The 72,089-nt window shown below is 43.9% G+C and overlaps 3 protein-coding genes and 1 long non-coding RNA gene across 6 annotated transcripts in view; 1 reads left to right on the top strand and 3 right to left on the bottom strand.

The window, feature by feature from the left end:
- LOC131889876 (uncharacterized) overlaps positions 1-281 on the top strand; it is a 2,825-nt gene extending 2,544 nt beyond the window's left edge. Inside the window, exon 2 of the long non-coding RNA XR_009374242.1 lies at positions 1-281. This exon is cut by the window's left edge and continues 12 nt beyond it. This is a non-coding gene — a long non-coding RNA (uncharacterized LOC131889876).
- The window catches only part of LOC131889875 (uncharacterized), a gene marked incomplete at its 3' end in the record, with an annotated part of 4,599 nt that extends 3,985 nt beyond the window's left edge, over positions 1-614 (bottom strand). The window contains 2 exon segments of the mRNA XM_059239091.1: positions 58-359; positions 434-614. Of these exon segments, the coding sequence (XP_059095074.1) occupies positions 58-355 (298 nt within the window).
- A 692-nt stretch (positions 615-1,306) lies between these two features.
- LOC131891190 (uncharacterized) lies at positions 1,307-3,410 on the bottom strand. The gene is made up of 3 exons (XM_059240715.1): positions 3,077-3,410; positions 1,970-2,061; positions 1,307-1,345 (listed from the first exon to the last, which is right to left on the bottom strand). The coding sequence occupies exons 1-3, from the start codon at positions 3,372-3,374 to the stop codon at positions 1,307-1,309; spliced, it is 429 nt and encodes a 142-aa protein (XP_059096698.1). The 5' UTR covers positions 3,375-3,410.
- Positions 3,411-28,157: 24,747 nt separating this feature from the next.
- Positions 28,158-47,619, bottom strand: LOC131889874 (myb-like protein AA). 3 transcript variants are annotated; one of them, XM_059239087.1, is made up of 2 exons: positions 46,864-47,619; positions 28,158-33,929 (listed from the first exon to the last, which is right to left on the bottom strand). In XM_059239087.1, exon 2 carries the CDS (start codon positions 33,906-33,908, stop codon positions 30,546-30,548), a length of 3,363 nt encoding a protein of 1,120 aa, XP_059095070.1. In that variant the 5' UTR covers positions 33,909-33,929; positions 46,864-47,619; the 3' UTR covers positions 28,158-30,545. The 3 variants fall into 3 exon arrangements, with proteins under 3 accessions (XP_059095070.1, XP_059095072.1, XP_059095071.1); XM_059239089.1 differs by having other exon boundaries at positions 46,985-47,619; XM_059239088.1 differs by lacking the exon at positions 46,864-47,619 and adding an exon at positions 38,177-38,920.
- Between the last annotated feature and the right edge of the window lie 24,470 nt (positions 47,620-72,089).

Genomic DNA, 72,089 nt, shown 5'->3' with positions numbered 1-72,089 from the left:
AAGGAGTACCAAAATTCTTGTCAACAGCCTTCATAATCTTGTTGATTTTTGACTTACCCATGGACGAAGTGAAGTATTTGCCATGATGATGATACTTGGTCATGTTCCGATCTCTCTCCTGAAGAATCTTCAGGAGCAGATCCAATCGGACAGTGTCATTTTGATAAAAGTCCGAAAAGTTCATCCCATCGAGTGTGTCTTTATTCACCAACGGGACAGAAGTCACATATTCCGGGCTCAATGGGTCACCCTGAGGGCTGAGACCCAATTCGGGGTCCCATGCATCGTGAGGGAACGGACCCACGAGGGAACTCGTCACGTGGGAAGGATTATTTTCGATGGAAAAGGACGACATAATCCTAGAAGCCAATACCTTTTTTTCACCAATTTTTATTTTAACATACATTTGTCGACTGAATAGTATATAACTTACCTCAATGGCGGTTGAGTGTGTGCAGTTTTGCCGATAAATATGTATATGGCAAATAAATATAGTTTCACTTGCAGTAAATAAATAAATTATTATAGCTCTTTACACTGAAACTACATATTTTTGACTGAAACACCGCTCGTCTCTAAGCTACGTAACTTTTCGTTATGGGGCTACGATGCGTAAGGTAAGTTGAACATCATCATCAGTTGCAGTAGCATCCTCGTCAACGACGTCGACAAGCACGTTGTCGCACGCTATCCAAGTTGTGTTCAGGGACGGAGGGAGGGCTGAAGAAGAAGAACACCCTCTCGTCCAAATCAAATGGTAAACGAACGTACGATGGATGCGGAACCTAGGAGCGTACGCACGAACTAATCATTGTTACGGGCCTTTGCGATATAACAAAGCACTTCATGTAACATAGTCGGACAGGAAAAGCGCAAAAAAGCAGATGAGTAAGCGGGTGGAAAATAAGAGTGTTTAGACTTGAACCTTCTTGCAACCATTTCGATGAGAAAATAATTTTCGTCGCGTTTTCAATTCATTGTTGGGGCCTCTTCGTNTTTTTGGGGTGGAACCAAGATGTGGTTTAGTATGCTACTTTTATTCCATGGGTGTCATTTTTTATGATGATGCTGTAAAGGGAGTGTACTACGAACGGAGGAGATCGCTAAATAAGGGTTTATGACATTTTGTTTCTCGTCTTTTCATGACACAATTCACAGACGGACGTCCAGTTGTCTTAGGATTTTGACACTTGTGAATTTGAGAGGTCGCTAACAAATCCCATCCAATATTTTGTCCTTGGCCTTCACTTGTCGAGAAAATGGTCTACCAAGAATAGATGGATTGATCTTTTCAGTGGACTCTCATTCATTTCACATCTGTGGTTTGGCTTAGGGTCTCGTATATCTGTGTGTAACCAAAGAAGGGTCTTAAAACACGTTTTAGGAGCTCTTATGAATATATTGGATCTCCAAAGAATGTTATCCTCTCCCCAATCTCGATTCACTGTAAATATTTCATTCCACCCTCCTCCCACGTGGTCCTTGCGATTCAAATTCAATTCCATTGCCAACCAAATAACGGATTTGTCAACCACATCCCGCCCAACGGACGTGGTCCTAATCGTGTTCCACTTTCTCACCGGATCATCCCACATTTCAATTCTAAGAGTGCTCTCCAGTGAGATCTCGAGAAAAGGATATTATTTTCTTTATGACCTTTTCCAGCGAATCACCATCAAGCGCGTACCCAAACCCCACAATATAATGCTGAAGGTACCGTGCCTTCAGGTCTCAAGGGAGGGCGAGCGGGAGTAAAATATTGGGCTCTAAAGCATCGCTTATTACTATCATTATGAGTCCCCTCAAAAGCGAATCCGAACAACATGTTTGTCCGAGATTCCCGCCGTATCAAGGACGAGTAAATATCATTCATTCATTGTACATTATTGTTGTGAGGTTTTTCATGGGACATGAGGAAGAAGAGCCAAGCATTGTCAACGCATTCCATGCCATTTGTTGTCGAACTTACCGTTTGAATGATGCGCCTTTTAAAACAGCATGCCCAACAAAGAGCAATCGAGACTAATATGGCCAAAAGCGAGAGCTGCACCACAACGAGATCTACGGGAGAGATAGAAAAAAGTTAATTGTTTTTCAGACAGGTCAGCCTTTGTTTTTGCAATAACTCCATGATTATAGCTCGCTCTAACACCCATCCACGTCATAGCAAGGCTCTTTTTTTACTTCATGACCAACTAGTATAAGAGTGTTTTGAGGACCCTTGGGAGCATTGTGTTGATATCTCGATGAATATCTTGTCTCGTAATAAAGAGAGAGAGCTTTAAGTTCTAATAATTGCCCGGAGGGAACCTTTAAAGGAACGACAGTGTTTTGGTTTGTCAATTTATGTAGTTGTCAAAATATTGTTTACGCAAGATTGCACGCAAAAGATTGAATTTGAATTCGCCAGACAAGACGTGATGCATTAAATATAGAAAAGAAAGCGAGAGGTATCAAATATAGCATGATTTCATATTGATGTCGCAATCAACTTGCAATCATCTCAATCTCTCTCAGTCCAAATCCACATTGACAAACTCAGTGCATAAGGATTGAAATTAGGCTGAAAAATTGTGGCTTCAACAAGAATTGTTTCAGCATTTCAATACTCTTTGAAAGCGTTTACTCCAAGGCCGAGTTTTGGCAAAACGGCGGTGTCAGCGAATTGATGATTGAACATGTTACAATTTGTGCGCCAAGCAATGATTAGCACTCGTAAATTCAAGCAAAGGATAAGTTGTCATTCAATAATCAATTATGGCTTGAGCTTAGAATTCATGAGAAAAGCGATTGTATCAGGACAAGACCATTTAGCGTGGTTTGCAATAAAGAAAAGTAAGTTGCTGTTGAGGTGGTAGGTCGAGGTTTGGTGAATATAACATTGGATAAAAGACCCGTTCTTTGAACAACTCAAGCAAGTCTCCTTTTGGACCAAAAGATCAAAGATTAAGACTGCCTAACGGCTTGTTTATCAAAAGCACTTATTCAGATTTCGAACATCTTCTAGGACATATGATTGAAGGAGTACCAAAATTCTTGTCAACAGCCTTCATAATCTTGTTGATTTTTGACTTACCCATGGACGAAGTGAAGTATTTGCCATGATGATGATACTTGGTCATGTTCCGATCTCTCTCCTGAAGAATCTTCAGGAGCAGATCCAATCGGACAGTGTCATTTTGATAAAAGTCCGAAAAGTTCATCCCATCGAGTGTGTCTTTATTCACCAACGGGACAGAAGTCACATATTCCGGGCTCAATGGGTCACCCTGAGGGCTGAGACCCAATTCGGGGTCCCATGCATCGTGAGGGAACGGACCCACGAGGGAACTCGTCACGTGGGAAGGATTATTTTCGATGGAAAAGGACGACATAATCCTAGAAGCCAATACCTTTTTTTCACCAATTTTTATTTTAACATACATTTGTCGACTGAATAGTATATAACTTACCTCAATGGCGGTTGAGTGTGTGCAGTTTTGCCGATAAATATGTATATGGCAAATAAATATAGTTTCACTTGCAGTAAATAAATAAATTATTATAGCTCTTTACACTGAAACTACATATTTTTGACTGAAACACCGCTCGTCTCTAAGCTACGTAACTTTTCGTTATGGGGCTACGATGCGTAAGGTAAGTTGAACATCATCATCAGTTGCAGTAGCATCCTCGTCAACGACGTCGACAAGCACGTTGTCGCACGCTATCCAAGTTGTGTTCAGGGACGGAGGGAGGGCTGAAGAAGAAGAACACCCTCTCGTCCAAATCAAATGGTAAACGAACGTACGATGGATGCGGAACCTAGGAGCGTACGCACGAACTAATCATTGTTACGGGCCTTTGCGATAAAACAAAGCACTTTATGTAACATAGTCGGACAGGAAAAGCGCCAAAAAGCAGATGAGTAAGCGGGTGGAAAATAATACTGTTTAGACTTGAACCTTTTTGCAACCATTTCGATGAGAAAATAATTTTTGTTGCGTTTTCAATTCATTGTTGGGGCCTCTTCGTATTTTAATCGTACACATTTTGTGTCATTCAATTATGAAGATAGCAATGAAAAGAGACAAAACATGATTCTATTTAATTTTGTGTAAAGAATTTGAAATATTTCAAGGACAGGAAAACATATTTAGATTCAAAGGGTAGCATTTACGTAATTGGCCCAAAAAGTACAGATAAGAAAGCAACGAAAAAATGGACATTTTTACAAATCCATGGCCAATATTGATTTTTTAATGCGAATTTCGTTTGAAAAAACGCTAAAAAGGTTAAAAGAAGAGGAAATGCCGTAAATAACGAGTGTGACAAATCTAACACATTTCCCCTTTTACTTCTTTCTTCACAATGGGTACCTTTTATTCCCTTCGGATATTTTAACGCCACCTCACATCCTTTTTTATCCTCATGCCAATGCAACCAAAGTCAAAAACAGATGGCAAGTGGAAATAACCAATGAAATTACGTTTCTTGATCCTTACAAAGTCGTGTCGTATTCTTGACAATGACCATTTTACCAGTACCACCTATTCACCCTTGAGCATACTCTCAATATAGAGATCTTCAGACGTCTTTTTCTTTGTAAGCCCCTAAAGCTCTCCATCAAAGTGGCTACACCACGTACTTATCCATTCGGTCCAACCCCCTCCTCTTCAATCTTTACCTATCCCCATTTTCCATTTCCAACCCCAATCCAAATGTTTGGGAACTTAATCCCAGAATACCTTCCCCTCTAGAATGTTCCCTTCACAATTCCTTAGTGTGGCCATTTCGTGTGAGAATGTGCAACGAATCCAACTTGTTTTGGTCCTCCTCAGAACTGACAAAAACATCCTCGTCGTCTTTGCCTGCGAGTGCTTAACACGACCAGGCCCATTTCATAACCTACACACGCACACTCACACTCACTAGAGCCCTATACTCTTATGACCATATGAGGGCTCACACCTAGATTACTGGACTGAATTCTACGCTCCTTATCTCCAGTACTCTTTGAGACAAATGTCGGGTATGAAATGAGGATTGGTTGTTGGTTGAATGGGAGTGAATGGGAACGCTTCGGGACTGGTTTAGGTGATTAGCCGCCGCAACGTCACATGCTTTGTGGTGGAAAAGGCCAAATGTTAACTTAAAATATTGTTGCTTTACAGGTACCTAACAACAGGGCTTACATTATGGTTCTACTATTATTATCGATAGTTAATTGCCAAAGCAGTTTGAGTTGTATCTCTCTGAAGACGAAGATTCAGGGCAAAACTGATTAATAAGGCGCACTTGATCTTTGGTCCTTGAGAAGGAAGCATTACTTCAGCTGAATCGACAGATTCAAACGACCTTGAAATCAACGTTGGACGTTGCCAGCCAACACGTGAGTGGCTCACTCACTCACTGACTCACCCAGTCAGAAAGAGCAGTTCTCCTACATACAATGTGCATAACTCGGCTTTTGAAACGTGTTTTACATATTTTCGAGAATTCGTAAGACAAAACCTAAAGGGGATTTGGTACAGATCTGTTTGCTCCCTCCCGTGTTATATACGTTTACTCGGTCATTCTTCAAGATTATTGGCTGGACCCGGATCACGTCAAATGCGAGCATTAGTAGCTGCACAATCCATAGAACTACTCTTCGCATAAAGAGTTGTGGTTCACGAGAAATCAATTTTCCCACTTCCTGGCCGGACGTCTGACTCGTCAAAGGTGGATTTAAGCAAGTGCGGTAGCTTCAAAAAAATATTTCAAGCCATTGCTAGTTCTGGGGAAAAGCCAATCTTTTGCTCGACCTGACTGCAAACTGAGACTTTTTGCGTATCAAGAACCCTTAAGCGGTGAAGATTATTCGCATCCGGAAAGTTTGTACATTGATATTTGTTTACATAAATTTGTTTGATTTTGAAGACACGACGCAAAGAAGCCATAGTTTCCATGTATTTTCATTTGTCTTCCGGTTATTGAATCAGTTCCAACCTTCTTTTCAAAGCCTGAGTCGCAAAAGTTTTTTATAACCACATATAATAAGCACATTATCAATGAAATTCTCTAAAGTACACTTATATTACATTACGAGTTCACATTGAATAGCACGTGCGTTTCTGCTTTGACCCCTTTTTTGCCAGCTTCAAACCGCGAACTAGGAGATTGCTTTGGGATCCTGAACCTGTCTTGGCATCATGCAAACAATCACGGACCCGTTGATTACCCTCAATACATACGGGGTCAATCAAGTGACAACCGGTCCCTGGAGATGGCTTTCGTGCCTAGTAATTACAACGTGGCACTATCTAAATACCCAATCTGGCGCGAAATCAATTTGTTGTATGTCTGGCTCAATAACTGCATTTTCCTGGTTTTTGATTGCGCAAGATTGATCCCTCTACGAATGGTACAAATACGGTGGGTAGTTTGTATGATCTAGTATAAAGATCATCTCAGCGCTATTTGGTGTGAACTTCCTCAAGGAAGGCTGCCAGATAATCGCATGGTGTCATATCATGTATTTCAAATCACATTGTAGTTATGCCCTTTTTCTCCCTCTGGTTCATAATCAGCCACTTAGTCAATATTTATACAAGGGTTAATTATCGTCCAGCTTTGCAAAAATCACGATTGTTCACATGATTCAGCCCTTCATTCAGGATATCATTACGCAGCCCTGCTCCTTATGTGCACTTGAAGGCTCTCTTAATCAGGAAATCCTGGTGGTTTACGTGCGTATCCTTGTGTGTAAGAGGCAAGATCCGTTTGAATTCGGGACCGTTGTCCTTACTGGAACATCGCGTTCCATGTTTCAAATCTGTTCTTTTGGCCCCTTTCTCTGCTCAGACAGGTCATTGACCGATTTTGCCAGCCTCTTTGCCTTTCCCTTTTTCCAGACAGCCAGCCTTCATAGAATTGACTTTTCGTCTGTTCCACTCATAGATATGAACCCAACAGAAGCGAGGATCCTGTCGGTTCCAGGCTCGCTTTCGCATAATAACCAATAATAAGATGAGTTTGATCCTTGCAAACATACAATTCCCAAAGTTATATCCTCCTTGGGTCTGTATGTCTATGTCTGGCAGGATTGGAATGATGAGTGCATTGACTTCTCACCTAAAGGCATATGGAACCAGAATGGAGTGGTCCACATTGCTGCCACACTCTACTCGAGGGAATTGGACCGGGAAGGAACTCTTTGAGAGGGCTGGATGACCGTCTAATGAAGTCAAATTAATAAGATGCGGTGGGAACGTCGAGACAGGTTGCAGGGACCATCCGTTTGGCCAGGCCATTTTTCAAAACGAAATTAAAGAGATCAGGCTCAATTGTGTTCTCCTGCACAAGTGCAACGTTCCATAAATAAGGCCCAAACGATGCGCCATTAATTTGGCACGTGTCTGACGGCCTTACAAGCGTCTCAGACGAGCAGTAAATTAGTTGCGCTTTTTCTGCGGGAGGTGGTAAGGAGAGTACATTTGTTACTTCTCTTGCTGCCTTCTCACTCACTCATTCGATTCCCCGACGAGGCGTGTCTTGGGGGAGATTGGTTTTCCACCGGTACACGTGCCGTCACGTTTTTTCGATCGAGGAACATAAGCGAATGCAAAAAATGAGCATGTGGACAATTAGTAAATCTCGAATAAAGCTTGTGGTCAATATTGACAAAAATATTATACCCAGTGACAATACAATCTTGGCGCATCAATCAATATTTTTGTGATCTTTTCACAGTAATAAGATCAATGTTTGTCACTTTGTGGTGGTTGCTAATCGTGTACTTCAAACTTGGCCAAAAACAGATTTTGTCTCAAGAAGGGCAAAATTAAAATGAAAATCATTTTTTTTTCGCATTGATACTAACACAATTTGGACCTTTTTTATGATTTACTTTCGAGTGAACTGAAGCCTGGTTATGATCTAATGGGGTATCAGAGTCGCATAATTATCCTGGTTAGTTATAAAACGATGTTAAACGTTGGGCCAAAACATTTCAAAAATGTTTTTTCCGAGCTTAGCTTCCTTTGGAACGAGGTAAGAATATTAGGGATTAATGTGTCAGGGCCACTAATGATTAGGGTTACTTCCGGCGCCGGGGTCTGAACCCACGGCACCTAGGGGGAGGATTCTTGCCTTGTTAACGCTGCCCCTTAGACCGCTCGGCTACACCAGCTCCTTTTACTAACACAGAAATCACAAAAGCTACTTTTTTGAGGGAGATTGTGAAATGATTTTGAAGAAATGCAGGTAGCGCCTTGTTTCTCTTAAGGGGTCTGGTGTTCTCTAACAATCTTCATCTCTCTGATTTAAATGATCAATGTAATAATCTGTTGGTGAAAATAATTCATTCCAATGTGCAAGGAAGACCAATGGTTGGACTTTGGATGCAATGGTAAGATGGTCAAACTTCAATTAATAATCATCAGCAACAACAATTTGTACGAAACGACTTAGGGACGTATCTCTTTACTATCGAGTAAACTTGATGATTTGCTCCGGCCAAATGCTGGCAGTCGAGGCCATTTGTCTGTTTTTCGTTTACGTGTCCATCTTGTTTGGCTGAAATATCACAAAAAGTTCATTCATTAGTTGTCTTACTCTGACTCTTAAAATCAGGACACTAAAAAAGAGATCATGGTTTGCCAACATTTACTCGCTTCACAGTAAGAATAAGCATACTAACCTATTAACAATAACAAGATGTCCTAGAATTATCATTGTCCCAAACCATCCTTCAGGAAGCAAGGACATCATAGCTTGAAGGTGGCTGTTAATCCTGCAAACTACAGGGTTGTCCGGATATTTTGAAGCAAGAACGACAAAATACGGCGTTTTTTACGTGTCTTAGGAGGCAAAAAGTTTTCTTTTACACTTTTCCACGTTTGGACTGTGCCCCCAAACGACTGCCATAATCATCGTCTTACCCAAGACAACGAATTGTCGTGCCTAGTTATGTGAAACAAAGAAACGAGTTGATCCACCTATATTAATAACCAAATAGGTATGGCTTATCGAGTTCTATAACAGGTCAGCCCAGCGAATGATCTCATTCAATAACTTTGACAAGAAAGGAACGTGAAGTATTTTTTTTGCAAGGATGACTAAAGACGTGTTATTTTTGAGGGGATTTGGTTAGGCTATGCTAAAGAATATATATCATGTAATAATCAGCTTCCTCTGAACAAGTTGGCCATAACGTTATTGAATTCTGCAGTCTTTGGGTAAAGTAAGAGGATTGATATTCAACGCATTACTTTATGGAGTAACGACGTATTTTTAACGGCAGTAACGGCCTTGCTCTCAATACTAGTTATGTGGCGTGTCCAGGCTCAAGTCCGAACGCACTCGAGTCTTTTTCTCCAATTGTGGTAAATAACCCGAACTCGAGTTTTTATTTCAGTCGGGATTGATCATTTTTTTAACTTGTTTTATTCAGGAAACGAGCCCTTTTCCATTATGAATTGATCATTTATTAAACCAGTTCTGAAAAATTATTGCATTAGTCTCAATTAGTTCATCAAAAAGTAAGACGTATTTTTGAGCTGGGCTTGAGTCTAGCCAAGGACTAGAGTTTTTTACTGAACCCGAGTTGGGCAAAGGGTTAGTACGTATACGCTTTCGTAGGTGGAAAGTATGAATATTTAGACTTAAAAAATCAAGCGCTTGCCAAGAGAACACCCACCAGAAATAGTTGCTAATAAGAGGGCCTACCTCTAAGTTCAGTGTTGCCAGATTTAGCGAAAAAAATCTCCAGATCAACCCTACATTCAAGGACTAGCTCGATCGGCAAACTTAAATTCGTTGGTAGACCAAATATTGTATAAAGATGGAAAGGTATTAAATAGACGAATTACAACCTATCATTTTAATAGTACTTGGGATTGCATTTCTTGTAGCGGTTGGAAAAGCCCGTGAAATTCAGTCTATGCCCGGTACAGGTTGGATGTTATGTTTGTCTTAATTCTCCCTCCTCAAAATGCTCAATATCAGGGTTGCCACACTACATTTTTCTTAGATTTCCTTTCCTTAACATTCCCAATACGACATTCATTGGTAAACGCTTAGCGCTTCTAATCTCGATTTTTAACTCACATATCCCTTTACATTTCTCGTTAGCTCTCTGTGAGCCTACATAAAGTTTCTTCAAAATGCAGTAAAAGTCCGCCGTTTCTCCCCATTTGTGGTGGCCTTTCAAAATAGTTGGTGAAAACCTATACATTGTATACTGTAAGCCCCAACAAAATTGGATGATTTGGTGTTGGGTGTTCTGTCAATATGATAATTGAGAGCTTTCAACTGATCACCCACCCAAGCTTCCGTCTGAAATGCACGTCTCTCAAATGAACCTACTTTGAACTGAAAGAGTTGCAGTTTTCTGGTTGCCACTTGGACTCTCGAGTTGGGACCAAAAAGTTCCTATCGCCACTAGTACGTTGTTAGACCACGTGGTGGTCTGATTTCATTTTATATATGTACATACTCGTATATACGCACAATCTCGAAATTGGCATGAATCAGTGTCAAAAAAGTTTGAATACCCTAACGCTGAAACTTTTTCTAGAGCCCAGTAAGCAAAACGAATGCTCATCATGCCCGTTCACACTTCGGTTGATAATTGAGCCCCTAATTTCTTTTGTAATCCGTGCGTAATGGCTCAAATCACTCGGGCCGAAATTCCACTTACAATTGAGCAATTAGAGCGTCTCGGCAATTGAATCAAAATCAGGCCACCCCCGAGTGTTCTGAGTGTTCCCAAGAGCCCGTGGAACGCTTACTTTGTGGAACCGTACAAGGCTAGAGGTGGGGGATCCTTGCCATTTGATTTTGAAGCAAGTCTATTGGCCATTGACCATTGTTCAAAGTTCGTGAGAACAGACGATTAACAACATAGTAATCAGTTCTCTATGGTGTTCCCAAGCGATTGTTTTGGATAGCTGTCAATGTTCCTCGCTTTTTTACGTCTTGCTAATGAGTAAACCGAACCACAGGATGACATATTAGCCCATTTGGTCTGATTAGTATCTTTGGAATTGCGAATTAGGTCGACACTTTTGAACAAGTTAATGAGTGAATGGCCCAAGTGAATCTTTGGAAGATCATACGTCAGCTCGATTTGCTCTGTTTTCCTTCCGTACACATAGTGGGCCTCAAGTGAAGGACAACTCAGGGGGAAAATGCTGCATAATTTTCGCCTTTGTCTTTGAAAATAACCAGATGACGTGTGGTAAATGGCCTCTCATTTGTGGCTGTCGGTGAGAAATGTCAAATTTCAAAATTGTCACCTGAGTAACGTTAACAAGATCCAAGTTCGGCTCCAAGGTCTCTTGGCAAGCAATGTGAAACATCAGAATTTATAATGGACAAAACGTGTCAATGAACTGCTCTTCCATTAATCCAAAGAGTGGATTCAGTTCATTCGAGGTCTGAATATTTCTTTTTAAACGGATCATTTCGGGACCCATTTCAGCGAAGGGACAAGCCATTCCAATAAAACAATGGCTCCAATGCAAGTGCACCCGATGGTCCTCTTCTTCTTCTTCTTCTTCTTCTAGCGGCCTTCGCTCGTCTCGATCAAAGGAGATTCTCTTCAGAATCAGTCAAGTCTGTTGTAGCCACTAGTAAAAACAATCACTTTCTCACCTCGAGTTGACAGAACACCAACGACCTTGCCATACTTGACCTGGCCATGTGGACGATAGGCTCTGCATTAATTGGCACTGGCCAGGCTGAAATGTTTACCAAGGCTAGAATGACCTTGGACGTATGGAGAAGTGATTTTTTATCCAGCTAGTGCAACCAAAGCTTGTCCAATCCATCTGCAAACGAGTCTGGATCCTACTCACATACACACACACACACACACACACACACGCACAGGATATCAAAAGGAAGCAATCCTTGGTGGGGTCCCTCCCCGAGCTGCGTCTTTTCCGTAGGAGCCTTCCGGCAGTGTTGCTACGATATTCCTTTGAGCCCTTTCAAGGTCAGGATTTGATGAAAGAAGATCAAACATCCCAGCAAATTGACGAGCCTCATCCACAAAGGGACGCAGGGACCATATCCGCTCGGCCCACTTGAAACGCTAATTGGTCCATCTCGGATATCACGGATCGAAGGGAGTGAGCAAAAATGGCAACACTTGAGCTTGGGAGTTTTTGGTGGTCCAGATCCATTGAATGGAATCAAATTTGCAGTGACACCCCGAAATGCAATCCTCGATCTGACAGACAACTTTTGAATGGAAGCCAACCAATGTGGGCCGAAAAGCCTTGGCCCTTCTCCCTCCCCACCCCAATTGGAGTGAGGATTTGAGTCTCGAAGAGGGAACATCAGGCATCAGCTCAACTCGTCTTGAGTGGAACGATATGCAAATTGAGTCGGATATGACTTCACTGTTAAGATCGTTGCTTAGAACTCGACCTAGAAATTACTTTGGATACATGCCGTGGGCCCCTCTGCAAATTTATTAAATGCTGTCAAAGAACGTAAACCCAATGTTTAAATGGACGACTCAAGAGCCCACTCTCTCAGGCAAGGAGCTAAATGGAACAACGGCACCCTTATTTCTACCCCCACTATTTCTACAATCATACTTTTGCACTAGCTGCTTTGTCTTCTGGACCTCTTCGGTCTTTGTCATGTTTGAATAACATGGTCTGATTCCGAAGAAAGGATATTTTTCCATTGAAACTGTCCTCCATGATCACTCCATCTCAAACTCTGACAACTTGAGCCTGGCAAAGGCCACTGGACTCTTCCCAAAATGCATGTCTCGAACATACAATTGGCACACTAACGAGATCCGCGTGGAACCCATCTTCCAAATGATGGATGGTCTGTTTTCGCCAGGCTGATCCAATCCCAGAAATGTTTTTGGACAATCCATTAAGGCACATTAGAGCATTCGAACAGCTTAAAAGTAGGAAGTTATGGTCTCCACGTGGGAATTCATAGTGCGTGTCAGCCATGTCTTCTCTGGTTCTTGGAAAGACCGCCATGCTTTCTTTGTTCTATTAGCAAGCCAGTTTGCTTTTGTTTCGCAAAGTCGAGTACAATGCAATTAAGCTCACCAGTTCCACGAGTGAAATGAAAGCGTGGCATTGGGACTGTTAAGCAATACATGCTTGTCAATCCGAGCGAAAGCCATTGGAACCATTTTGATATTCCTTTGAATTGAACAAAGGCCGCATGGGTTATGATATCCATTCACATTCAATCTCGTTTCTTTCCCCCCCTTCTGTCATAGTGTCTCAATCTGACTTTTGCTGCAATTGCAATCGAGTTGTACCTACTAGGACGGACGAACGAACGAACGAACGAACGAACGAACAGCATTGGTAGGCAAGTTTTGAGACTAGGCTTGGCTAGGCCTAGCTGTGCCCTTCTGCCGCTCTCGTGCACGAGGTTCCTCCAGTCTTTCCCGAGTTAGGCCCAGCGATCAAGGGAAGGCTCACTTTGGCGTCACTTGGACCAGCCGCCAAAGACTGACGAAGAACTTTGGACAACTTTGAATGGGACTTTGCAATGGGGAGATTTTCAACTTGGCCGATCACGTGCTTCATTTTGTTGAAGCGTTTGCAGTTAACACAGTACTTGATGGAAGCACGGATCAATTGCATCCGTTAAGAACACTTGAGATGGAATTTTAGTTGGTCGAGTGATCTCGGCTCCCTTGGGAGCATTTTTGATCAGTGGTATCGAGCAGAAAAAGTTTCCATTTCCCTTTCAGAAGCAAAACTGTCGGCAATTTCTGATCTTGTCATTGGATTGAGACACTCGGTTGTCATTGCAAAATATCATCGTAAGCTAGTAAATCTGATCAGGTTATGTTTTCTAACGATCGTCATTTTTATTCTTAGATCGTCATGCTACTCTGAACTAGATATTGCGAAGAGCAAACAAAATTTACGTGTTCCTTGTTAAATGAAAAACTATATATACAAAGGAGTTACTAAATTGTGCTTAATGCTTGACAGGGCACTCAAGTCTTAAAGAAGTGATACGGCTTGGACCAAGATCGCATCAATTGGCGGCTCGTTCCAGACGACGGGGGTCATGTCTTCCCGAGATTTGTTCCATTTGATCCAGCGAACATTTTTGGTGCAAGCGAGGGAACTCGGGGAAATCTTTTGTTGTTGTGGTGGGTGAAAGAAAGAAGATGACGACGAAGACAGCGAAGAACTTCCAAAAGCCGTGTTCCAGGGATAGCTGTTCTCTTCGGACCCACTTTGTCAATGGATGTGTTCCTCTTCTTCATCGTTTTTGCACGTCTTTGTTGGGCGAAAAAGTGCTTTTTGCTCTTCAACTCGCCGTCAAGCTTCCTCTACACTCTTCGTGCCCAAGAACTTTCGTACGGACATTCTACACTCTTTTCCTTCGCCACAATCAAAGTGAAAGCAACACATTTACTGTTCCAAAGGAAGATAAGCCATAAAAGGGATTTTTTTTAAGAGAACAAGATTAGCCAGCAACAACCGTTATTGCTACAGGTTACGGCCTGATATTGGGGGTCTATAAATGTTTAGGATGGTGCCCGCTACAAAAATGAAATATGAAATCACACAACCTCTTGCTCGGGGTGGATACCATTTCGAAGTTGGGATTCATTCGCTTTGGCACCCACATCTCTGATTGAGTCGAGAGCATTCAAATTCGTTTCCTGAACAAGGTGGAGACGATTAGATTTGGCAACTTGCCGGATGTACATTGAAAAGGATTGAAACTCGGGATTGGGGGATTGGGTTGCTGGAATTGGGTTGGTTGTTGGCAAATTACTCGTCGGAGCTCGAGTCGACTGATCTCATATCGCGAGCGAAATGCCTCTGCCATGCGGTTTAAGAATTCCCCTCTGAGCCATTTTTTCTCCTGTGATGAAGTGGGCAACTGAAATACCCCAAAGACGTGTTCCCCTTTGCCCTTGATAATAAAGTTATCCTTCCCTCTCTATCCTTGGCACCACTCTTCTTGGCGTCTCCTCGAGATGATGAACTGTATCTCAGGGCCGGGATAAATGAGAGGACGAGAAATCCTCCAACGACATTTACACACATTGGCGTTCTCCACCAAAATTCCGCCACGAAGTGAAAACAACAACAACATCATCGGCTTGCATTCTCTTGCTCCTCTCTACAACATCTTCATCATCAAGGGTCATGTCCTAGACTATGATGAGGGCAGTGCAGCAACAGTGGAGATCTCCCCCCCCCCATCCTCCTCCTCCTCCCTCCCAGCACCTTCAGTACCACAAGGGACCATGTAGGAGCAAGAATACCTTCAGTATGTAGTATGCACGTTCCAAGGAAGTTGAAGGACTAGCAATGGTGGATGGGGGGGGGGGTCTCTCGTCCCGCTCCTGGCCTCACTTCCACTTTGCTCCACAATGCTCAAACTGCAGTTCGTGAGTAGAATGCTCAGATAAATCTTCCGACCTGAAGTGGCACCCCGTTCCAGAAGAAGCGGAGACCACTAGAATGAGTCAAGAATTTCAATAAGATTTTCACCCCAAGACTCAACATCAAAACTAGCGACGAGCCAGTCCCACCACTCCTCGTTTCGCTGCCATGTACGTAGTAGGCCTATATACTCAGCAACCCAGCACTGGGCATAGATAGTGGGCATAGATCGATTCCGGATTCTTGAGACACCGCCAAGTGAAAAGTTCGGGATCGGAATCTTGTGGTGTCAAAGGACACCTCCCGCGGAATTGAAAACTCCATTTTCTCGAGGAAACGAATGGTCTCTATTTAAAAGAGATTACGTCGAAAGACTCCCATTTCCTTTCCACCATTCGACCCCAACCTCTTCGACCGGGTCGTCCGTCCGTCCGTCCGACCGACCGACCGAACGAGCTTAGAGGGATGCCATTGCAGCACCAACGGCCATTGGGATCTGTCTATACGTGTACTGGTGGTGGAGTCCAAGTCTTAAAACTCATTTTCCAAAGTCCGTCCCATCTTTCTCAATTCCTCCACCTTTTTGCCGCCCACCGTTCGTTCGTTCGTTCCTAAAGTCTCTCAAGTCTCGAATGGCCTCCAAACCCATCCATCCCTTCACCATCCCACTCGGTTGAGTGGGTGGGTGTATGGGTGTGTAAGGATGCAGTTGCCATATTGTCGTTCCAAAAAATGGAGTTCGAGAAACATTTTACCCTCTGGGTCGTCGACGGTTCCACCCATTTCACCGACCACCCACATACCCACACACCAAACCAGCCCATCAGCCCACCAGCCCCTGTATTCCTTCCCCTCTCTTGAATTGAGAATGGAGTGAGAGAGGAGGAAATGGCACATGGATCGTGGGTGGGTGGGTGCGTGTGCCTGTATGTTGCGAAATACTACTACGCAGTTGTAAAATTGCAAGGCCGTTTGTGGGTGCAGCTGCATGCCGTGTCATTCGACTACTACTACGGCGACCTCTACGACTACTCATAGTAGTATTTCCAGTTTTACCAAGTGAGTACAGTACGTTGTACGTACGTACGGTATGAACGTCGAGCATTTCTCGTCCGAGCCTTCTTGGTTCCAGCCGCTCGATTGTGCTTCCCATCGTCTCCTACTTTCAGTGGGAAATGTGCACTTGCACTCGGCCTGAGTCGAACGGACTAGCCTCTGAATGAAACCAAACCATCATCCGACTATGTGTCCGTGGCGGTGGCCTTGAAGGACGTGCGCAAAAACGCACAAAAAGACGCAGGGATGAATCTTCTTGCAACTGTTCTTCCCGCCTGGGTTCATTCCACACAACGAGAGAGAGAGAGAGAGAGAGAGAGCCAAATAGAGAGAGAGAGAGGGTCTGTCGAATGCAACGGGAACAACGAACGTTGCAAGCGCCACACGTTGAACAACTCTTCCTCCTCCCTCCTGGTCTTGGTTTTGGTCTTCTTCTTGTTCCTCCTTGGCAAGGACTTCCACCAAAGACGGACGAGCGACTGGATGGCGGCCAAGATACAAGACAAGACTCGTGCACAGAGCCAAACTCAACTCTGTTCCTTGTTCTTTCGACTCGACTGCCCCCTCTCCGTCCTTGGTTGGTTCCCTTTTATGCACTTCGATGCGTGTGGCGGGTTCTTTCTCGAAAATTTGGAACAGCCATGGCTAGGTCGTTTGTGCATCGAGTAGAAGAACCAAATGGAACCCTATATCCCCATTGCCGAGAGGCTTGTCAGTTGAGGAGCCAATGGTTGGGAGGTAGGTGGTGCGTGCGCAAGCCTTGAGGCCCGATCGAGGCTCGAGTCTTGAGTCTCTAACCTGCAGTTGCATTTGCACAAAATTACGTCAACCAGCGAGACGAAAGAAAAGGCGCCTCTTCTGCATTGCACTCACTGGCTTGGCCAACGGGGAAGTGCCAAAACACGAAGCAGAAGAAGAAGGTGGAAAGAGTATTGTAAGAGTACCGCGCAGGAAACCCCATTGCTTGAAGCGTGTGGGTGCGTGCACAAAGGGGGGGGGAGGAGGGCGGATGAGGGAACTGCGGCAAATCCCCTGTGTTGTTGCTAAGGGCTACAGCACTGGCCCCAACGCGATCATGCCATTGGTAGGAAGGGTGGAGTTCCGTTTTCCCGATGGCGTTGCTCGGGGACTCCCAAGGGTTGTGTTGGCTTTGTGTGAGGACGTATGTATGTGAGTGAGTGTGAGGAGTGGTGGATGTTGGCGAACGAGTATCCCCATACAAACTCTATACTACATTGAGGAGCGTAACACCACACCCGCTTGGTTGGCTTGAGGGCAGTTCGCGAGACGACTTAGAGGAGAAGAAGAAGGAGGGAGAAGAAGAGGACTGCGAAAGATGAGGGATTTAGAAAACGAGGTCGTTCTCCAACTGCTTGGAACATTGGTACCAGGAGAACATTCAACTCCTGAAGCGTACCACCGGGCATGAACAATGGGTGTCCCCGCTGTTCTTGGCACTGATGGCTCTAACCACCATGGTTGTTTTGTCAAAAATGGAAGAGGCACGCACACCCAGCAAGCCAAAGAGAGAGAGAGAGAGAGAAAATAGTAAGACCTCGGGAAGCCTGACATTTGCCATTTCCATAAGAAAAAAATACCTCCATCCAACCTCCTACCGTACCTATAGGATTGGCCTTGCACTAACCAACCAACCAACCAACCAACAACCAACCATCCACCATGCACCGACCCAAGGTGTGGAGGGCCGTTGGAACAAAGAACAAGCCCCTATCACTTTCAATGATTATGGCCTCTCTGTCCCATGCTTGCCTTGAATGGGCCCGTGGAACGACATCTTTTCTCTGCTGCTCACCAAATGAGGGATCTTACAACAAATGGGCACCCACATTTTACGAAAAGCCGAGCTAAGACAGCGTTTCAACGAACAAACGTGGAGACATTGCCGTTCAACGTTATGAACAGCAATTGCTACTAGATCCTTCAATAACCTATATAAACGTACTACAACGACTCCCACCGATCTCCAACAGACCTCCCCTCTGCTGACGTTTAAAAAAGAGGGAAAGAACTTTCCGTCCGAAAGTAGTAGATGAGATCTACCCTTTGATGGCATGCGTTCCTGAGCCGTTCTGGGTGCATTTTCCCCCCTTCTCTGTCTATTTCTTTGTCTCTATGTCTGCTGAAGTGTCTAGGTGGCGAAATTTCTCGAGGGAGGAACGAGTTGAAAGAAGGGGGAAAAAGGAAGAAAGAGTGAAAGAGTGAAGGAGAGAGAGAGAGAGAGAGAGAGTAAGGTCTCCTTTATGAACTGAAGAGGCCGGGGAGTGAGCGTGAGAGGGAAATAAAGACGGACGACTACGAATGATGTAACGGAGGAACGAACGGACGTATTGTGGATGTGGCTCGAACGAGAAGAGGTGGATCAAGGGCTTTCTAGGGAGGCAACCACGAGGGAACAGCGAAAGAAAGCTATTTCCAATTCGAATTGCATGCAGAACTAGATACACGAGCAGAGAACTCGGATGCACAAAGAACAAGTGGGAGAAGGCAATTCCGAGATCCCGCCGGCTAATTCCTCGATGACTTTTTTTCGCACATGCCATATTAATGGATCGAAGATAATCAGAGTGTCCAACAATCAAATCGATACGGGATGCTGCAATCCGGCCATGGGAATGAGATGAAGAGCGGTGGATGCTCCACATAGTATGAGCTCTCATGGCCAATCATGCCGTATTTTTGGACATATGCCCTCATTAAATTGTCTCTCATTCAAGAAAGTTACGAGAAGAAGTGGTGGAGGAAAAAGTTTGTTCCGCTCTTTGTCCCATTATTGAAGTTTCTTTCGGTTCTTTCTTGCCGTTTTAGGGGTTCTTCAATGAAACCGGTTGATGCATAAGAAAGCAGCCCCATCAAATGCAATTAGTTGAATGATTTGGGACGTGGCTCTGTCGCTAATGTGGAAGAAAAAATTAGCATTTATATATTCTATTCAAGAACTCTGGTGCATACGAAGCGAAATGACACCATGGCTAAACTAGGCTGAATATTGGGATGGCCAGGGTTTTGGAGACTTATAGATTATCCAGAAAGTGTAGCTATAGAACCATGATGATTACAGCGATAAAAAGGACCGGTCCATGTTGCACTTTTACATTGCAAAATGCCTTTCTTAAGTCTAGAAATGGTCTGCTCATTGTGTAGCTGCATCCAGATCATGGTGTAAAGGTAGCCAATGCATATCTAATGCATCAGAAGCGCTAACAAGCACTTTGTCACTTTTGATTTGGCCTGATTATCGTGATATGTGATCATGCAAATATGGTGGGACGTGTGCCATTTCAGCTGACAGAAAAGGCCCCTCCTCCTTGGTGAACCATTGGCAAATGATCTGTCAAATGGCTTAATGGATGCTCTTTTCTTCTCTCTCCTGGGTATCAATATTTTAAATAGACCAATCTTACGGAGTCATCGACTCGGAGAATTGGGATCCACGGGAGAAGTAGGGTTCCAGTTCCAGTTGCTAAACGAGATTTTAGAGGGGTGTGTGTGTGGGGGGGGGGCTGGTCTGAATCATATTGGAAGAATGTCATTCGAGGAAGGCGCCAAATATCATGTCTCTCCCTCTCCTTGTGGTAACCCACCACGCCTGTCTTGGAAACATGGAACATAATAACGTTCCAGTGACCTCGAGAACATGACAAAAGTGTCGTTGAAACAAATGCATTTGAGAGCGAGCAGTCTGGATATTCTTTCCGTCTTCTCTGGATTTGTTTCCACTTGCATTTGTAGAAAAATCCTCAGGTTTCGGGATCAGTCAGGGGAAAGATAAATGTGCTTGCCTTAGATTAAATGCCAAAATAACACTTAAAATGCTCAAATCAGACTGGAGTCGGCCCCCAAAGAGTCGACTTGATGAGTTTTTGCCGCTCCTTTGTGCATTGCTTCTTGAAGGAGGAGGAAAATCTGGGAAACTTTCAGATTAGATCGTAACACGCACTGTTCAAAATAACATTTGTCCACCTCATCCCGTCATACTCTCCATCAAGAGTTATAGGTTCACTGTATTTCGTTTTCAATATCATCACTCCAAGAAGTCCAATGGTTTAACGTCACCAGGGTGACGGCAAGATCGCTGCGATTTGTCAGTGTCGCCGTTGAAATGTGACCAGGTTCATTGCACAATTCCCCCCCCCGGGCAACAGCGTTATCTAAATAAATGTCTCATAAAATCGCCCAAGTTGTTTCAGACTAGAATTAATCGGGCTAATTAAGCCCGAGAAGCAACAACAACAATGACAACAATGACAACAAGAAGGACGAGAGAACCTTATTGGTTGTTTTTCAAACTTGGTCCAAGAAGAGGTGCGATAAGATAAACCAACCCCGACAAACGAAGACAAAGACGACTGAGTGCCAGCCATGAATTGTCAGAAAGTAAAGTTGGCAAATGGTGGTTACAATGAAAGCACTTGGGATATCTCGAGCTATTTTGCAAATGAAAGTTGTGACGTTTGTCACTGTCATTCATGAAACTTCAAATTACTAGATCTTGATGCAAGTGAATAGATGAATTCCATTAAATCCTCGAGCACACACAAGTGGAAGGTTTGTCTTTGTCCACAGAACTCATTTGACCCCGGAATACCAGTTTAATGAAGCTCCTGGCAAGATTGGTGGAGCGATTACATCACTTGTTTATTTATCTGCTATTGTTGCTCGCAAGTTTTTTTTTTTGGCGAGGAAAGAAAGTGATGGAACTAAATTACCGGCTTGTTGCAACACTTTTTATCGAGACCTCTTAGGATTCCACTTCCTGCCAATTTCGAGTAAGTTCCCTTCCATCAAAAAAGCTTCCAGAGAGTCACACAAAAAAGTTCACGGCTTCTAGGCTTTTCCATTTCTGACCAGGATCCTCATCTTCTCGTTTCTTTCTATCTTCAGGCAGACATGCGAGGGGTAAAACGATGACCGAACCGATTATTTATCGGTTTCTTTTCGATTTTTTTTGATCGAATTTGGCACACCGTCGAAGCTGATAGGCGAAAAAATTAAAGCAAGAAATCTCTTAGTCTACTTATTCACCTTTATTTGAGGATTTGCATTTATGTTTGAATTGAGGGTCCCCATCCAGAGATCAAATCTAATGTGCAAAGATATCAACAGCTCCTTGGTAAACGTGCTAGGAATTGTCAACTTCCTCAAGACAATGAAATGATTTGTTGTGGAAATAAAGCTGAGTTTGCACTGGCAGAATAATATTTAATAATTTCAAACGTTTGCAAATATGTGTTCGAATCGTGAAAGTTCGTTGAAATAATTAATTTATTCTAACGTTAAAGAGCTTCCAATAGTCATTATTAAAGGAAATCCTCTACAATACTTCTAGTCTCTAATCACACTCAATCAGGCTTTATTTGAACCAATCGACCCCCAAAAGCATAATGTTTCCAACAACAAAATTCCCTTAATCAGTATTTTGCTATCTCTTCATCAGCCACCAAGGAGAAGGTCATTCGATAGTCGTCGGACTTTCATCACGTTTCAAGTGAAGGGTAATCATTTTCAAGTAAAGGCTTTCAAATCCAAGCCTTGGTTTATTAGTTTATGCTGATGCCAGACCAGGTTGACCCCAAGTACGTACTATTTGGCTAGTTCTGATTGTTGTTTAACTTATATGCCTTTACTGCAAACTGCATCAGGTTGGCGGGAAGGGGAACTTTTTGGTTCGTTATCTGATATCTTCTTCTTTTTCTTCAACATGAATTCGTGCACCGTGCATTGCACTGTCCACCAGACCTTTAATTCGCGACTAATTGGTTCCTCATTCTTTGCAAACTGTACTGTGTGCACTACACGTACATACATACGTGAAGATAGAGCAAGACAGGCAAACTAGATCCTGATTTCAGCCTTGCAAGGCTCACAAGGGTGCCTCCTTGATCCCAATAAACATATCAGATCCTTAACTTTATGCAATCAAAAACTGTAAATCCCATAGCGAGACAGCGAGACTTGCCCTGGCTTTCGTGCGGCTGAATGACACCAATACGTTTTAAACTGCGTTATTGTCGCCACTTTCTACGATCGATAGAAAGCGTGAAAGGCTAGACTTTTGCCTTAAAACACTTGGTTCATCCTCGCTTTCGTTGTGAGCGTGCCTTGGCTTTTTCTTTTAATATGAAAGCTCACTCAGCTAAATGCGACTGCAATTAACTCTCAGACTTCCATACAGATAGCAAGTTGTCTGTATTTTATCAATTTGTGCTGTTTTGATATTTTAATACAAGTGCGTTCCCGCGAAACAGAGTAAAGTTCCAATTTTTTTCCCGTTCCATGCTCGCAATTATCCCTAGAGAATGTTGAGTGTTTGAAAAAGATATCTCTTCTATATTGAATCTTCTCCATCGTGACAACCTTGTCAAACGTCTTGAAAAATGCTTTGATCTTATCCCAGAGGCATGTGCTGTGGTCGACGGCCATGATAGCAAGAAAGCCTTGTCTCGAGTTCAGTCTTGAGAAGGTTTACAACGCTAATTTGGAATCAAAATGGCGCCAATAACTTGGCCATAAACAGAGCTCACACCATCCTCTGGTCTTGTTCCCCGAGGTTGCCCGAGGTTACCCGAGGCTGCCTGAGGTTCCATGACTGGACATGAAGGGAGAGAAAGATTTAAAGGAGGAAGCTTCAAGTTGCCACTCTCGTAATTTCGTAGTGCCGATTTGAAGACATTTCACGAGAAAACCCGGTCCTTTGGAAGATATGAGGCACTTGTTGCTGTGAAGTCTACTGCACTGCATACTCACACCTCAAGGTTTGAATTTCTGTGGGATTGAATAGAGATGATATTCAAACGTTTATCCATTTACTGTATGAAAGCCAGATATTAGATCTTATCAATTCGATCTTGTCATTCGAGCGGGGGATTTATTGATGTCGGTCTAGTTTACACATGTACGGGTGTGTATCAAGGAATAGAGAGCGAGTAATTTCAGGTTTCAGGTGAGATGAACGGAAGTGAGGATGACTGACTCGGTTGTGATTGATTTCTTTTCCTCTCGTCAATGTCACTCGAACCCCGAGAGATGAAGCTATAATCTTGCTGATCTCCATTTCATGTGGAGAAAATGCCCCACCAACTCATTTCATTCCTGTAGCCATTCCTTATTTAGAGTGAGCTCACCCCAGTAAAAAGTGGCAGCAACTGATAAGCTAGATTACTTCAGAGCGCTGAACGAGTAGAAAGCTCGAGCAAAAAGGCTGAGACACTTTTACATTTGTGTTATTATGGACGCTAATTAGCTAATCGTATTAATAATCGTTTTGTTACCGTGAAGAATTTGCCAACATGTTCCAATTAATCACAACTACTCGGGCGGGAACAAGTGCGGACCAATTCATTCTCATGTACACAGGCAAGTTACATTTTATTTTTCTTACAAATGGGAACCCTGCATTTTCTTCTTTCTAATCTTAGATTTTCTTTTCAATGTATTGGTGTGGCGGGTACAAATCCCGTTGTGTTTTTTAGCTAGAGCTCTACTAGTACTACTAGTAGATGTAAAAAGTAATAATTGGTAATTTCATCGAACTTGTCACATCCTCGGATAACGACATTTTTAAACCCTTGAACCCAGAATGGGACAAGACTCAATACAGCATGTTGAAATGCAAATATTTTAATATTGTAAAAAATAACGGATCCGATGAGGCATTCTCCAATAAAGACTTTTGAAGCTTGATGGTTGGACTGTTTTTAGTAGTCCTCATCGGAATCTTTATTTGAATACGTTAGTAATGAACTTTATATAGTTGTCGTTATTCTGACTTAAAAAGTCGAGCCCAATGGCAACCCTGCCCAACATGGATTTTTGTGGCGAAATCTAGATTGGATCAGACTAGAGCGACAGTTTTTTATAAATTTGATTCAATACACCCTTCGCAATCTGAATGTCAAGGCAAAAGGTAGGTGTGAAAACCAGTTGTACACGTTCTTAAAGAGCAAAAACGAAGAGTTAAATTTATACAAATGTTTGCTATTTTTGTCGCCAGCTGGTCAAAATGGCTTTTGATGATTTCTGGTCGTTGGTCAGTACACAAATCTCAAGCCAATGTTAGCTAATTATTTGATACACTGTAGGCTTGTCAACTATCGGAATCGAAAAAAAAGTCCCCATACAAATGCTCCTTACAGATTTGAGCCTTTTCTATCTACCAAAAGTGGTGGCGTTCAAATTTCCCCTGAGCACTCCACATTATCATGCAATCAAGTTCAAGTTTCCTATTTTCATCTGACGTTGTAAGTCTCTGCCAATATATTTCTTTCTGTTTTACACTTGATTCTGAAAACGGACTAGAACCTTAAAAAATAGTAAATGTTGTCCCCGTGTACACAATGCATTTAATACGACGGCCACAGAATTCCAAGGAACTAGCAATAATCCACAGTTGGATTGCTACTATTCAAAACTTTCTAGTAACCAAGTTATATATTGAGAGGTTAGCTGTTGACACTTTTAATACATTTTCAATACCACCTAAGAATTTTGACTCTGTTCTATTTTTATCTTTGCAATCTCTCTCCTCCCCCCTTCCAAGACTCAATCTCAAAAATGTATTTTTCGCATTCATTCGGATTCTCCACCACCATTTGGCACACCACTTTAGATGCTTTGAGTGCATATTTAGATTCACAATACTCCACCGAGTGTCTGTGTGTTGTCGGGAGTTACTTAACCAGACACACCATGAAGTTTCCTACTTTAATTTCGAGAAATTAAGCACACGCAATCCCTTAAATAATGATGGGGCTTTGGACACCCCGACCAAAGTAGTGTGTACTATTGCGCTACGGAAGGGACAAAGACAACAAACGGAAGGGACAACTAACTACTTCTTACTATGGACATGGCACTTGTAGGCCCACGAGAATTGTCCTGAATCGTTTTCGAATAGAAATTCAGATATCTGGAACGAAAAAATTCGCGATGGTGGAGAACTCACAGATACACACACCAAAATGGACTTGGAAAACTCTGGAGAGCTTCAAGTGCTTATAGCAAGAATTAGGGGGAAATTAAAGAAAAAAGACAAATCCTGGACAATTGGCCTTTTAAATGGAGCAATTGTGGTCCTGGTCTGGTTCAGGGAACGACGAGACCGTACAGTGGGTAATAATTGAGTAACTTTCGATTTTAAAGGTGAGTTTACTCGGGCTTCTTTGTTTGATCTTTGGTTATTGCGTTGATTTAGGTGTAATGAGCAGGCATAAATTACGTTGATTTGAATCGTGTTGACAAATTCAAATTTGTGACAGATCGAAAATGGTGGTTGAGTGCCAGCCACAAAATAATCAGTGCAAAGTGCATAAAAACGACCCTATCTTTGAATGACATCTTTTATATCACGTTTTTATGGCATTTCTAAAGGGTTTTCCTCATTGAGTGCTCATAAACAAAATGCCAGTCATTTATGACATGTTTACTTTAAAATTAGTTAAACTAAAATGAATTTTATGGTTGTTGAAAACGTTGTAAAAAATGTTAAGCACAAGAGCGATCTAGAAGAGGAATTTTCTAGATAAGATACTCGTATATATGGAACTTGGAATGATTCGTAGGTGGTAAAGGTTTGCATTGGGTTTGCAACGAATTGCAGAACCTGGCACCGAAAATCAAGACCCAAAAGGTCGCACGATTTTACGAAAACACCATGCTTAGTCCGAGATAATTCGAATGGATCAAGGGAGGTTTCCAATGCCCCCAAAATATCATTCTTTTGGCCCTACTATTCGACTCTTTGTTCCATTGTATTTATGTAAGTCTTTATGTACGAATAGGGATATTTTTGCACATGCCGTAGAAGCTAAACGAAACGTACAATAGTGTCAAAAGAATCAAATATCACAATTTTTGACTTGATTTCCTCTTGAAATTGGCACATTTAACAACAATCACCCGGGTATTTGACTACCATGTTTTATCACAATAGTTCAAATTACACATTGGAATATCAAATTTCTGTCCCACTAAACACTCCTAGCATGAAAACGTGAACAAAGACCAACAGCGATCCGCCCACTTTGTCCCTGACGTCACTCCTGTGGAGGCTTTTCCGGCTGACGACAAATAGAGGTCCTTTGTTAGATAAAATTTGTTTATCCCACAGTGGTGCAATCTACTACTATTGAATAGGGCTGGTTTCCAAAGAGCTCCTGATTTGATTGCCTCTCCCACAGATTATTGTGGTTGTAGCAAACGCTGCAAATAATCGCCGTTTTCCCTTGACATGCGCACTTATTCCAAGGTAGACATTTGCATTTAAAAACTTTTCAAAGTTGCAGGCACCTCCTTCGATGAAGCTACATGGTCAAATAAGCCTGCCAGTCAGTCCATGTCCTCATTAACGACTCGAAGACCATCCAATCAGATATGGCACTAACTCATGTCTCGCAAAATTGCGACCCGCATGAGCTCCCAAAGTTAGGTGGATCATGCAAGTCTTTTCTAGTACGCATATAGCTTATTTCATCTGTTGACACTTGAGCCAGGGACAAAAAAACAAGGTTCAACCCAATCATGCAAAAAAGGGCACAACGGAACTAGTTTTTCGTGATCAACTGGGGACTCGTAGTTTCGCCGATACACATTGAGTGTGTGAATCTTTGATGGGAGTGAATACGTCAATGCATTTCTCGAGGATCCGAGTGTGACTTGTTCTTGGCCAACGAGACTCATCGTAGCCAGCAGAGCTATGGAAAAATATCTCATAAATGCACTTTGATGCACTTCCATTTTTTTCGTTCTCTTAGTGTCATACGCATACCTTTATTTCCACCCGGACATGAGCCCGTCTCATCCCGAAATCGATCCCCGATATGAACCATGTTCCATCACTAGGAGTCGAACCTGGATCAATGGATACTTAAAAGATGAAATGAGGTTTAGTGCCTCTCGTTGGAAAACACACTTACTGGGAGAGAGTTATTGTAGAGTAGTTTGCAACGAACGGAAATTCAAATATGGAACAACAGTGTTGTTCATGGAACGCCGCGTCCTGAGGTTAAGTAATCGAAATGGAACATGAATGTAATTCCTGACTTAGCTCGAAACGTTGCCTTTGCTGGAAGCTGATTCCATTATTCCATTTGCAAAATTGATTTCATATTTGAGTAAGTCGAAATCAGTTTAAGTAATTTCGCAAACACACCCTGCGTCGTTGGTTGAATGTTGAGGGTCTTTTTTAAAAGCTTCGCCCTTTCTCTCTCCTCTTTCCTCCTCTCTCCTTGATTGTCTCAATGAAGCCAGCATTCAAAATTCAAAGCGAATTTCTTGCCAATTTAAACGTCGACTCTGAACGGGGAAAGGTTGGCGAAACCAGCGGAGTCCAATCAGAAAAGAGAAACCCGAGTGGCATTATGTAGTCACTATGTTCCATCAAGCTTTAGTCTGATGATTTGACAATGGGAACGCTTTTTTTTAACTCTAATCCGACCATCTGCTCTCCCAAGATAAACCTAGTACAGAGACGAAGTTCAGTGGTTCTGCCATCACAAGCATAAACTTTAGTTCCAACGAGTCAGTTGAGGAACACTTAGTACCATAGCGTGAATCGAACTACAAGGACTCGGTCCCGCTTTTCTTGTAGCTTGTATTTTAAAATAGATGACGTGTGCTTTATAGCACAAATGTGCCTCGAGCGAACAAACCTTTACGTAACCTTCTAGTAGTTAAAACTTGGGATGGAAGTACCTCCCATGTAAGTTTATAATGTCTTAAGAACTTGTTTATTTCTTGATTTTCACAATGCTGTGTATGCCTGATGAAACAAACAAAAGTCGCAGTTTGACCTGACTTAACAGAATATAGTGGTATTATCATTATTCTTTATCTATTGCATATTTACAGGGGACTCAAGGATTGTAGTAGTGGTGGTAGTAGTAGTAGTAGTAGTAGTAGTAGTAGTAGTAGTAGTAGAAGTAGTAGTACTTGTTGTTGTAATAATTGTTTTGGGTATGTTTAAAGTGGCATGGGGACAAAGGGGAGGATATATATTGGTACGGATTCACAGGGAATCCGCAATTTGATTCTTTTTGTAGTGGATAATGGTGTTTCTTGGGGTTTCGGACTGTAAAAATTGTCGATGAAAATCTTGACGGCGGAGAAATATATGAAGAGGTCGGAGAGCTCTTCGAGCGGCGGGGTCATAGAATGATAGTAGAGTAGGAGGAGGTGGAGGAGGAAAAAGAGGCTGTTGTTGAGGTGGTTGTAGTAGTAGTTGTTGTTGGTTGGATTCCAAAGCTTTAGCTCATGTTACTGCCGTTACTAGTTATGGTGGTGGTGGTGATGCTGTTTGGTGAATATACTAAGAAATATTGGCTTCAAGAGAGACAGGGTAAATTGTCAGCGATTGGGCAAAAAACGGTTGGGTTGGTATTTTCTTCGGAATGGAAAAAGAATAAGAAACATCTCGAGACTGACAAGTGTTGGTTCGAACAGTTTGATTTTAAAGGATCACGCACATGACAGAGGAAAGCAAGAGACTAAAAAAAATCATCGGCATTAAATTTAAGAATATAATGATAACAGAAAGATAAGGAACGGATCAAATATCCCCTTTCCAATTCGGAAGGTTATGGTGATGGTCGTCCTTGCAAGTGCAGTAATCAAGGACAAGTATTTTTGGGTTTCGTTTGCCTGGTTCAACGGAACTCTGACGTTCAAGTGACATTGAGCTCAGGTCCAGATGATGTAAATTTAGCAATGTTTCACTTATTAAATATCACACATAATTTTCATGTCGAGCACAGCCAGCAAAAGTAGTGTTCATCGTTGGTGATTTTTCTTCGATTTCGTCTTCATCATCATCATCACCATCGTCGTCTCATTGGGCATAAGTCGTTGCCATCAGAGCCATCTCGAGTATACACCAGGTACAGAATAGCATTATTGATGCAGTATAACAATGTTGTGGTAGTAGGGTAGTAATATCAATGGCATTTATGGACATTAGATGTCCAGGGTCGCTTGCTTTGGAAAAGGGTGGGCATTGAATGCCTCAGGAATACAATCTCACACACAACGACTTGATCAAGGGAACAGAACTCGGCGGTTCTGGGCAAGAAAGGAAAGCGGACCACTGAGGTGAAGTTGATGGAACAACAAGAAACGGAGGAGACGGGGGAACAAGGGAGGGAGATTCATAAAATATTCTTCCTAACATTGGTTCTACACAGGTTCTCGGAGGAGTCAGGTAGGTGAGAGACTCAACAATGAAAATCAAATGGCGAAAAGAGGGCAGGTAGGGGGGCAATGCGGGGCTTGGGAAATTTGGTTAGCCATGGTTGGTATCTTCTTTCTCTTGCTGTCAATGTCCATGGTAAGAATTCAGAGATGAAAATTGGAACATCGACGAGTCGTTCGGTATGCAGTTTGTGATGAATGACAATCAAAAGAATTATGGCGCAGATAAACGTGATGTGGATTTATGAGGAATGGGAATGAAGGTTGGGCGCCGATGTCTAGTGATGTCTAACATGGGAGGGAGGATATTATAAAGGAAGTGGGGAGGGAGTGAAAATGGTAATAGAATAGTTTTTATAGGGTGGTGATGGTAGCATTAAAGAGACAGTGAGAGAGAGAGAGATCACTCCTTGGTCCATATGTGTGTCTTTCATAAAGTTTAAACATTTTGATTCTTTTGAAGAAGATGAGAGTAGAAGCAACAGAGGTTGGTGACTTTCGAACACCTAGAGAACAATCGTGGTGGAGGCGAGGAGCAAGAGACGCATCGGCAACGGATTTTTCTTGCGAGGCAGGAGCTGCTGATTGACCTTGTTCCTCCAGAGGTCAAGTTGACCAAGCGAATGGTGAATGCCAACGGCGCGAATGATGTTCAACCAAGACAAGGGTCCTTTCAACAGACCTGTATGGCGGCTTCTGGTACTTACTCTCCTTGGCAGTAGTGTTTTTTTTGTTTGTGTGTGCGTGCGTGGGTACACGTCAAGAGGGGATTGGGAGGGCTCGAGCATCACCAAGATCCTCTTGCAATTGTAATTCAAGTTCGCGAAAGAGGAAAGGAAAAGATAATAATCAGAGTAAAACACCCGTTTCTTTTTGTCGCTTGGGCGTGCCACGACACGCCTCAACTGTTTGCATTCACTAGTCGTAGAAGTACGAGTCTTCAAAGCCCTCCTGACCTCCTTGAAGCATGTTGATTGTTCGACCGAGGCTGAAGGCTTTCTCGTGAGCATTTTCGTGACCGTGAGAATTTGCCACCGAGGGGAGGCTGACGGAGGCCTGGGTGGGATTGGCCATCACAGAAGTGGGCGAAACAGAGATGGCAGTGCTGTAGCAAGCAGTCGAGGCAACCTGGTGAGCTGACGGTCCCTGGGACTTCTCACTGGGGAGATTGATCTTGTCAGCCAGGTCCTGGTCGTCATTGAGCTTCGTGGCAGTGAGGGAGCCGCCCAAGGATTGAAGGCCCATCTTCAGGTCACTGCTGTACCCATTGTGAAGTTCGTTAGTGGAACTTCCGATCAGGTCAGCCATTTCCGAAGAAGGGAAAAACTCCGAGCCCATGGTCCCTCCCTTATTCATGATCGGGTGGTGGTGTCCACGCCCCAAGTGGGCGTAGGGCAATGGTGACCCGCCACCCAAGGTATTGAACTCGTTGGGGGGAACGTCTAATACATTCGCATTTGGGGGGTTGTCCATGTGAGGATCAAATTGGAAATTATTGTAGTCCACAAAGGAACTCGCACTTGTGGGCATCAGGCCAGCTCCCGTCGTTGTGGAGGCCGTGCTGAATGCCATCGAGGGGGGTATATAGTTGTTCAGGGAATAAGTGGGGGAATAGGAAATCGATGCCGGGCTGCAGCTGCCCGGATGGGTCCCGTTGCTCCCGGTACTGCCTGACGAATTGTGCCTACTTGCCGCACCTGAGTCCAGAGTGCCTATTGAGCTGCTCACCGTTCCCACGCTGGATCCACTCGTATTGCTGGCATGATTGGTCCTCGATTCAATGTGCCTTCCGTAGGGAGTGAAATCAAAGTCTTCCGGGTCATGAGTGAGGTTGTTCTTCTCAAAGAAACTTTTGAGTTTCTTTCTTGAAGCAAACTTGACGCCACACGGACTATAGATATAGACGTCCCACCGCCCTGCCTGCTTGCCATGCTTCCTCTGCTTGAGCTTTCGGACCCAACCCGAGGGTAAGGTCTTGTCTGTGAACTTCAACACTTTGGGAAGGTGAGCCGGTCTTCGCCCGATCTTGACATGAAGTGAGGCCTCTCGGGGAGGCCTCTGCTTTGGTGGCCTTTGAGCAATAGAACTGTCCAACATGCTATTCACTGGACCTGACGAGGGGAAGTAAGACGGCGAGGTTCCCACAAAACCTCTAGTTGGTATTGAACTGGCTGCTCCCATGCCGAAATGAAAATTCTGTTGAGCAAGAGAAGGAGCTGCGGCTCCCACAGCTGTGGGACCAGCTGCCGTGACTTGGGACTGCATAAAAGTTTGCATTTGTTGTTGCTTGTTGTTCTGCTGGATTTCCTTGGCCTGCACCTTGGAGATGTCCACGTTGGGTGCCAGTGGTTCATCCCGATTGTTGGCGCTTGGCATGGGCGTTCCCTCCCTCGAGGAGAGGGCGGACGACGGAGTGATGGCTCGGCCTCCTCCTCGATCCATGTGCGGGGGCGAGGAGGCTGAGGAGCTTTGTACTGAGTTATTTGCCCCACTTGGGTACCTGAACTTATTACTCGAGGCATCATTTCGATCGGAGGCCGGCGACAGATTACCATTGCTGTCGATGTTGGTGGAAGGAGAAGAGGATGCATTGGGGTTGTGGGGACTGCCAGTGTTGTTGGTGTTGTTGTGGTGCTGGTGGTTGTTGTTGTTATTATTGTTTAGGATGTTGTCCATTTTGGCAGCAGCTATGGAGTAGGGCGAGGTCTGAGATCGGGTTTGTTGGGGACTGACAAGATCGGTTGAGACAGCTGAAGCCGGCAGGAGCCTCGTGGGCTGAGGCCGGGCCAAGAAATACCTTTGTTGCTGCTGTTGATTTTGTGGTTGAGCACTGTGATGCTGTTGGGGATGCTGGGCATAATCTCCCCCGCCCAAAGGGATGTGGGTGGTGGGAGTAATTTGGGAGGTATAGGGAGATTCAAAAGCAGAGTACGAGGACGAATACAGTGCTTGGTGGTGAGCTGGTAGACCCGTGTCATACCTATGCGAGTAGTTCGAGGCAATGGGATGTTGGGAGGCTGCCAGCGGGTTGATTGACGGAAAAGGCACTGTTCGATCCCCAAGTCCGGTCTGCTCCAGGCGGGAGGCAGCTGTGGGAGCCATCGTGGCAGCGGAATGGTACAATGCAGCTGCAGTAGCTGGGTAATGAATGTAAGGCCTCAGATAATCAGTAGCCGGTTGCATAGTTGCGTTGTGCCCCGAGAGGACTGCACTGGTCCCAGTGTGGCCACCACTCGAAGCTTGGAGTGGGTGGTGGTGAGGGGGATTGGGGTATGATTGAAGGTGATTTTGCTGCTGTTGCTGTTGTTGCTGTTGTTGATGATGTTGATGATGTTGATGAAGATGATGCTGTTGCTGTTGTGGCTGAAGCGAATGGTGTTGTTGGTGTTGGCGTTGATGGGGTTGGTTGATGGGTTGGTTGATGGGTTGGTTGATGGGTTGGTTTTGGCCACTATTTGATCCCACTTTGTCTTGCCCTTGCTTTTTTCTCAGAGAATCACTATTATTCACCAAGTTCCTGGTTCCACTATTTAAAAAGTGTTCGAAAGGTTTTTGTTCTTCAACGTACCGCTCTTGGAGAGGCTGTTGTTGTTGCTGTGCACACGTTGGTGCAGAAAAATGCACTGAACTCGAGGTCGAGGCCAGAGGGGAGGACAACGAGGACGCGTTGCTGAAAGTAAGAGGAGAAGGGCTGCTGCATCGGAAATCACAGTTTCTCTTTCTTCCCTCTCCCTTTGTTAAGCCTGAGGAGTCTTCAAGTAATGTTCCACCACCCACACCACTCCGATCGTGTCTAACGGAAGGTACAAAAGGGACAACGGAGGAACACAAGTCAGAACTCGGTTGAGCTGCAGTGGCGGAGCCTCCGACCGCGGAGGACGAGGAATTCGAATTCGAGTTGGCTGCTACGCTTTTCGTCCCGACAAACGCGGAGGACGTCATGCGGTCCTCGTGGAGGTCATTTGGCTTCTTCGCCCTCTTTGGACCGACTTCTCCTTCGGTGCACAATGGTGATGAGATTGTCGGCCATAGCCATGCACTTTTGGCTGGTGAAGGAGAGGGAAACGAGGTCGAAGAGGATGCACCAAAGTCGATCACCCTGTTGCTGGGTGCAATCTTGGGATCGAACGGGTAACTGGTGGCGTAAGTCGAGGATGAAGACGCGGACGGGGAGGGCTCTTGAACCGATGAATGGAAGTCTGGATACGACTGGTTGGATGATCGACGACGGTGATTATTGATGTGTGCCTTTGGGTCCTCAGAGTCGAAACTTCTCCTCATGACCCTAAGAGGGTTCTGCAGCTGGAACAAGAGAAAAATTCAAAAGTCAGTACTCGCAACAACAGAAGTCGGCGATTCGGCCGCCGATTCAGGCTGTTAAAATAATTCCAAAAGGTTTTATTGATCTCGTTCTTCCGACGCTAATCAAACTCCAAGCGAGATCATTTGGAACCTCATAAACTGGCCAGTTAAAGATGCTTCAAATCTAAACTAGACTTGTCTTCACTAATCTTCATTCCCAAACTGCGGGAGGAACCCATCACCAAAACAACCAACCAGTTTTGCAACCCAACATCATTTTACTTTCTATCGCACTGTCTGTTCCGGCAATTCATCCCTTAATCCAACAAAAGAAAGAATGATAATGATATTGACAATCATGCATATTCGTGAGGTTAAACCTGAGTATTGAAGTTTTAAGGCTTCAGACGCCAAACCGTTTCATGCTTACTGCGAGATCGAAAGTGTTCCAATTTGCGACCAATTTAAGACAGCATTTGCCTACATTTCAAAGTCGATAGCAAACAAGATGTAAAGTATCAAGATTTGCCAATCCATTGCCACGTTTACGTCTCTTCCAGTTTCTACTGATATCAAACTTTGGTCAGAGACCACTTTCCACCTGGCAAAAACCAAGCTGGTTTCTAACCTGTTTGACTCAGACTTCTTGATTTTGAAATAATATGCCATCGAACAGTTCTGAGAGCCCGAACGTTTCTATTTCACAATGATGGGGGCATACCTGGCTTGATTACTTTCCTCCATCGCTGATTTCAAAATACTATTTCCTCGTTATTAGGAACCAGAATAAAATGGTCAACAGGATTTTATTAAAAGGGGAATTCACTTCTTCATATCCACATTCCAAAAGGACATGGGGAAAATTTGCAAAGTGATGCAAAATCTATTTTGTTTTCAGTATCAAACCAATGGTTGTAATATCTAAAACGAAATTTGCAAGGTACAAAAAACGTCTAGCATAATGTGTTAACTTTAATGAGTAAAGTTATATAATTGATATCTGTCTTTTTAAGTCAGAGAAATTTTGTGTACCTTAACAATATTTGATAAATGCTTTGTTCATGGAATGACTCGACTAATCAATCGATATTGTCTAGTATCCAATCGTGCTGTTGATGAATGGTTTTCTTTTCAAGGGTTTCGCATGTATGATTTAAGTACTTTAATGGATGCGATTTTTTATGAAAGCAAATTTGAGCAATGCAAATGTGAAGAATGATTGTGTTCAGTACAAGGTGATCAAGAAACATGAAATACAGACGGGTTTCATGCCAACATTTGCCAAATCTTGGTTGGAGCAACTCTTGGTTTATTCAAAAAAAGGTTTGTAAAATAATAAACCTAGTTTGTTGCAATTAAGTTTAGGTTACTGCAAGAATATTTATTTACTTACACGTAAAACAATTATTTTAGACTATTTTTCCAAACGTCTATCTAGTTGACCAAGATTCAAATTATATTCAGTCGTTCCAACATAACTTTGACCCTCGCTCCTGAGTTCCTTGAGAAAGATTTTAGGAGCAAATGTATGTGGCAAGATGCCTTGAAATTATTCAGCGCTTATATCGAGTGCAATGAATGATTTAGGTAATACGAATTTTTTGCTGCCGTCTGAGGTCCATATCTCTAGATTGTCCGTATAGATTGACACAAAGTTACTACCCAACAATTAGGGTTAGGGTAGAATGGGCCATATCATTTTAAAATATTCCAAGTTTCGATTGCTCCCAACTATTTCCACATACACTGAGCATAAGTAGACACACTCTCTAAGATCGAATCGAGCAAATATCTAAAGGACAATTAAAAAGATTAATCATGATGAAACAAATAAGGCAAGCGACGTTGGGCAACATTGATCCAATTCGACACAATCCAAATATTGTTTTTCTCGTTTTGGCCCAGATTCTCAAATTGTTCAAATATCCACGAGCTTGAGCCTACTTGGCTGTATCATGAAATAGAGCCTGCTTCTGGTTTTCCAGTTGCTCCACACAGATCTGGGACAGAAAACTAATTAGAAAGTGGGTGCAATTGTGGGTTAGCTTTGCTGCTCTCTTTCTCTCTCACTCGCTCTTCACTCTTGGGAGGGTGGGTCTTGGTTGGGCTTTACCCGAGAACTTGGTGGATGGTACAGCAGTCAGTAGTACGGGACAGAATTACTTACAGCATGGATGGACCTCTACTTGGAGGACAGAAGATTTAATGCAGACAAAGGAGATAAGACTTAAATCTTCAGACTGCATTTGTCTTGTTGAGACTCTGATTTATATGTTCCAAAATGGGGGACAACATCAGAAAGGGCCGAAGAGCCTTTCCTGATCGGGGACGCCTTCATGTTCCCTGGAGACTGTTCCACCTGGGTTTTCACACACTACTTGATGGAGTGGATGAATGGTGAATAAGTGAACGCTTCATGACGGGACAAGTTTGTAACTAGCCCGACTTTTTGTATTCACACAGGTTGGCAAAAAGACAGCCCGTATGAGTGGCAAAACACTTGCTTAGCCTCGTTCAGAGAGTATTTACGGCCTTTGTCAATGCAACAAGCGCAGCCAACAAGGAGCAACCCTTCCCTTCATTGGCGAATGTTTTCCTTTGGCAGCCCATCTGTGTTTAACAGAGATAGCCGGTCGTTCGGACTCGCGGAATTGAGTCAGAGCTGGAGAAGATCTTGTCCCGAATGTACAAAATATTTCTAGATTACCCAAGCAAGTACACGCTATCCCACCCATTTGTGTTCCATCCCACGGAAAGGCCGTGAAGACTGAAAGAAAGAAGAAGAAGAAGAAGAAGAAGCCCTTGGCTAGATATTCTAGATATTCTAGATATTACAGTTACACTGGCTTCGTCTCCTCTCTTTGTCTCTTGGTTAGCTCCGTGGATCTTAGTCAGGAACATACGTTTTCGTCCTAGTCTTTGTCCAGCTTTGAGAATCGAGTTGAACTGAAACGAACTGCCGATTGGAGGATGGAGGATGGAAGATGGAGGATGGAGGAAAAAAAGGAATAACCCCAGAAGGAAACAGCTTTCAGAAATGGGTCTTGAGATCGTCATGTAGCACCAGAATGGTGTTCAAGGACCACTTGGCCGTTTTCGTTTTTGTTCGACGGTCGGATCGGTTTTAAATAAGGACTTTGACAATGATGAATAGTAATTACCGAGAACATTCTTTTGGCAAGGACCTGAGTAAAGGGTTTGCGAGGATTGAACCAATATGGTTGTAATTCTATGAGTTTGTGGTCACTTCCTGAATCATGCAATACGTACTCACGGATGGCATCTACCATTTACTGTACAAGAAGCTTCCTGGAGAAAGTACTCTTGAAGACAAAAGCTCAATTCAAATGCTGAAACAAACAAATTGTTGGAAACAGATAGCTAATCTCAGTTGCGATCTGATTTGAATTGGCAAATCCCAAACTCATACTTTGTTGTTCTTTCTCAAGATAGCCAGTTCTTATCAGCACAGTTTAATCCTGACCTTGTTTGCCAGTCAAAAAGTTCCGCTCCAAGTCATAATTGCACGTAGGAAATGCAGAACATATTTTCCAGTTCATTTAGGATCTCGCTCATGCGGAGTACTGCCAATCTCCAACCACTTTGAGACGTTTACAGACGGAAAAAAAACAACCACAACAAATATTCGTGGCTTACTACTAGCCGAGAATCTTTGGTCAAAACAAGCTCTGCATAGAGACAGTCGTCCGTGCTTTGATTGTACAGTACAAATCAGCATCAGTATCAGTCTGCCAGAGTGCCACATTGCCTCAGTCAAAGCATCCTTGTCAAGAGCCTCGAGACTCCCGAACGAACAATCATCCGAAGGTGTCATCCTCAGACGCAAATCCGTCATTGGGTGGATTGGATTCCCGCTCTTGGCGGCAATCCTCGACGCTGATTTTGGTTCGGGAACCGCGAGGTCTTCAGCTCTCTCTGTCTTTCGGTTTGTGTACGTCTGTGTGTGTGTGTCCACTTCCCACCGAGTGAGGGAGTGAGTGTGTCGTTACAACATTGTACGCTTCGTAATAGAGTGACTGGCAAAATTCTGGGACTGCAACTCATGCTGCGAGAACACACAAGACACACACGAGGATTGAGTGAGAGACACAGAGAGAAAATCATCCTGAGGACACTCGTGGCGTCCCTGCGATTCCATGGATATCGTCATCACTTGGGTGTCTATCTACTATTGCTTCTACTACTGCCACTATCTATTACTAGTACAAGTGAACACTCGAACGTACCGAATAAGGCCGTTGTGGAAAACAACGGGCTTTCTCTCTGTTCCCAAAGTTGAGAGAATGGGATACGTCGACGCACGCACACACACTCGCCAGTGAGAGGGAAAGCCTCGCTCTTTCTCGTTCCTCCTTGTTCCTCGTTGTTCCTTATTCCTTCGTTCCCTCTTTCGTCTGTCTGTCCTTAAAGATTTTGGCGAGGAAGAATGGGGAGAAGAGGGAAGACGAGGAGGACGGGGGGGCAGACGTCGGGTTGCACTTGGTAACACTATCGTTTAGTGTTCACGCTCTGCACTTTGGACTTTGATTCTTCAGGCCGGCCTTGGGCTGGGAACAACATTGGTGGAGGAGGAATAGGAGGAGAAGGAGGAGGGCCAGAGACACCAGCACACACTCCAGATCCCGAAAAGGTTGAACAATCCAAGTCACATTCGGGCTTGGAAGAAGGAGTAGGACGAAGACAGCTACTACTACAACTTCGACGACTTCGACTTCGTTTGGAAGGGGCTTGAGTTTCACCGTGTGGCAACACTTCACAATCGGGTTCATGTCGTTGTCCATGAACGAAAAACTGCCAGTAGAGTCTACATTCCCGAATGAGGCTGTGTTTTGCACACTTTCAGAGTGGATTTGGATCTCTTTTTTTTTGCCAGAACGTCACTTGCTCGCTTCAAGCATGCAGACAGGACTACAATAAAACGACAAGTATACGCCGGTCCTCTTCTTTTTCGTGAAAAATAGGATTGTGTCGGCAATGATCTCTCTTTCCCTCCCCAAGTTTTCCAGTTGCTCGTCCGTGCAAAAAGCCTTTGCGAAAAGCGCGCTCCTGACTGTCTGGCGCAAAACACGTGCGCTCGGAGCGAGTTCAGACTCCCCCCCCCACCTCCTGGCTTCAAGGCCAGTTCAGTTAGTTTATCCACGAACGTCGTGTCCAACCCTTCCCTTTGCTCTTAAAACCCTTGCCAATTTGGGACCCCCGACGGAACGGCTGTACTATAGCAGCAGAATGGAAGTAGTCATTCTCGATCGGCGACAGATCCAAAGAACGAGCGAACAACCGACCGACCGTACGTACGAAGGCACGAAGGAATGAGCGAATGTTGAATGTTGTGGATGGAGGAGACGCCCGAGACGCTCGAGACGCTCTTGCAGCGCGACGACTGTTGTTGCGAAAAACGCACTCGCAGACTCGTTAAGACCGTCTAGAGCAGCAACACCACTCGGACGGCTGTCTCACTCACTCTCATTTCCTTGCAGCTCTTTCTCCGACCCCGACAACTGCCCGTATGTAGTGAGTGCGGAGTACTCTGTACCTCATGGCGCGGGTGACATCACATGTGCGTGATAGCTTGATCGCTAGTGGGTGCATGCGTGCCCGGAATACGGGTGGCGAGTGTTGCAAAACCCCGCGGTCCATTTTGCTTTCCAGGCAGACTCGCCGTGTCTCTGATCCTTCTCCCTCCCGACGCCCACCGGGATCACCCAGAGGGGGATGTGGGATTGCATTCTTTTTGCGCTCAGACCTGCGCTTACCACCGGAGAGAGGCCCTCGGCGGGTTTTGGCACAAAGAACACCACCACCACCACTACTTTTGGCCAAAACCCTCCCCAATCCGAATCTTGGAAGCACCGAGACTCCAAGAGGAACAGGGATATGGAGGGAGAGAGTTGGGGGTGCTTGTACGAATATGGCGAGAAAGAGAGAGAGAGAAAGAGAGAGAGAGAAAGAAAAAGAAAGAAAAAAGAAAGAAAGAGTGAGATGGGGAGAGAGGTTGGTTCTCTCGGCCTCCTTTGTGTGTTGTGGTACTCCCCTCATCACCATTTCGCGAAGCTCTTTCACAGAGGGTTGGAAAGACGGGGGAGGACAAGAGGACAAGGTGAATCAAGGGGAGAGATGACGGCTCTCAAGGAAGGAGGAAGGAAAGAAGGAAGGTGGCCCAGAGAAGCAGGCATTTGCCAAAAATGAGGGGAGGATTTTTGCAATGGTGCTTCAACGGTACTCTCTCTCTTTCCCATTCACATATGTACGGCACTATACGTCCATACAGTGTATGTGGTGGAGCGAGACAGACGGGAGAACAGACAGACCGGGTGGGGGGAGGGGGGGGTAGGAACGGCCCAATAGTGGCCGGACCGATGGACGGGGTTGAATGGCAAGGGATGAAGGAGCCTTGGTTACAAAAGCCCAAAGTGAACTCCCGAGTCGTTCGTTCGTTCGTTCGCCTTTGAGTCTTTGAGTCTAAGGAAGAGTTATGGGTGTTTGGGGAGAATCTCCTTTCTCAAGATGGCCTCAAGAGCACCCAACTTTGACGGGTTGATGGCGGCTATAATGTTGGAGAGTTTGTAATAGAACTTTGCCTCTCAACCCACGCCACTCACACTCCGGGGATGGATGATGCATTTCGCCAGGACTCGGTATACAAATGTATGTGATGTTCATCATAGAGGTTGGGGATGAAGAGAGGAAGAGCCAGCTAACTCCACTACACATACTGTATGTACAGTAAATGTACATAGAAAGAGGGCGGGTTGGTGAGGGAGAGGCACCTAATTATCGTTGAATCGGAGCGATATTCGCGGATTCTAGGATTAATGGGCACCGTGTGGATGAACGTCAAAGCGAGCCTGGGATTGGAATGAATGCACTTTTATCAAACCTAGAGAAGGAATGCACCTCTCCAAACTTGAAAATAAAAATTTCAGGTACCCCAATATTTGGCATTCCATTTTTGACCAACTCCTCTCCAACAAGGTGAGACGAAGCCAGCGAAAGAGAGAGAGAGAGAGGAGAGAGAGGGAGAGAAGGAGCCCTTCAAGTACTTCTTCATCCATTGAGGTTGCCTCGACCCGATTTACCAAGCTTTCAGACTATTTTTCTCATTCTTAGGCCCATTTGCCAGCATTCGGAAAAGTATTTCCTTATACTGATCATTTCTCAAATGCTCAGACGGAGACAACTAGGTTACCCACCGTTTTGTTCAGGGAGTAACTATTCAAAGAATCTTTTCCTCAAAAAGAGTGAGCGCCCTCTAGAAAAACCCTCTCCCCATTGAAAATCAATCAAAAAAACTCGCTTTTCAATGAGGACTTCGCAGCCCTAGCTTTTCTTTTCAATTCGTTGAGTCCAGCTTAGGATTGGAGATCTGGACCATCAATTAAAGAAATTGCATCACGCAAATCGAGAGCAAAAAGAGATTTTTCCCAAATTGTTCTCCAAGAGATGAACGATAAAAAAGGCAACCGAGCAGTACTCTTCTACAGTTACACCAAAGTTGTTGGCCAATTTGGCCTGGAAGCCACACAAGTACGGCTTTTCACTCTCACCAATTATCATCATCATCCATAAAAAAGTGTTTGGTCACAACTAAGACACAAGACCGAACTAACGACAAGCGCATCGCTGACGGACGACACGTAAAAACAGAAGCCGATTAATGAAAATTTTAAGGGAGGGCCAATTTCTCATTAGTTCCCAAAAGCAACGCAGCAATCAAGTTCTACCAGTCATAAATCTTTTGTTATCAATCCGGGTTTTTTTGATCCGTTAAACGACAAAATGGCGAATCGTTCAATAATCATTACAAGTCACTTAATCCGCTTTTCCTGGTTGATTCCAAAAGCAGGCCGATTTCAAGACTTCAAGACAAATTTCCCTCACCAGCCTCATTATCCATAAAAACACGTTCAGGTTGATGGAAGTACGTGGTAACGTGCTCGCTGCAGAGCTATTACAAGTGCAGCAGACTTGGTAGTCTCATTGTACATACATGCCGTAGTACATTCTATGTAATACACATACGTCCGTACAAGCACTGCATTTCAGGTGAGTGATACTAATATTGTGCCTGAGACCACTCTTCTTGTTTCCTGTTCGTAAGCCAGTCTTGCGAAAAAATTAGCACAACGGACATATCATTCACACGTACATAGAACAAACAAAGGGCAAACGATCTTAAGGCTTAAGGACTATGATGATGAAGAACTTGAATGTCCCGCTTGGTAGACACACACACACACACTCATATACTCATATACCCTATCTACTTACTACCTATGTACAAGGGCTAGCTCGTATCGTATAGGGTGGGATAGCAGAAACTTCCTCCTGTGTACAGTACAGAAACATATGCAGGACATTGCATTCAGTCGATCTTGCTTCTCAGACTCAATGAGCCGAATGCACTTTGAGTGCAACCGCAGTCGCCAGTCAGAGGGCACTCAAGGTTAGTAGCATGGCAGTGAAGGGGTATATACGTAGTATGTGAGCTACTCCATTCCCGTGGTCAAAGGTTTTTAGCCGGAGAAAAATCCACAAACCAGGGGTTGGAGGAGGAGGAGGAGGAGGAGAAGGATGAAAGATCTGCCATTTTTTGGTGGCAAATAAAAGTGCCATGTCATATGTTCTTTTGATCCTGGCAGCGTTAGTTCTGCTGGCTTTGCCATGACGAACAAGGTCTCGTCATTTTCCTCATTGAAAGCCAGGCGTAAAATAGAGGTTAACTACGTGTTTCCCGTGTCTTCTTGTCCGGGTTAAGCTATGGATAAGTAAATGGCTGTGAAACCTGGCACACATGTAAGACCCGTCGAGATCTTATGATCCAGTTTGCTACTACTTCTCCTAATGGTAACAGGACATTGTCATCATCGTCATGATCATCCTTTGTCCCATCGCACTTGACTCACACCAAGTGTTCAAACTTGGGAATGGCAATTTGATCATTACCCCTTTTTTGTCGGGAGGCTTGAGAGCCTTTTTCTGGTATCAACACAAATGCTCGGCATCAGAGCCGTTAATAAATTTGAAGCCCGTTGTGTATGAATAAATACGGACCAAGCACATGTGGTAGCGCTTAAACCCATTCCGTTGGAGCAACAATGCCACAATGGGACATGTTAAAGCGCGAGTTAATCTAATGGCCAGGGATATGGTGGATAGTCCAAGAGATATGACTGTGAGCCCTGGGATCCACCTACTACAAGTCGCCAGAAAATAGCTTCCGTTTTTTTGCCAACTAGGGATCCCCAGATAGGAGGATCAGGCCGGAGCTTCTTTGCCTTGGATGGGTGTTCTAATTCAGTGCAAGTCCGGAATATATGACTCGGCTTTTTTTGCCCAGATGTCTGGCAGTCTGAGCCTCTTTTTTCTCTCTTTCTTTTTTCGCTCCCAATCCGATGAACAGTACGTAGTTGGGGTTCGTTGGGTGTTAGTGGAAGAAACTGGAAAATTCCGAAAGCGCCCCAGATTCGCCAAGACTGACGAACGGATAACATCTAACACAAACAGAGGGCTCGTTGACAGGTCTGAGATATATTCCGGTAGCCATAAAACATATTCAGAGTGACCCATTTGTCGGATTTCGAGATATGTATATTCACAGATCTGGAGGAACTGATCTGATCAAGTTTCACGAGTGGAACCAAAGAGCACCCAAGAAGGCCCTGATGAAGAAAAGGACTCGTCCATGGGGAATATATGGCATATGAACTGGGTGGGTAAAACCAAGGTCGTAAAATATCTACTTGACTTCACCCAAAAACTCAAGTAAAGCTCCAACCTAGTCGCCCTCTACTCGTTCTTCCAACGTGGTCCTGAGTCTAGTATATCAGGGCCCTTGAAGCCAATTGGCCCCCTCCTTTCACTTACTACTCCTTCTTTTTCTTCTTCGTCCTTGGTCGTCCTTGCCTCAATGGAAGGAACGCACGTGGAACAAGGAACATAACCTCCAGACAGGCGACGGGCCCAGAGGCCACATTTATACATGTTTTTATGTGTTGGCCTTATAACGCCAAATGGCACCTGAGCCATTCTGGAAGTTAAGATATGAACCATGAGAATGCATTAACTGAATAGGACCCAAATATAGTACAACACTCGAGTGGGGCATCTTAAATGATTCTCGAGGTTCCACATTCCCACGTTCTGCTTCATATCCAATAGCAAAGCAACAGCCAAACATGTGCTACTTTCAAGACAGAAAGGAGACTTGTTGAGACAGAAGGGAAAGGCGTTATTAGACTGTCATTTCTTTGTCAAGTGTGTAAGATTGTTAGTATGGGTACTGAGAAGGGTCATTGTATGTAATTACTATGTTCCTTGAAAGTCTTTGCCGTCCTACCAAATGTCTGATTTGGAACCTACAAGTGACATCAACATGATTAGGACACGTCATGTGGCGTTTTAGGGTGTTTTTGCCAATGAGCTGGCTGACGTGTTCAAACTTAATGAAATATTTGCTTCATCCCATTTCATGTGTCTTATCTTAGGGAATGAGTTGCAAAGTCAATAGATTCATGAGCAGGCTTTCTAATGAGACAGTAGTTCAAAATAGACAACGGCTTGAAAGATCATTGAGGAAAACCGATTGGTAATGGCACTTCACAAAGCTATGGCATCCTAACAGTCTGCCATCACATCTCCAGAGTCCAGATCAACTGGATTGACACCATTTCAAAGTACAAGATTGGCGACCATGGATGACAAAAGTCACGCTTTGGTGACGAGGTGAGATTTGGCTATTGTCTTCTCTTTTCATTTGGGCAAGTCCTTCATCACCCACCAACAAGCACAACTTATATCGATGCTTGGAAAGCACAAGATGATCCAGTGTGACCAAGAGCAGTCATCTTTAACAGTTTGCCTACCTACGTTAATTCATGTGGCAGAAATGTTGATCTTGATCTATAGGGGATGTCAAGTAAAAGAAATTCAAGGAAAAATGTGGTACGACAACCTGATTTTGGGGAGAGAGAACTAAGACAAACATGACAGTCAAGTCGCACCATTTGCCCATTGAATTTTCAATAATCGAGTGATTTTGAGCAAGTTGTGGTACAAAACCCTACTAAATGAGCATGTTTGGTGTTAATCAGCTAATGCACAGTCAAATTGGCTCAATACCACAATGCTAATTGCCTAGACAAGCATGTAAAATGGAAAAAAATGTCAAAATCCAATGCATGCACAGTGCGGTTTGGCTGGGCATGTTGTCTTTGATTTTACTCAGTGGAAAAACGTCAGTTGCCCATGAACGCGTTTACTTGACTAGCCCTATTGTACAGTAAGTAACAATTTTAGGGGTGCTGTACAAGGTTATTGACGAAAATGAAGCTGGGCTTTGACCCAAGGCAGAGATCTCTGTGGATGTTTCTAATCAGCTGTAAGTCGTAAGGCATAGCTGAACGGTTCAGACAAGACAGGGACGGTCAGGTAGAATATTGTTAAAATATCACACTAAGGTTACGTTGAAAAAATTGTTATAAAGAATCTCGATAAGGGATTATTACCTCTGGATAATTGGGACCACGATAAGGCTCTTTTCTGGGACAAGTCTTGCGTTTCAGGAAGTGCCAATTATGACCAATTCTACTGTCTCCAAGAACGGATTTGCAAATGAAGGTTACTCAGATTTGGCATGGCAATCAGGCTTGTTTTTCTTGTCCTTTTGTCCACGTTTAATTGCATATTTCTTCACTCTCTCCGAACATAAATGGCCCTCTGTTGTTAATCATAGTGCGAACAAGACCTCCTATAATCGACGTCCTTTTCTGACAGTTTTGTTTTATGTTTCTTCGGAAACACATTTGATATCAATTAGTTTCTCACGGCCTTGAAATAGACTTGAAGGGCCATTGTACACCGGTGTAACAGCTTTTTATGGTACAATATTCCTTGGTCGCAAAAAACACTGCCCATGCCAATGAGTGTTTTCGAGTTTGTTGGCCAACTTGCAAAAACATTAAGAGTTGCAACTGAAGCTTAAGGTACAGAGTAATTTATGCAATTTTTTCTCCATAAGTACAATAAGTTCCAATTCTAGTTTATGATGATTGGTGGCACATGGAATAAAAGGTCTAAAAATTCCGTCCAAGAGCAACACTTGTTCGCATGGTTGATTGAACTCATCATGCAGTGAAATCTTTCACAACAGATTCTCAAATAGCTTTGAAATGGATTGGCCTAAATTGAATTCCTCGCAAAAAGCCCAGATTTTGAGCTTGCTATTTTCCAGCAGCAAATTCGGTTAGCCCTACATACACAACTTAAACGTATTTCTAGGCTGCAGCAAGCGCATACGATGTAACGAAGAACGAGTACGTACACTAATTGACTAGTCATTCAAATTGGCACACTGGGCTTGAATCCATGTAATTACCCCGTCTCTCTCTCTTTCTCTCTCTTTCTCTCTGTGTCTTCCATGGACTCCTACCAATTTTTTCTTCTAACAAACAGCGACAAATTCGAGAGAAGACGAGATGCATTAAACAAGCTGCTACTTCGACTTGCAAGAAGCTCTAACGGGGTGTCTTTTTACGGTCAGGAAATCGCAAAATGAATTGAGGGTTTACACTCGCGACCATATGTCGAAAAGTCCATCTCATTACGTCATAATCATTATCTTTATACTGACGATTCTTTAAGAGAGGTTGAACTAAACAGGGTTGCCGTGGGTTCGCCGCGGTCATCGAACGATTTTGCCATCTGAGTCAAACTAAGATGACTCAGGATGTGAGACAACTATTTCAAAGCCTCATCACTTTGGAAGGGCGAAACATCGTTGGATGAGAGTGGGATGAAGAAGGCTTCTTAACTGATGAGGCACCCAATATTAGCTTGGCGGTGTCTTTCGTACGGCCAATTAGCTTCAATTGCACGGTGAAATGAGGGCCTGATCGTACGCATATGTCATACTCACAGGTTGGAACACACAAGGGATCCGACATGTTGATCCGAGCTCCACGGGAGCATCCAACAAGTCCAAGGATTTTGACACAAGAAAAGAGGTGAAGTGTACAGCGTGTTCCACGTGTTTATACCTGCCAAAGTTATGGGAGGGTGGTCCCAATCACATCACAAATCACGGTACCACCATCATCATCATCTTCATCATGATCTCACAGGATCTGACAAGTCAGGAGGACTTTCTCCTGATACAAGAAAATAACACAAACACACCCAGAACTTTTCGCACTCCAACGTGAATGTCCTTTATCAGACACTTTGGCAAATCTAACTCCTGCAGATATTTTACTGGCCGCACACTAGTATTGTCGAAAGATTCGCGCCAGTACGTTGGATTGTTCGTACCGCTACTAGGAGTACTAGTAGTAGTAGAAGAGGTACTAGTGGTACTAGTAGTAGTAGTACTAGTAGTTGTAGAACACTGTAGTGTGTAGTTGGCTCCCAAGCGTGCTTCAGAATATGTTTATATCGAGGCCATATCCAAGAGAGAAACAGTCAAGCAGACCACGATCCGCTCTCAAGTCTTACTACGACGACTCCTCTGAGTCCGACGAGAGAAGCCTCCTTATCTGTCCGTAGTCTTACCACAGACAGTAGACACCGGCCCCGTCTGCGAAACAGCCGGAGTTTGCGAATCCTGGCTAAATTGGCCAAGATTCGCACTCACTCCACTGGTAGTCAGGAAAAGACCGATGACGCCGATGACGACTTCGACCCCTTCACTGACGACGTCGAGGACGACGTCGAAGACGAGCGACAAGCACTCCAACCGACTGGGACCGATCATCCGCCACATGTAATTGAAGCTGGCCCCGAATCAAGTTGGACTTGAGAGGCGCTCATAATGGCCCTCTCTACGTACAACTCACTACTTATGTGTTCGTTCCTACGTACGTAGCAGTATGTACACATGCACGTACTAGGAGCACACACACGCACACACACACATGGGTTTGAAGTGTCCCACTGTCCCTGCATGAGAGACTTGAATGGCAGCTGATCTCCTCGATCGACAGTCGTCGACGACACCCACCGACAGACCCAAGAAGACCGTTTCCTCGGTTCTCTTGTTTTAGTGCACGCAGACAGAATTTTGCGAACGCCGACAGACGCCCCGAAGACCACTGCTACTCATGTGTGGATGGAGTAATGGCCCCACTAGCAGTCGTGGTGGTGGTGGTGGTGGTGGTAGTCTCTAGTTCTAGTAGTTGTTGTTGTAGTAGGACAGCACAATCTGTGCGAATTTGCGCAAAGTTGCATGCAGTCACGGATCTCGCAGGATGAACATTGAACAGGGATGAGCAGCCGAAGCCGTTGTACCGACATACGAGTACACCATACAATTGAAGTTTTGGCCTACTTGGCACCTGGACACTCAACTCGGTCCACTGAGGCGTGCTGAAGCTCTGGATTGGTTCTCAGAGGACGAGAAACTGGGACGAGAATCTTTGCTCCCCATGCTCCTCGTATAGGTAGAATCAATCCGATCAATGATCATTTTCCAAGGGGAAGTCATCGCTATAGGTTGGAGTCGTCCCCCCCGGGTCAGTGCGTGCATGCAGAACTGGGACTGAATCTACCGTAGAGTACGTGTACGGGTACGAATGTCTTCCACTGAGTCAATGATAAAGGCCTGAGGAGGCCAGATACCAGGATCGAGTAGTCGGGGCCAGAAACAAGTTTCTGACCAAAGGAGGCGTACACTCAGTCGTTCGTTTTGATGTCGAGAGAATTCGATGGACTTTAGAGGAACCATGGAGGCAGCAAGAGCATGGTCCTATGAAATTGTCAGGGTTAAATCAGAAAAAGAGAACAAACCAGGAAAATCGGACAGTTCATTGACTTGCATTTCGCAAACAGATTCGTACTCCACTCCACAAGGTCTGCTGCGTGTTTGAACTGGTGGTGGTGGCGGTTCAGGCGGGCGACGACTGGGATCGATTGTGCAGGTATCTACATATAAGAGTCATGGCATAGGTGCATACTATGCTAAAGCAATCAAATTTTATTGAATTTGTCTCCTACTCTTTGAATCACTTGTGGTGAGGGAGTGATAACTCGCCATCCTCGTTCATCCAGTTTAACAACCTGACGTCATCGTTTGCTCTTAGGTTGTCTGCACTGCGCACTCTAGTACACACTGCCTTTCCTGGACCCTGATTGATGTACTTTCAATGAACCAAAAAGGTCGTCTTCGTCGTCGTTCCAGGGAGCAATACTGTTTTGAGGACCAGAGATAGTATTGGGACTATTATACCTCTATCAGTGCGTCGACTGTTGATTGTGGTTTTGGGAACTTGGTGCAGCTGGCCACAGGAACCAATTTGCCACGTTGTCGACTAGACAATGCAGATTTGGCATATTTTCATGCCAATCTAGTCATGACGGATGAGAGAGATCTGAATATTTGGGGTTGAATGTCGTCGAATGGAATGAATTTGGCTGGGAACCAACCGCCAATGAGTGTTTCATGTTGTGGAGTCATGGGGAATGCTGAAAGTCCATTTACAACCCACCGATCCCATTACGTTCCATCCAGACAGGAACGCTGAAGAGCATTTTCCCTCTTTTTTTCCTGCTAAAAAGCTTGCACAAGAGGCATGCCAGATTGCAGAAGTGGGTTTTACAACCCAGGTAGGCCTAGTTATCTGCTCTTTCTCTCTCGCACTCAACCATTGCCAGTGCTAGACGAAAAGTAACCAAGTCGTTTTATGCAAACTAAACCAACCGTTCAAGGGAGGGAAACCAATCTCTTTGTTCCACCTCCAAGCCACACAAACGCACATACACTTACGTACTAATGGACCCGTATGTACTGCACACGGTCCGTAAGGAACGATTGCGATCGGCGGGGTTTTCCGCCTTTAATGAAATACAACCTGGCAGTCATGTGTCTCCATTTCCAAGATTTCAGTTTATCACTAAGCCAGATCCACCACGGTTGAGTCATGCGGCGGCGTGATATTAAAATAGCAAATGAGTGAGTACCTCGAAACAACACGCAAAGGGACAGCATTCATTCTTACCCTTCTGTTCAGCATTGACAACTCCTTCTGGCTCCTGGTCGGCCAAAAAATGATCACGTAGCCTTTCGATCAAATTATGGCAAGTGGCAATACGCGTCGTCCTTGTGGTTTGGACTTCCAAATGGGCCAGATCGATCATTGGATTGGTTACATGGGTTCTCGAGATATCATGCTGAGCACGTGTTTGTTTTGGCCATGACACACCGTGCTTGCTTCAGTTCCAAAATTTCTCGGCTCTTGGGCCGAACGAAGCCCCTCGGTCCAATTTGGGAGCCACTCAGACCTTATTGAATGATTCGCATGGAAGGCGTGCCCAGTTTGTTTGTGTTTTGCTTCACGTCTCGGATATCTGTAATCAGGTAGCACTCTTCATGTACGTACGTACGTACGTACGTATGCTTACACCATAATTTGCTCGTTGAAATGAGGCAGTCTTGCATTTGGAATGCAATAAATCATCTCGCGTATCTGGGTGTCAATCTCCCGCCTTCTACTGTACTACTTACGACAGCACTTGCTTCAGACAGAAAGTGAGTGGCTGCATGTTCGCCGCCAAGATGATCGAGACGTGAAGGAAAAGTGAGTGTGAGAGACCAATAAATTAATAGTCATTTCCGAGCCCACGGACTAAACTGGGATTGGAAAGAGCATCAAAGCTAGATCTTTGGGATCCAATGGTGGATAGAAAACGGGTTATTATGCGTTGATTGACTGTAATTACCCATATTAGTGCCAATGAGCAAACCTATATTTGTATGCAACCACGAGCGGGTCTCGAGTTGCTCGAGTGAAAAGAAAAGTGAACGACCTACTACCGACTCACACATACAAAAAAAAGAGCCTGACTTGATACGATATCCATTGGTTGGTTGGTCATGATTCACACCAAGAAGTCCCCTGTCATCCAAGACCATGATCTCCTGTTCTCGATAGGCTTCAAGTTGGCATTTTCTCCCGAAATCGGCGAAACCTTCGAAGCTTCACAATGATATAAGGAATCGCCGAGTCATTCTGGCTACACTGGGGACTTATTCGACCATCAGCCTCGATTTAACGACGAGTTGAATTGGAGAAATGCGCTCCATGGTTTAATCACAGGTGCGACTGGTTGGATCATGGTTGGATAGGAGAGGGATGTGGAGGGAGTACTTTATAGGGTATCGAGTGTAACGAAGCTTCCCCGCTCGTATTTCCATCTCCATCAATGTACACTTTCAAGGGACAATGCTGAAAGTACGACACAACCATTGCTTTCATGCCATGTACAACAAAAAATCATGCCGTTGAAATCGAGTACCGGATACTGGAAAAGTATCATGCCACTTGGGTAAGAGGCCAAGTATCAACCTTTCCTCTTCAGCAACACTGGGTCAATATCAAAATCGCCATCAATAATTGGACCATGACTTTTTTGAATCCAGTCCAAATGCGGATTACGTCCTCATCAAAAGTTACTCCTACGTAGCGGATAGAGAAAAAGAGAGAAGGACTCCCCCATGGATTGATATAAATGTGTACGTAACGGTACACTCATTTGAACTTTGAAACCAGCCAGTGAAGAGCCATGGCTGCGCAGACCATTGAATCGGGGGAATTCCCCCAGGAAAATCGCCTTCAAGCCTGACAAGTCGGCTAATTGCTGCTCAGAGCGAGAGAGTGGCTGACTGACTGACTGACTGACTGACTGAGAGGGAGGGTTGCTTCGGATTCTTCATGGTGAAATATCGGTTCCCATCGATTCAGGGTTGAATACTGGTGGACTAAGCAATACCAGTGTATAGTCAGTCCAAGAGAAGAGACAATTCAAGCCATTGGCTTGCATCCAACCATCTCATGGACCGAGGACAATTGCGTGAAGTCATCCCTAGATCCATGAAGGATTGGGGGGAAAACCACCTTTTCCGAACCTTAAACCAATTCACCTTGCACGGTGGTTGGTACCACGTAATACTTTAATGCTACCTATGCGAGTAGATACCATACAATAGTACACCTCCTTATACTTGGTAGCTCTCTCCGAGATCATCATTCTTCAAAGGGCAATTACTTTCCCCAGAGGAACGATGGAAAATGTGGACTCTGGAAACGAGTGAGATTTTCCGGGTAGCCATGAGGAATCATCGAAGTGTCGCATTAGTTGTGGTTGAAACAAATAATTTGATAATTGTTTCACGACTCGTAATTGCTAATACCAACGTTACTTCTCTGCTAATAATAAAGGTGATAATCCCACCGAGAGGTGGTGCGCACAAGGAGTCGATATGGCGACTACAGTTCGCGGATTATGTTCGTTTAAGCCCCGTTTATGATTCCTTCGAAAAGTGCCTCTTCACCGGGACTATGTTCTAGCAAGCAATGGTAGCGTTTCCTCCCCCCCTTCCTCCTCTATTCTACGGCCAATTAAGTTTCAAACCCATTTGACCAAGAAAACAATGGCAGCTTGGACGAAATTCAGTGGGTGATAACAAGATCCTGCCTGGTAGGTGGATTTCTGAGCCGACCACGACGAGGCACAATAGATTCATAACTTGACGTGGGCCTCAAGGCCTAGCGATAATGATTTCGTCAGTTTTTGGCCCCAGAGCCTTGCCTTAGTTTATTGACAGCTGACACGAAAGGTCAGATTTGGACGTGGACACGCTCAGAATATAGTAGTCTAAAATAAGACATTCCTGCTTTTCGCGGTGGGTTGTTGTCTGCAAATTGCGGTGTTTTGATCTCCAGCCTCAATCGCTAATCTCGCAGCTGTCGAGTTTGATGGAATGAAATCGAGTCAGGAGAGTAAAAGAGAGAGCAAAAAACAGATTCACTTTGAACAGTTTTCATTTGGTCTATCTAATAGAACAAGTGGTTGTGCTGTTGCTGTTGTTCTTATTGCTCGTGATGGTGATGGTAACAGAAGGAGTATTCTTTACACATACAGTGGATCCTCCCAATCCTTCCCCTGTACGTACTAGCGTTCTTTTCGTTGGTTACTTCGTTTGCTCGTCTCGTTCACCGACGGTCTTGACAACCAGAATTCACTCAAGTCTGCGGTTATCTTTTTTTCATGTCAACGATATTCGCAAAAATCTCAATGGACTCTAGATACGTCTACCGTCCAAAGACATGAGTTCGCTCCAAGTACCATAAGAGTCGTCCACAAGTCGGAGTACTCTTGATTAAAAAGAGGTTATGCCAAAATGGTTGTCAACAATGGTCTGTCGGGTGTTGGGTGTCGGGTTTCCAAATCAAGTGCTTATTCAACTCCCCCCTCTCTCTCTCTCTCTTTCTCTCTGTCTCCAGTAGTGGGTTCCAAATCAGTGGTCACTTCCTTCATCTTGGTTGTTCTTGTCTCCAAGTACGGGGTTTAGGATTGGCCAACCTCCTAGCAACCACCGAGGCCACTTTTGTCAGTGGATATGAGCGGATGGATGATGATGATGATGATGATGATGATTGCTTGTAAAGACAGAGCAGAGCGGGTTTCAATCAAGTTCGATATTTCGATCATTCAGAGGAAGACAAAAAAGGAACCTCCTCCATCCCTTCCTCGTACTCGTCCGCCGTTCAAGGGACTGAGACAACTGAGAGAACTGAAAGCGAACTGAAAGAGAGGTCATCCTGGATGGGACTTCAAAGCCGGAGTCAAAATCGATTTTTTTCTTCAAGGGATACTCTCCGGTTTGGTCCTGGGCCAAAGGCAGTCAGGAAGAAGCAGAGGTATCGGTCTCATCTGAAGACTTTTTGGAAGGAAGAACGAGGGGTTCAGTGCTCTGCTCCAAAAACTACATTTGGCCCTGAAGACACAAGATGGAGAAGACGGCGAAGAAGACGAAGTGGCTTCAGTAGGAGTCGAGGCATGCAGTTGGTAGGTGATTTAGCGCTCGTCTAAGTCCATTGCTTGCAGACTATCATCGTTCGCAAAAACTCGTCCTGGGGCAACAAACTCCATCAAGACGGACGGCAGAACTACATTCTACACACAGAAGAACACCAAGACAGCATCAACAACAACAACCACAACAACAACGACAACAACAACGACGATGAAGGAGAAGCCGAAGGGTTAGCAGAACAAGAAGACGAAAAAAACGAAGCAGAGACTTCAAAAAATTCTCAAACGCTTCTTGATCTCACCCAGTATATACACCGAGAATGCTACACCCCTCTCTACTGCGAATGTGTATAGACATGTATACATCAGTATGTACATACGTACTGTTTAGACTCAACGGGAAGGGAGGAGCGTTTTGGTAGTGGAGTAAAATATGCCTCAAACCTCCTTTCCTCAAGGAGAACGACGGGGGCTTCTGGGTTGTTTTATGTACGAGATAGTCTGCCTTCAAAACCAACCTGCATTTGTCTGATGACCGAGAGACGCGTAAATTCATTTGAAATGGCCCAAAAGAGCCCCCTCTCTCCTTCTCAAGTTAAGAAACGCTCAAATCATCATGGCTTGACCGGTTTTTTTAGCGCCCCAATGGTGGTGAAGATGGTTTTATCTGCAGAAGCGTCGGTGCTGGATTTCATGGTGTTTCTGTGTTTGTGCTTCTTAGCTACGAATAATGGCACTGAGACCTTTCGGGCCTCTTTTACACCCTGGATGAGGTGCACTAAAGATTGCAGGGCTTTAATTCAATTTGAACTCGCCGCCTCCGTTCGCAACCAATACAAGAATATCGAATTCCTAGCCAAGCAAATAACAATGCTCCGGGCACTAGGGGGCGCTGGTAGCCAGCTGTCTGTCGTTTCCATAAGGTCGCCATTATTAGCTCTATTATGCATAAAATGCACATGAAGAGCACGTGAACTGACTATCTGTTATGGGTTTGCCGTGGATCGTCTTTGCATGGGTTCAACGAACATATTCTCCTAATGAGGGAGACCTTTGGGAGAGAGAGAGAGACCCTCCATAAAGTCGCCTTTTACAACCCGCCTGGACCTTAGCCCCCCGAATCAAGTGGGGGCATTTGCATTTGAATAAAATGCCTTCCACTCTTGCTTTTGCATCTCTCTCTCTCTCTCTCTCTCTCTCTCTCTCTCTCTCTCATTCGTCCTGTGTCCGAGGAAGATGAGGATGCCTTTTTTGCTCGCTTTTACTGCCACTCTGTATTGCTCTCTCTCTCTTGTTGTGAGCAAAGGAACGACGAACACATCTTGGGTTTTCGTCGCTCGAGACGAATGGAATGCATCAAGGGGGAAAAGTACGCCATTGAATGCGCCACTCTCCAAGTCGGATTGTGCTTGGGATCCGTTTTGCAATTATGTGGAGTGAAAAATGGATTTGAGTAAGCTCTTTGAGTGCATTGGTTAATGGGACGACATGTCTCGACCAAGTGAGTCGCTAGCCTGCCATGATGCATTGGGTACAAGGTGTTAAATTAAGTAGACTCCCCGGCCATCTCTCCCGACTTGTTGGACGGCATTGATTCAAGTGCCTCTCCGTGTGGGATTGGCGAATTGTCACTTAACTCCCAGTGGGAGATTGACACTCGGGTATCTGCAACTAATTGGGGTCCCTCTTCGGTGTTATTCCTCTCAATCATACCTTGATATCTGGTGGCAAACAAACGACGCCAACTAAGAAGAGCTAGCTAGTCCAGCTATTCCCAAGCATTGAGCGGAAGATCACACACGATAATTTTAATTCGAATGAATCCGAACAGCTTGAATATATGGCGAGATTAATTACCCTTCTCGGCCCTTGGCCTCAATTTTTGAATTTAGTTCTCAGGGTTGCCACACAGCTGTCTATCCAACGAGTCTCTCTGAAGCGACGAGGACCGAACAAAGCCTTTGTGGAAATCCTGGTTGTGCCTGTTTTGCTTTGAAAATTCGACTCCATTGTAACCCGCCAAAGTTGGGGAAGTGCGTTTGGGTTGGAAGGGGGCTTGAACCCAACCCTCGGCTTCCCTCTTCTAAAAGCTAGCTTTGTGCTTCAAAGTTCAACCCTTCTTCCTTTGGTGTGCGTAAGGTCCAACTCAAGTACATTCTGGAGTAACCACCAACCCAGACTGACACCGAGTGACACAAAAAGAGTTGAGAGTCTATAATTAGGCTCAAGACCCTGTATTGAGAACGCTCAATTTTGCCAAAACTCTGCGAAAAACCGGTTGTGGTGTCGTGAGTTACTCACTTACTAGCTTTGCTCTCAGTCCCGTTACATAACTTGGCCTCAATTTGATTAGTGAACGAATAACCCTCTAATGGTGTTTTATTCATTGGCCCTACTTGGAACTAATAACGGGCCTGGTCCAGAACGGCCATGAAAGTAAACATCGATGAGAAACATTGCGAATGACAGAGGTGGTAGGTGGGTTGCAATTTTTTTTTCGGGCCTGTCTCTGCTAAACAAATCGAAGTGACGAGATCAAACCCGTTTTATTTAAGGGTCAGTTCCAAGAAACTCCGTTGTCTTTTGCTGAAGGTGGATATTAGGAAGCTGCCTACCGCAATAAGTCTGCCGAGATTTTGCAGAGACATGGACGACAATAAGCCATTAGAAGGGATTTTTAGATCAGCATTCCATTTTAGGTGGTCAATCCACCTACCTACCAATGGGCACAACCACGCACACACAGACAATCGAAAGAGCATGGGAATCTCTAACAAAATGGTGGCCCGCACTATTCGCAATAAATCGACTTTGGACCGGGTCATTGTGAATGGAAACTCTGCTTAGTCGAAATGATTGATTCTGTTCTAAAATTTGCCGGGGAATCGCCGTCAGAGAGTTCGGGAAGAATCATGAACTCGCTTAGAGGTACGTCGCTAGGAGCGTGGTTTTCAATTTGGCCAACTTTGCCGACTGATTGTATTAAATTGCTCATGACACGACTTAACCGGGTTATTGACCGACCGAATGATTCAACACCTCAAGAGACAGTTAGGAAGAAAATGTAGGCGATCCAAAACAAGGTATTAAAAAGATTATCATGGGGTTGAAACCCACGTGTGACTGCTATCAAAAGTAAAGTTCGGAAGAGTTGATGACCAAGCATCCAATTTAGATGGATTCTGGACGATATATGTTCCTTCAGAAAAGAACCGAAAAGTTTAATCTATTTGGAATTGCAAAATGCACGAAAGCAAACCAAAAAAAATTGTTCCAACTCGACATCTTTTCCTCAAGCCAGTTTCATTATCTTTGTTTCACGGTTGCCAATCCGATCCACAGTTATGATCCACTTATTCATGGAGGAACTAACAGCCGAATGAGTTATATCAAAAGCTGGCTTTTGTAAACCGGTATTTGTATTTGGGATGCCAGGGTCGGAAGTTGAGCCTGGCCCAATCAATGATGAAGCTAGCCCTCACATTATCCATTTAAAACTATGATAGACGTTGTCAGATTATTTCTCCGTGTATTGGGCTGGTTAACGTATAAGGGTTTCCTCGAGTAAGATCGGGGACGGAGAATCGAACTGGAGACCTCTGTCTTATGCCAGGAAACTGCACCACGGCTCCTCCCTTTTGCAGATAAACCAGTTAAACAAAAATGTCCCCCGTTCAAAGGAAAACAACATGGAGCTGAAAAGTTTGACCAAGACATAAAGTGCAAGCCTGAAGTTACTACAAACATTGAGTGTTTGAACTGGCAAGCTCAAAGCACCGAAAAATAATGAAGGAGACCTTCTAAAAGGAACAGGAGCACCCTGCTATAGAGTTGTGCTTTTACCCCTCTGTTGGGGATTTTCGGAAGCTCTTTGGAGATCGAGTCGAATCAAGCATTGCCATGTTGAGTTTTGAATTCCTTCATTTTTGCTTATATTTGTTAGATCACCGGATCGTGGGTGTTAACTAGATGTCTGCTGCATATTTGTGGAGGTATTTGTAGTAGAGGAAATTGTAACTGTGGCGAGTATCAAGGTGTGAGCACGAGTAATAGTAAATGTAAATTGATATCGGTGATTAGAATATAACAATATTCTGTATTGAAAAGTAGGGCAATCGAAGTTCTAGAGAATACACTAATGAATTGAATACCATGTCGAGTTGGAAATTCCAAGGTCTTCAAAACTTTGAAAAGTAGTAGCTTTAATAATTTCTTTATGTGATTATTCATTTGGTTAAATCAGACTGTTATCATAAAGCGTATGGCTTACTGATTTAACAATCATTTGAAGGAATGCCATTCTCAGTCCTGACCAAATCAATTGCACTTACAGTACTTGTAGGTAAACTTGTCCCTTAATTGGGATAAACATAAATGTCAAATCATAATTGCAATTTTGCCCATTCGGTTGTTGCTATTGGAATTAACCTTTTCAGGTCCACTTTTCTCCTTACCCTAAAGAAAGCTTTTGGCTTAAAGGTGAATCAAAAATGTGCTTGATTAATTGAATACACATATTACATATCCTCTTATTCTTATACAGCACCGTAATTGGTTTTCGAGGCTTGTTTTTGCCAAAACCACAAGTTAGGATTCATAACTCGTCATGACATTTGGAAAATACACCATTTCTCCCTTATCGGTCTCATCAAACTTCGAATTGATGTCAAACCTGATTGTTAATTCATCTTTGTGAGATTTTGAGATTTTACTGAGGCAAAAGCATTTCGCTCTAAAGGGTAATCGTAACGAAATTTTACTTGTTAATACTTTTCATGTGAATGGAATCGAACGTCCCTCAAATAGACAGCAAGTAGTAAAAGCAAAAATATTCATATTCACATCTTTACTCTACAATCAAAATGGCTTTCCGTTTGATTGACCTTGAAACAGGCAGCTCTCGCCTTCCGACAATATCTAAGACCACTATGGCTCCGGTGTTACTAAGTAATGCCCGGTCTTAATTGTACAAACAAATCCACAATACTTCACTTATGCCTTTTCCACACCGTAAAATAGCCAATAAATACTGGGGATCACTCCTATGTTTATGTTCAAGAAAGAATTCATGGCTGAGAGTTGAAAATAGACTGGGCGATTAAGCATCTCGTTTGGAGTGAAAACCCACAAACAAACAAAGAGGCATAATGGAATACAACTAGAAAGAAATTTGAAACCATGAACAACTTTTTATTTCTGGAGCACGGAGATCAATCCGATGGAGGAACAAAATGTTCAGCAAACTTTAGCTTGAATTTACTCCTCTTTTATATGAGCGATTGTAGAGAGTTCAAGATATGTAACTAGCTATCTAATGCCTATCATTTGGTGGTGGTTTCATTGAAATCGGTCAAGGAATGACCTCAAGACAAGACAATGAACGCCCCTTTTTTTTGGTCCGCCCTGAAATCCATCCACGAAAATTCGAGGAGATAATTAGCATCTTGGAGAGGTCTGTGCACACCCCTAGACCTCCTAAGTTTGTGTCCGGCCAAAGTTGCATTTTCAAAGCTGCAAATAGTGGACACAATAAAAATAACTCTAATGAGGAAGAATTCCAAGGACCCTACCAAATCCTCAAGGAAGATGAGTGACGAAATGGAGATGACCAATAACCACCTTGTGAGACACCATTCTAAATGATCTTGATAAAAAATCTCTTGCTAAATATCAGGAGCAATTCCCCGCAGAACAAAATGAAGGCCAAAAGGCTAGAAAGGGGCCAGAAATATGCTCTAGCTAAAACCTCAAGAGTCTCTACTCAACACTGAAGATTGTCATGGACATAACAATAGCCATACTGTTGACAGATACTGTAATTAGAGAATTGGTTAGTACATAACTGAAGCAAAAGCTGAGGCTTCTCCTAGATTTTCCACAAAGCATGGATTTGGGAGTCGTGGGCTCCGATGGCAAGACCATGCACCTGACTTTTTCTCCATAAGGTCTGAAATTTGGTGCCAAAGTGCAAATTCTTACGATGGAAAATCTTACCATGACCTACAACCCCAATAGTAACAACGTATGGGCCCAAGGTGGTGCTCTGCCCCACGTGTCCAAAATGGCTCAAATTTTTCAATCTAGCTTCCGTCATCCCCTCTTTGTTTGGAGCTGTTTGGAGGCCAGAACCAACAAGACTTTTCACCCCCCCCACCCCAAAATCGGGTCTCTCAAGTCCCCCATCTCTTGGGAGTGGGTTAAGTTGCCAACGCCCCTCATCCGGAAGAGTGCCTCATCGTTCAGGAACCATGTGGAAGCTGTGATAGTTGCAAATAGCAGGCATATCGTATGAACATTATCTATCATTGTCCAATGTTCATGTTGCATTTTTCTCTCTTAATTCCTACTTGTAATAGGGAAAATGTATTGAATTTGTTGTGGTCATTGCACCTTTTGGTCGTTCGCTCTCTGTGCATATACATTTCAGAAGAGTGTAGTGGGTAAAGGTAAACACATTGGGTGGCTAATTTTTTCGTTCGGTCTGTCGGTATCAAGGGAATGGAGGGAGGCTCCCAAAGTGTTAGTTTTGTCGGCTAGCAATCATAATTTCTACCTCGATCCCCAAGATCCTCTTGCTTTTCCTCCTGACTCTTGCCTCGAGAATTGCCACTGAAGGAAATCCGAACCATTTGGTTCAGCTCAAAAATCGGAAGTTAGGAAGACCAAGACTTACAGAATCCTCGCAGTGAAGTCCATTAGTATGAGGTTGTGACCATCGTCTCTTTCAGCCAAGTGATAAAATATGGCTTATTGCATCTAGGTGTACACGAATACCAGCTAACGTAGAGGAGTACGGCATGTTCCGTGAGCAAGGCCAATGCAGAATTGCATGAAGGCGTCTGAAAATCAGGAGGTATACTCACCTATTCATGTGATCCACATATGTTGCTGATCACATTTTTCAGACATCAACGATTATTTTGTCTATACATGAGAAATTTGATCACTATGACATGTCATATAGCCAGGGAAATATTCATTCAAATCGTGGCATCCCTGGTCCTCAGAGCGGTTCCAAGCGATGTAGTTAATAATGACCCCGAGGATGATAAAGATGCCAATGAATTTGGCGTGGGTAGACGAGTGAAATACCTGGTGTTACATGCCCTCGTGTCGACTTACAGGGTGACCATTGAGTCGAATCGCAAAACAATCCCAAAAATCAAAAACCAATTCTGAAAGCTTTTCGCTTGAAGTTTCATGCTTGAAAGGCTTCGCGGAAGTTGGCGAGATGATAAAGATAGCCGTGATCTTGACCCATTTTTGCACACTGTTCTGATGGAAGCATTCGCCAAGCCCCTCGTCTGCCATCCAAGTCATTATCATTATGCATTGGCGTGGTGAAGGGATGCAAATGCAAGCGCAAAAGCCCATTTGAACCGGGAAAATGGTGTCAGACAAAATGCATAATTAGGATTCAACAACGAACCACGTTCTTACGCTCTACGCCCGTTCTAAGGGCTTGGACCCTGCTGGTGTGAACTAGGAGTACCACTACAGCACTGTATGTAGTACTTGAATGCCTTGGCTTGGGCCCCTACCAGGCCCATTGTGAGATGGAAAGTTGTTTGCAAATCAGTCTCTGGTCCGTTGACTCCACCAAGCTCGGTCTTTCTGGGTTCCTTTGACCAGCAGGATTAGCCTAAATTACACATCTCGAGGGCAATGCCAATCCGAGCAAAAAATACGGGCACTGAAGGAAAACACACTGACCGAAAGAGCGCCTCATGAATTAGACTTCGAGGCCGATGATGAGTGTGAACTGGCAATCGACTGACACATGACGATGATTTTGGGTCGATCCAGGATTCATAAATAATGGTGATCAACCTGGGGTGATGTACGACAAGCTCATGAGCAACACCAACATGCATGAACCCGATAAAAAGACATCGCGATGTCACGGAAAATTCGTGTTTATCGACATAATACCCACCTTGGCCAGCTCACGATGGAGGTGTAATTGTCATCTTTACGGTCATTTATTTCTCCGCCAATAACAAATCCTCCCCGGGTGGACCAAAGACATGATTTCTGCCAATCAAAAACTCATTCACCTCAAGACGTGGTCCACGGAGTAGCAAAAACCGACCTGGCGTGGCATTTTCAGTAGAATGACAGCCTTGAAGGGAGAAGGAAAATATTTTGAATATCTGTTCACGTGTAATGAACTGGAGATTTGAGGCGAGGAACTACCTTGAAATGTTCGCAGAAGGAAACTCCTGTCAAACCGGTCTGTTGCCATAAGCAAAACCCATTTCAATTGATTTTTGACACATATGAGCGAGACCTTGATGAACGGGGTAAGGTCAAATGAAAACTCACAGCTCAAAATTGGATAAGTCTGAAATACATTCAAAGTCTTCCGATATGGACAACATTCAATCAAACATTGACAGGAACAAACTTGATTCTTCAGTGGACATCTAATGTTACAATGAACAAGATGGTCATGTGGACAGAACAGATGGTCCCCTAAACGTATGAAAAGGTGGGGGAAAACCGTTGATTGGTATGATTTGAAGAGTGCCTTCAACCGAAATTGATGATATTCCTTGTATTATTTTTTTGTACTTGTTTGAATTTTTAAAACATGTTTGGCTAGCAACTCAAACCAATCCGTTTTGACATCTAAACTTTGCTCACTTATATTGTCAGGGTGACCAAAGCGTATCAATCATGTGCAGTAAAGGAAGTTAAAAAAATATGTCATCCATCACCCTGATTTTGGTCATTCTATGGAGGGAGAATTTGGACAAACATCCCCGCCAACCTACACTGGCTGCATTAGTCATTTGTTTCAATTAGCCGGGTTGTTTAAGCAAGAAATATTCTGATATTGACAACACCAAAAATGGCATTTTGAGTTTTGTTGCACAACTCATTCGATACTTAAAATTCAATTCGATCACAGTGCAAGTTAGCTGTAATGGTTGTCTAAACTTTCCCTCCATAAGATGTACAAAATCAGGGTACCGGACTACTTTTTCCTTTAGATTTCCTTTATTTAACATGGTGAATTCAGAAAAAGAGACCTCCAAAAGTTAATTTGACGAAATTCCTTTCTGATTCAACTTTTTCAGCTCAAAATTCAAGCTCTTTTTCTTTTAGAATTTATTCTGCGATGTCAGCCAACTTGCCCTGAAGTAAGCCAAAGAGAAAGTAAAGCACCAAGTAATTGACGAGGGTGGATTATCTCCTTAAATGCCAAGTAGCTAAATAAGCATGAAAAATTCAACCAGGCACCTGTACTTCCTAAAAGCCGAGCATCACAAATTCTGCTACAATATACTGTACGTACGGAGCTCTAATCTGTTAAAGTCCTTGACTTGCAGTTCTCCCTCCCTTGAAACGAAGTTCAAGTACATTGTAAGCGTGCAGAAAACAACATTCCCTTTCCCAACTCAGATTTGATCAAATCCGTAAAAGGAGTTCGCTGTAACCTAAGAACTAGAATGGTTACATTTATCTTTGCCTCTTTGAAGAGGATTCCGTTGGTTAAGATGGCCAGGATCTGGAGGTTATGTCTGGCATTCCATTTCTTTTGCATATGAGACAGTGTACAAACGATGCAAAAGGCCCTCAAGGAAAAATGCAAAATCATCGAGACCCCTTTGGCTTTTCTGGTTTTATTGTCATAAAGCCAAATTAAGGCCGGGTGGGTGGTCCTTGGACGATTTTGTACGTAGACGTTTGCTTGTGGATGGATTTTCAATCCCACGACTGTGACCCCTGGCAAACACGTTGAAGGTTGGTTGTCTTGAGAGTCGGTGTTCCAGATAATCAGAGTTGCAAGTCACCCTGGGATCCATCCTCGAAAGGGGCCAGACACATCCACACACAATTGTTTTCCTCCGAGATCCAATCTCAATGGGATTGAGCAACCCGGGCCTTTGGGCCTTTTTCTGCGTCATTTCTTGCTCATGAAAAAAGGTCATAAAATTTGGACAATCTAAGTAGGGAAAGGAAGAAAAAGTGGGCCTTAGATTCATAGCCCACTTCACGGATCCACTGGCAAAAAGGGTCGAGATTTGACCACTCTCTTGGGCTCAGACCCGAAGCTTGTCCATCCAAACAGAGTCAAGTGATGATGTTTGTAAATATGAATATGACACTTTATGAGTGAGGTTATCGTGACGTATTGAGGTCATATGAACGCTGAGGAAGCTTTCCATTGTTTCAGTGCAATCCAAAGAGAGCAAAGCCAATTTCTCGCAGACTTTTTGCAATTGTTCATCTTATCCCTGAGTCTTTTCTCCGTTTGGCAAGGATTGATATGGCCACTGAGAAATTGCCGACAATAAAGTCTGTCCTTGGGTCGAAATAGTTCCTCAATTGTCGGGAATGAATTAAGCCGGAAAACCACAGCCTTAAAACCAATAAGAAAAGACACATAAATCTTCGTTTGACGTAGATTTCTCTGATGGTTGGTTGCCCTACAGTTGAAGAAGGAACCTCTTCCGTATCTTTGATCCCTTGGAAATGATCCAAGGGAAATGAACGAATCGACATTTCTCCCATTTTATGATTATTGGTATACATTCTTCCTCCAGAGGTGAAAGAGGTTTTGCCTGATTTATGTGAAAACTTGACACCCCCAGAATTAGAAGTTCCATCATGGAACAACACGTTGTTTCTGCATTGGCTTTCCGTGGAACATGCAGTTCCTTTCACAACCGATTTGACTCAAGGCAAATTGGTTCGGACTCGATTATTTGGAAGACAAATGTACGAAACTTGCCTTCTAATTATGTGGTAGCTGGTTTTAAAGAGTCTGGAAGGTGGAGTCATTGTCATTTATTGCCATGAATCCGCTTCAGGAGGAAGTGGTCTACTCACAGACGAATCTTCTCACACTCGTTTAAATCCCAAGACGTCAGAGAGATCCATGGTTTGGAGAAGCAAGAAACCAGATCTAGCATACGCAGCAAAATCATTGGATGAGAGAGTGAGTGAGTGAGTGGGGAATGAACATAACAGCCGTTCTCAAGTCTCGAACCAAAAACCGATTAAACTTCTCTCTTCATTTCCAGCCATCACTAGCAGAAACGGAAAAGAAAGAGGGACTCCCAAACTTTTTTTTGGGGGGGGCTCAACCAAAACCAGTCCAGTTACAATTGGGTGAATTAAAGCTCTCCATGAACGGAAGAAGGACAGCCAAGGATTGTTTGAATTCTAAACTTAATTCTTTTTTTTTAAGTTTGAAATTAAGATATTTTGCTATTAGTCAGTGGTTGAGAAAATTGGCCGAATTTTGTGGAGACAAATATTTTGGAACAGATCTTTCTCGCGCAACTCGGCCGCTTTATTTGGAATGAGCGTTTGAGAAACAGTGCGAACCGTGGTAGGGGTCTGAATCGTCGAAGTGGTTTGTAATGTGGTCGAAATAGAAGTGGCAGCCCAACCAAGAGCAATCATCTCTCTCATTCACCACTCTAGACTGCCTTTTCCTCACACAAGATAGTTGGTAGAAGGTTGTTGGCTCACCTCTCAAATTTGGCACCAACTCCATGATATTCAAGGAGCATCTTGTCCAAAGCAATTAAGTGTGCAATCACCTGCATTTTCTCGGACACCTCTACCTATGTACATACATATATAGAGAAAGAGAGAGTGAGAGACACAATCAAGCTAACAAGTTTACAACTACATCAACTCAAGAAACTCCTTTGCTCAGCCTCAGCGTTGAACCCAACGAGAGCCAAACAGATCATGCTGATGATGGTATTACAGAACCAGATTTGGATTTGAGGCACGACGTCCGAAGTGACGACGGAGAGGCAAATTCAGAGCATTTGCGTGGGATGTTTCCGAGTGAGAGGATGAAAGCGCGAAAACCAGTTTGAGAGCCCAAGAAAAGTTTTGCGCATGGATAAGCGTCCGACAATGATGGCGGTGGTGGGGGGGGGGACTCGAAAGCATTCCCGACATTCTGAAGATCCGCAAATGTCAAGCCAACCCTGTAAATGCTCGGAAATAAAATGGCTTTGATATACGCGGGCGATTCGCATTCCTCGATCCATCGAATGATCGCCTGCCGCTTACACACATCCCATTGTCTTCTGAGCGCTAAGATGCTTGGCAGTAAAACGGTTTTCCTGCTTTTCTGCACATTTCCCACCCATCCATAGATTATCAAAAGATGGTCAGATTCCCTCTTCGAGTAGACTCGAGCGGATGGCAGAACTGACCTATTCTCCGGTCAAAAGTTGGTGGCCGAGTCGCTACCATTCTCCTATCTGGCATGGGTGCATTTTCTATGACTGCAACCAGACTAATAGCTGGCTTGAGCCAGGGGCACAGTGCACCTTCCAAGTTAAACAGCCCAACGAAAACCCACAGCTCGCATAAAGAAGACGGAGAAATTGCAATCCTTTCCGTTCTGTTGCTGCTATTGCTGCTGCCACTGCTGCTGCTACTATTTCTGCTCTTTGAAATGCGCTCGCCAATTTCTCTTCATAGAGGTAACGTCATCTAGATCAAGAGAGCAAGTGGCTTTTGAGGCATGTGTTTGTGACTGGATTTTAGTTGTACTCAAAAAGAAGATGTGAATCAATTCCATTCCGACATTGCTTTTGAGACCACTCATTTTTTCGCATTCATATTTATTAATAGGGTTCAGATCTTTTGACACTTTGTCGCTTTTTTATATGAGAGATTATACAATTGATACAAGTTCAAAGTCGTATTTGTCGTACACGTATGACTGTTCATCCATATTTAAGCAAATGAGCATGCAAAGAACCTTGAAATGAAAATTCTTTCATCGGTTAACAATTGTCCAATACAAAACTATTTGATTTGAATTTAAAAATCGGGACGCTTGATCATTTTGATTGACACGGACGGGTATTTGGGCATTCGTAAGAGCATGATTAGTTTTTGAACCGAAAGTTTAACATGTGTTTACTGCACATGTCACATGCCCCCTCGCAATAATAATTTGCATGAACTGATTGATACTGATAAATGAAACTTGAAGAAAATCAAACAAGTGCCTGTCACGAATTTTCCGGTGAGTTCCACTCGACGGTCCTTCGTTTATAACTCCTCTCTCACTAAAAACCTCTTTGGTTCGAGCTCCTCTGTGGTTCAGTACACAGAGTACTGATAGCAATGGTAGTTGCGGTTGTTGTTGCAGTAGTAGTAGAAGTAGTGTAGTCGTCTGTCCACAATCTAGGTCCAACCACGAGGAGAGCGAGAGCGTCAACTTCCATATCTGGATGAAGACCGGCGTCAAGTGATCTCCTCGGCTCAACTTTGTTCCCCTTCCTCGTGTTTGGAAAACTCCATCCATCCATCTATTCACTACTCACTGGAAGAGGAAAAGTGGGCCCTGCCAATGCCTTCACTACATGTCTGCTAGTAGACATGGTACGAGATGGTAAACTCATACACCGAGTCGACATCTTTGGTAGGCAGGTGGGATGGAACGGTGGTGAATTCTATTATACTCCAATAACTTGCCAAACATGTGTTCAACACCGTGGACACACCAAACAGAGGCTGAACGTTCTAATGAGGTCAAAGCCACGTAAATACCGAAACTGGAGATTGGAGAAACTCCCAATTTGAAGCAATTGAGCGCTGATTGAAAGCCAGGCAGGGAAGTCCTCGTTTATGAATGATGATGAGGTGAGCATGATGTCGGGAAGGTGGTCTCGCTCGAATTTTGAATCTCATTCAGACTTGGCTTGCAAATCGGCCGGGATGACTTGCGTATACGCAAAATGCGCTACTTGCACTTCTGCATTGGATTGTCGGTAAAGACGACGTAGTTGTTATGGGAGAGGAAGAGAAGGAATAGTTGAAGTCGTCGTCGTATGCACTAATGCAGATTGCAAGAAGCTGTCATTTAGACTGGAGATGAGGCAGTTCCCAAGCCTCGAGCCTTGTTGGGCCTCGTCTCCTCAACTTCAAGTCTGAGCTTGTGCATTGGCAGTTGGAGCAGCGACCTTGGGAAGGGATTTGACCTTGGATCGGACAGGACAATAGTGAAGATTCGAAATAGATTGGAAAAGAAAGATGGAGTCTTCAAGAAACAATCGGACGAATGGTTTATTAGGTCATTTGCCCACATACGTGGCTGGGCAACGGGTTCAAGTTCTCGGGATTGGCAGCAAGACTATGGAATCGTGGTCACTTGGACGATATGGAGGGTCATCATTACGCTCACATGAGTGAAACAGGTGTATCGTGATCGTCTTACATGTGCGTGAAAATGAAAAACGTTCTTGGCAGACTCATTATTCATGTTTGAAAAGAAACGGGTTACCTCTGCGGATAAGTTGATCCGGGTTGTCGAAAAAAAAAAACCAACAGCCCTCCTAGGTTTCGTTAGTTCCATTCGAAACTTCCATGAACGAGAAGTTGTCTTTACTATGCGTTGGTCACGTCGACCTACTTCCTTGCAGCTTCATGAGAGAACCCAACTGATCAGTATTGCTGACCTTGGCAATGGACCTTTTGGGCTCATTGGTCTTGAATTGGGTCTTGGATTCTCGAGGCAAGCTCATCCAGGCGAAACGGTGTCAATGGGGCCTCCTTCCAGTCAGTGAGCATAAATACGTCGATTACTAACATGCTTGTTGAAAACTGAATTTTTTCGGCCATGGTCAGATCAAAGTCCAAGTACGTGTACCGGCTCTGTTTTGGTTCAACCAGCCTGGTTGTAATGATGATCCAAATTAGCTTTATCGTTATTGCCATGGCTGCCATTCTCCGCTAGTTTCTTCCAGTGTATGGAATCATATCTATAATTCTTTCTCTTTAGTTAAGCTTTACGGTCCGGAAAGTCATTCCAGACAAAGTTATGACTTCCTCGCCTGCTCTCATACTTCCATTGGTGTCATCATCATCATCATCGTCGTCGTCGTCGTTGCAAGTATACCCTTTTGGTGAAGACTGGCACTTGAAGCATCTCAATCGAAAATTCTTGTACACATCACTAACCTTCTGGGTCCGCATCCGCCAAACTTTTTTGCCGTCCACGATTTGACTTTCCGATAAGGCTAGTCTCTGTAAGAGGCCCAAATACTCTCCAACAATGGGCCCAACAGTGATGGAATCTTTCAAGGAGTAGCAAAAGGGCATGAGATGATGATGGCCTTCTTTTTGCGTGGCTTTCCTCAACTCTAGATTAAACGAAACCGAACTTTTTACGGATGGGTGGGGCATTTTTGAGTCCAAAACGACCACGATGGCGATCAGTGGCAACATTTATATTTTATCTGCCTTCTCTACCAGGCTGTAGTTGTTGTTTTAGGGGGTTGTTGTCATTTCCTTTGCTTTTTTGCAGTTGTTGTTGTTGTTGCTGCTGCTGTTGTTGAGATGCCTCTCGTACATGACCAGTTTATTAGATATAGATAAATGGAATACCAAACAAAAAGTAAATGCATCAAAAAGTCCAGGGAATCAGGAATGAATGCACCTCCGTCTTCATCGCTTTTTTTCCCCTTCAAGCGAGAGGCAGGTTGCAACACAACAATGTCCTTCCAAACATGGCTTTCATTCCCGTTGATCGTGATCCGGGTCGGTAAAATGGGCAGAGAACTCATTTCAAACTTCCCATAGAAAATTGTGCACTGAGGCTTACGACGCTTAGGATTGTCGTGGATTTGGATTCTACAGTGGAAACGAGTATTCTAGGGGGAGGTTGTTTTGGGTCGGACCCGCCGTCCTTGGCGAGAATTCCGGTTTCTGGCATGCGCAACAATCACACAAAAAGCACGTCAAAGCTAAATATTTGCAACCCGCACGATCATGTCAACTTTGTTTACCGTCATTGGAAAGCATTCAATCATGCCACAGACCCATGATGAACAAAGGTTTCGAAAGAGCACCTCCCCAATCTTTTGGATTTGAACTCTTCCTACAATAGAAGTAGACATTTTGTAGGTACAGGGTGAAGCGCTCCTATTGTCTACTCATTGTCATTTTGATATGAAGGAAGTGATTTAATGGGTTCGGGACTTATCGCTCGATAAAGACCTTGGCAGTTAGTTGTCAACATGCGAAACTAAATTTGTTGTTGACCTCCAAATCGTCTTGATGTGCGACAACAAAGTTACTCTACAACCCTTCTTTGGACCCTTCGAAGAATCAAAGTACATTCAGGAAAATAAAAAATAAAATAGCTGTCAAACACACATTGTTAGAATGACATAAAAGAGGTCAAAGGGCTTTGGAGATGATTTCGAATACTCAACCCTACTAATGAGAAGATTTTATGTATAATGTATCTTCATTCCTCGTGAGTTTAAATCAGCTTGGCAAACCAAAAGCCATTTTGGTTTATGAACTATTGAAAATTGCCTGCTAAGAAGAAACAAATAAAGAAATATAATCCTTGAGAATTTACAGGCCGTAGCCATTCTATTCAAATATGGCACGAGGATATGGTCCGTTTAAATACATGGCATATCGATGACTGTTCATTCACGTTGTGTGACCCTGTAATTCAGAATCTGGTCAATTTGGAACTGCAGCTCTTTCGGCCCCGTCATATTTCATTTTGGAGAAGATCTCGATCTCTCCCAATCCGATTGGCACGTTTCTTGTCCCACTCTAAATTAGGTTGCAGTGTTCCAAACTTTCTGCCGATATTGACTTATAGCGGGTGGAAACTAAATCCCACCCAAGGAGGTGAACCATTGGGCCGAGCACAAACAGTCGCAGTAGCAGAAAGTAAGATGAGGCCGTTTTGAGCTGATCTTTATTCTCGCAGGAGAGAATATCCCAAATGTGTGGCCCGAGATTTCGCGAGAACTCTCGACTGAGTTGGGTGAATTGTTCCTCGAGCCAAATTGTTCAACCCAATCTTGGTGATATGGGATTCTCATTTTGAGCAGACCTCGCTACTACTCGCTCCTCGCTACTTGTCCCAGTTCCCAAGTCGTCGTATCCCACTGTGATGTACAGTGGTGATGGCGAAACGTGGGACGAACGCACGAACCAAAGAACGAACGTTGTTCCATGGCCCCCCTGCTCGTCTGACTGACACTGGAACTCACATAACCAGCTGGCTTGCAGTTAAGCCAACTATTGAGTCAACTAGTTCCCGTGAAGCTGGGAGCTGCTGGGATCGTTGTTCCATTTTCTGTCCCATTTTCCCCCCCAAAGAAGAGGACAAACGAGTTTCGCACTGTTGCTGCCTTAGCTTGGCCTTGGTCTCAAGGCCGTTTTTCCACAACAATTCAGCCACCACTCATGAGCACACATTGACAATTACCCTCACATAATAACAGGCCAGTCCATTGCGACCACGAACATTCTCCCACATTCGTTTTCCGTGTTTTTCATATTTGCAAATTTGATCGCTGAATCAAAACACTAGCATACGAAACAAAAAGCATTGGCTTTAGCTTGCAAGTATAATGTGCAATACTACATTAGTTTTCCATTACAATACGAAAATGTGGAGCTTGACCCAAAGGGTGCTTTGAAGGAAGCCAGCCTGATGTGAGTTGCGTTATTGTGTTTAAATATTTTGAATATGAGAAGAAGGAGACTGTCCTGTGTGTCTCTGATGGGATCCACCGTCTAGATGGGGCCCATTCAAGTCACAATATAGTGAAGTGGTAGTGGAATGAGACTTGGAACATGGAACGTGGAATATACACACGGGCTTCCCCTTTCCAAATAGGGGCCCTACGAGACTGCATCTAAGACAATGAGAAATTCCAGCCTCCAAAATTGCGGCCGAGACTACCAACGAGGGTCCCGGCCTCAGCTGTGTACACTGACATTATTTCTAATTACCCTCAGGCGAAAGAGGCCATTACGTGTTTACACTTGGCCTGGAGCTAAGTACGCAACAAAAAGAGGTTAGAATCTTTTGGAATCGGCATTTTTACAACCAATGTTGGAAAGTGAAAACGAAGTCTCTTTTGAACGTGATCCAGTTTTCCCGGTGACAATTTGGTCTCCATTTTTTTCGAAGCATTTCAGAGAAGGAGCGAAATCGAGAGGCCTCTTTCTCTTTCTCTCTCTTTCTCAGTCCCCCTCAAGTAGGTCGATAGGCCTCGTGTCCCACTTGGAACAACAGTCTAGGCCTAACTGCTCCGTCGTCCAACCGAGGCACTAAAATATAATTTAAGCCTTCAGCCGACCTTCGCCAGTATCCCAGATCTACTAGTAAAATGAACATTCGAACATGAGACATGGAAAAGGTATATCAATAAATTCAACTGCAGCAACCATTACCAGCTCGATTAATTTATTCATAAAAGTAATTGGAACAATTAAGTTGTCCTTCAACGTTTAGAGGCCTGGGCCGCCCTTCTTACAGTTAGTGCGATGGGACATGAAAGCGACCTTGGACTAACAGCCTTTAGA

Source organism: Tigriopus californicus, chromosome 11 (genome assembly GCF_007210705.1).
Source record: "Tigriopus californicus strain San Diego chromosome 11, Tcal_SD_v2.1, whole genome shotgun sequence".
Taxonomy (NCBI): Eukaryota; Metazoa; Arthropoda; class Copepoda; order Harpacticoida; family Harpacticidae; genus Tigriopus; species Tigriopus californicus.
This window is presented reverse-complemented; position numbering and strand designations above follow the sequence as displayed.

Excerpts from the sequence above, each read along its gene's own strand:
- LOC131891190 (XM_059240715.1), bottom strand. The coding sequence starts at position 3,374 with ATGTCGTCCTTTTCCATCGAAAATAATCCTTCCCACGTGACGAGTTCC. Across the intron at positions 2,062-3,076 it reads ATACTTCACTTCGTCCATGG|ATCTCGTTGTGGTGCAGCTC; the intron begins GTAAGTCAAAAA and ends TCTCTCCCGTAG. Across the intron at positions 1,346-1,969 it reads AAAGGCGCATCATTCAAACG|ATATACGAGACCCTAAGCCA; the intron begins GTAAGTTCGACA and ends GGTTACACACAG.
- LOC131889874 (XM_059239087.1), bottom strand. The coding sequence starts at position 33,908 with ATGAGGAGAAGTTTCGACTCTGAGGACCCAAAGGCACACATCAATAAT.